The following is a 67,669-nucleotide window of genomic DNA, read 5'->3' as shown; positions in this document are numbered from 1 at the left end:
TTGTTACATTTAGAGCGGAGGAGCTCCTGTGTGAGCCGCAGAGGGCTGTCATTACCAATCATTTTGTTAATCATCTCTAAGGAATTACGGGAAGAGTCTATTTTTTGTAACCATTATGGTTTCCATCCAAAACACTTCCTGGCTTAATGCAATCCCCTCATAGAGGGATGGCACTTTATAGTTTCTGATACTGGTCCCACCTAATGGCAGCCATCCCCCTGGAGGGTGGTCCATGAAGGCCGCTTACCCCTCTGCCCCAACCACCCGCATCAGGTCACTGGAGCCCCAGCTCTGAGCATCACACCCATTTCTGAGAGGTTCAGGTCACTGTTCTCTCTGTCTTCCCCAGCTCCAAGGCTCCCAACACCCCAGACCAGTGATTTCCAACCTTTGTCATCTCATGGCACACGTCAACTAATTATAAAATTCTGTAGCACACACAAAAATATATTTTTTGACAATCTGACAAAAAAGAAATAGTTATAAATTTGATTCATTCACACTGGACAGCTATTGTGTTGTTTGTTGTTATTTTTTTTAATCCTCACCCAAAAAATGAGGATATTTTTTCCATTGATTTTTAGAGAGAATGTAAGGGAAGGAGGAGATAGGAAATGAGGGAGGGAAGGAGAGATGGAGGAAAAGGGAGGGAGGGAGGGAGAGAAAGAGAGGAGAGAGAGAGAGAGAGAGAGAGAGAGAAGAGAAGAGAAGAGAAGAGAAGAGAAGAGAAGAGAAGAGAAGAGAAGAGAAGAGGAGAGAGAGTGTTACTGGAGAAAGACACATAGATTGGCTGCCTCTCACTCTCGCCCCAACTGGGGCCAGGGATCAAACCTGCACCTGAGGTAAGTGCCCTTGACTCTCCAACTATATTGAGCCAAACTGGCCAGGGCCTGCTGTCATGTTTCTGTATGACAGTCTAAGGGAAAAGAGGCCAGTGCCCTGAGTCGTCAGGCATTGCATGTCTGCAGCACACCGGCTGCAATCGCTGCCCTGGATGGATGGCACTGTGTCACAGGTGGCCCAGGCCAGCTTTAGAGGAAGGAGGAACCTGTTCATCTCGGTTCGTCAAGGAATCCGTGCTGGGTGGCTCCCTCCGGGGCTCTCCGAAGCCCCACACTGGGGTTTCCTTGGGGAAGGGGATGTGGCGGCAAGGGGGCAGGAGTGGGGGTTCAGGGCGCCTGCAGAGCAATGGACAGCTTCTATTTCCTTCGGGGAAAAGGGCTCTGGACAGGCTTGACTTTTTTTTTATTTAATATATTTTATTGATTTTTTATAGAGAAGAAGGGATAGGGATAGAAAGTTAGAAACATCGATGAGAGAGAAACATCGATCAGCTGCCTCCTGCACACCTCCCACTGGGGATGTGCCCGCAACCAAGGTACATGCCCTGGTCCGGAATTGAACCCAAGACCTTTCAGTCCACAGGCCGACACTCTATCCACTGAGCCAAACCGGTTTTGGCAGCCTTAACTTTTTTAAAAAATATTTTATTATTTTATTTTATTTTATTTTATTTTATTTTATTTTATTTCATTTTAGAGAGAGAGGCAAGGAGAGGGAGAAACATGGATGGAGAGAAACATAATCAATCGGCTGCCTCCTGCATGCTCCCTTCCTGGGGATCAAGCCTGCAACCGGACACATGCCCTGACCGGGAGTCGAATCGGCGACCTCTTGGTTGCTGGCCTGGGTGGATGCTCAACCACTGAGCCACACAGGCCGGGCTGGACAGCCCTGACGTTGATGGAGAGAGGAGTGCCCAGCAGATCCAAGGATTGGACTTGTGGCTCGGCAGAGACTGCCATCTTAGCAGCTGGCCAGGAGCGAGGACCAGGTGCAAGAAAGAGGCCTCTGACAGGGGATCCCTCCTACCTTCAAATCAGTTGGAATTCCGCCCTAACCGGTTTGGCTCAGTGGATGGAGCGTCCAGCCTGCGGGGGCTGAAGGGTCCCAGGTTTGATTCCAGTCAAGGGCACGTACCTTGGTTGTGGGCACATCCCCAGTAGGGGGTGTGCAGGAAGCAGCTGATCGATGTTTCTCTCTCATTGATGTTTCTAACTCTCTATCCCTTTCCCTTCCTCTCTTTAAAAAAAAATTAATAAGATACATTTTTTTTTTAAATATATTTTATTGATTTTGTACAGAGAGGAAGGGAGAGAAATAGAGAGTTAGAAACATCGATGAGAGAGAATCATCAATCAGCTGCCTCTTGCACACCCCCTACTGGGGATGTGCCCGCAACCAAGGTACATGCCCTTGACCGGAATCGAACCCGGGACCCTTCAGTCCCCAAGCCGACACTCTATCCATTGAGCCAAACCGGTTTCAGCAATAAGATACATTTTTAAAAATCGGTTGGAATTCCTACCCAGACACCATTCACAGGTTCGCAAGGACCAGCCTGCCTCCAAGGGAAGGCTGAGAAGGGCAAGCCTCCGGCGAGGAGGGGGCATGAGCGAGCGGCAGCTCACCATGCTCAAAGGTTAGGGGAGCTTGCCAGTGAGGTGCTAAAGGTCGTGCGGCAAATAGGTGGAAGCCAGGGCTGTCACAGGCCACGCTGGGAATCTGGTAAATAACAGGCCCGGCGTATTGAGCAGCAGCCTCTCAGGCTGCACGGAACCAGATTAGAAAGAGCAAAGGACAGGCGGCCGTGAGCTTTGCACACCCTTTGGCTGGGAGCAGGGAGCCAGGATCACCTTGGTTTAACAGGTTCTCCCCGCTAGACCGTACGAACGCCTGCGTCCCACGGCTCCCCCAGCCACAGCCCCCAGCAGGGGCCGGACAGAACGTGTTTTCAGGAATGTCGGTGGAATGCTCGAGTCTCTTGAAGGTTTCTGAAGGGCAAAGCGGGAATGGAAGCGATGGGGGAGAATTGGGCCAAAAGGCTTAGGAATCTTCTCTCTCCGGATAAATAGGTTTTTCTGAGGCCTGGCGCCCCTCCCCTGGAATCGCAGGCCGGTAGCAGGAAGGTGGCCTGTTTTGTGCGCGCACACACAAAAGTCAAAGTTCAGAAATGCTGCCAGGTGTCCAGAGGTGGCCCGATGTAGCATCGTGAGGCATGTGCACTCTGGGGGAGGGGGTCCCTCACAATAAGAGACGGCCCCCAGAACTCACGAGGTGGGGGCCGGAGGCTAAGGGGGGAGGTAGACTACGTGGCTGAGCTTGCCCAGGGAAACCCTGGAAAGTAGCAAGAGACAGAACATGAGGCACAGGGATCTCAACGCGAGTTCCAAACACGGTGATCCTGGAATTCTAGCCAAAAAGAGGAGTCTGTGTCTTCCCCCAGCTCCCACCATGCAATTGTGCTCTCCTGAACCCAACGGTTCTCTCCGCTGAGAAGCCTCTTCGGCCTTCTCCTCCTTGTCCCGTGCCCAGGCCCACACGCTGAGATCTGGTGTCCACCACTGTGTCCTGACCCCAGACGTAGGACCTGGCCCAGCTGGGCAGCAGGGTGGGCTCAGGGGTGCCCAGACCTGAAGGCAATTCCCTCCACTGAGCCATCCGTGGGTGCCCAGCCCGGCCAAACCAACACCACCTCCAGCTTTGCAATCCGGTAGGAAGGCAGCCTGGCTGGAGCTACCCCGAAGCCTCAGGCGCATCCTCCACCTGCCAGCATCCCACCCTGTGCATCGAGGACGAGGACAGAAGCACACAGGCCAGGCCGGGTCAGGAGGGAGGAACAAAAGCTGTTTGGCGGCAGCCCACGAGGAGAAGGGAGTTCCGTGGCCTGGGGTGAGAGCAAGACCCGCCTGAAACCCCCCGACTCTGTCCCTGGCGCGGGGTCCGGGCCTTGCCCCTTCCCCTCAGACTGGACTGAACAAGGCCCGCGCCCCTGGCCCTCCTCCCGTGCATGAACCGGAGACCCTCAGCGCCCTGGACCAGGACCCGGAGCCAGGGCAGGGTCCCTGAGCGCCACCCGCCACCCGCCGCGCCCACTCTGCGCCCGCGTCGCCAGCATTTCCTGTCGCCCGTGTGTGTGCTGAGCGCGGGGAGAGCCACCCATCGGCGGGCAGCGGCGGGATTGCAAACCTCCCGGGGGACGGGCCCGCCCCCTCTCTTCCCCGGGGCCCCCCTGGCCCCCCTCCCCGGCCCCCCGGCCCCCCCGTACCTGATGAGGCGGACGCCCAGCAGCCCGGCTTCCTGCCAGCCCCGGCAGAGCGCGGCGCGGGCCCCCAGCGCCCCGGTGCCCCCCGCGCACAGCCTGCCCAGGCGCAGCATCCCCGCGCACGCAGCCATGGTCGCCCGCCGGTCCCGGCCAGGAAACTTTTAAAGAGAAGCCGAGCCCAGGCGGGGCGGGCGGCGCCGGCGGGGGGCGGGGAGGGTCGCTCTGCCTATGGGTGCGGAGCGGCGCCCGCTGGCGGGGCGGGGCGAGGCGTGGCGGGAGGAAGCGGCTCCGCGCCCGGCCACCGCCTCCGTTCCCGCCGCCAGCGCTCTCCCACCTTCGAAGAATTGCTTGCCTGGATTTTCCTCCAGCTCCCAGGGCCCGCGGCTGCAGCCCAGGGCGGGTCCGTCCCCCTCCCGGCCCCCGGGGACCTGGGTTTGGGGGCGCAAGATGTTGTGGATTTGGCAGAGGGGGAGCCGGTGGTGCTTGGATGCGGGGCGGTGGTGAGGCACCCATTCCACCATCCCCTGAGACCGGTTTAGCGCGCGGGTTACGTGCAGTCTCCGCTCCCCCCTCCCCCCTCCCCCAGCCCCACCCCTGCCCTTGTGTTCCCAAGGCCTGCCAGCTGGGTCAGGGGGCCGCGGGGACGGGAGATGGGGAGCCGGGACCAAAGGTGCCGGGGGTGAGCCACCCCAGTTGGGCCACACACGTTAGCTTGTGCGGGTGGGGCCAGCTAGTACCCCCATCTCCCGTTAGTACCCCCATCTCCCGTGGGGCAGCCTCCCCTCCCCGTGCCCGGGCCTCTGCCTTCCTCCGCCCACCTGTACAGTGAGTGGCCTCAGGCACTGCCCCTGGGGGTCACCGTCCCTCATCTGCCCAGCCCTGCACAGTTCCTGTGAGCTGCCCCAGGAGCGAGTGGAAAGCGATCTCACTCTCTTTCCAGATCCTCTTCCTGGTCCCCTGGAGCCCAGGTGTGGCCGCAGGACGGAGAGGGAACTGCCCATCGCTGGTCCTGGCTGGAAAAGGTGGCCCCAGGCACCAGAGTGGCACGTGTGCCAGGTCCACCCTGTCTGACTCGAGCCCTGACCCTTCCTCCAGAGGCGGAGAGGGCGAGCAGTGGGGTAAAGGCCCCGGCAGGGTGACCCTCCGTCCCGTGACCCAGAGGTGGTGACGAAAGCGGGGCTCCACAGAAGGGAGAGCTTCGGGTGGGGGGTGACCTGAGAAGACCTTTGCCCTCATCTGGGAGGTTTGGCTTATGGGAGAAGGAGACTGAGCTGCTCCTCCTCTCCAGGATCCCGGAGGGAAGCCCTGGCTCCTGGGAAGGCTTTCCATACTTCAAACGGCGGGGAGCCCCGACGCGGCAGCTCAGGAGTTGAGCGTGGACCTACGAACCAGAAGGTCACGGTGCGACTCCCAGTCAGGGCACACGCCCAAAATTGCGGGCTCAATCCCTGGTGTGGGGCGTGCAGGAGGCAGCCAATCAATGACTCTCTCTCATCACGGATGTTTCCATCTCTGTCTCCCTCTCTCTTCCTCTCGGAGAACAATAAAAATGTGGTGTGGGAATGGAACAGGAAGGAAGATAGAGGAGCAGAGAGGTGATGGGAAGCTGGGCTTGCAAGGGCAGGCCTTCCTGAGGAGACTGACTGACTCAAACAGCCCAGCCCAGGCACGTGGCCTGAGGGACGGGTACCCCAAGTCTGGGACATTAACCTGCCTGGCAGGCTTTGCCACTAGCTTGCTGGGTGACCCTGGGTAAGGAGCTGCCTCTCTCCGGGCCTGTGACGTGAGAAGCGGATACGGAGCCTGCAGGCCCTTCCGCTTACCTTGCTGGCTTGAGGGTCAGTCTTGGGGAGAGAGAGACGCATGAGTTCATCCTTGAACTTTGCTCCAGCCTTGGCTCTCCACACACTGCGTTTCCCTGCCTTCCCAGACACACACGCCATGGAATCCCAGCCAGCAGTTTCAGAATTCCTCCCACAGTCAGACTCCTCATGGCTGTTCCCTCTGGCACACACAATGCCCTGCAGGGAGCAGGCGTGCCTTGGAATACGCTTCCATGGGTGAAGACACAGACTCAGAGAGATTCAGCCACTTGCCCAAGGCCACGGTGAGCCAGGCCAAAGCTCTCCCCATGCTCGCTTTGTGGCTTTGGGTACGTGGTGGGGCCTCGCCGGCCTTAGTGGCCATCTTGAAGACGGAGGAAATAATATTGGCCTCCCGCCAAGGGTTGGGGTAAGGATGGAGGACCGTGGTACAGAACTGACGCTCCGCCAGCTTTCAGTTTTTTGACTTTCACCATCCTCTCCTTCCTCCTGTGTCTACACGCTGAGACCGCCCTCCGTGGTAGGCGTGGCAAACCTAGTTTAGGAGGAGGGATTATTTTTTATGTCTGCAAAGCCATCAAAGTCCTAGTAGACACTGGTTCCACTGGAGGTGGGAGAAAGGCTGGGAGGAAGGATAGTGATGAATAAATCCCGAGTATTTGTACTGGGCCGTGTTGTCCAGAATTCTGGGAGTGGGAAACAGGGCACGTGGACCATCCAGGCTCTTCAACTTCCCTCCCTCTTTCTTCAACCGACTCCATTCCTCCTAGCTCCCCGAGAGTCTTTCTGCCTAAGCTGAGCACACCTGCTGTGAGCTGGACATGACTCACCCAGTGCACGGTCCCTGTGATTTCGAGCTTGCCATTGGCTACTCTGGGAAAGAACCTTAGCCCCTCCCCTTTGTCAATGCCCTTCCCATCTGTGCTTGGAAAATGGCTTAAACTGTAAACACCACCTACAGATTTTTTAAAAATTCTTATTATCAACCTATGAAAAAAATCCAGAAGACTTCATCACAGTTAGAAAGCGATGTAAATACTATGAACCCGGAAGTCACACCTGGCTGCAGTTGAGAGGTAGAGAGAGGGCAGGAGATGGGGAGTAGGGGGCACATGTTCTTACCTTGTAAATCAAGGTGTCAGGAGAGCCTGCCTACCAAGGATGGACATGAAATAAAGGGTATGGGGCCGAAACCAGTTTGGCTCAGTGGATAGAGCGTCGGTCTGTGGACTGAGGGGTCCCAGGTTCAATTCCGGTCAAGGGCATGTGCATTGGTTGCAGGCGCATCCCCGGTGGGGGGTGTGCAGGAGGCAGCTGGTTGATGTTTCTCTCTCATTGACGTTTCTGGCTCTCTATCCCTCTCCCTTCCTCTCTGTGGAAAATCAATAAAATATATTTTTTTAAAAAAGAAAGAAATAAAGGGTATGGGGAATTCTTTCCCCTTCCCCACGTGGGAGTCTGTACTTGGTTCTTCAATAAATTTCCACCTTTCATTCATATATATATATATATATATATATATATATATATATATATATATATATATATATGGAGTATGTTATTCAGAGTTACAGAGCCAGCCAGTATATATACAAAATAACAGCAAAACTATTTAGGGGGGCTTGGGGAAGAGAGATGGAAGTGAAAATCCTTACTTATCAAACAAAACCAAGAAATAGCTGAATAACTATGTGGTTTGGAAGTAAATCACAGAAAATAATAAAAGAGAAATGGCTAAAATAGTTCAAAATGTTCCCCTTTGGACTTGAAAAGACATTTCTCCAAAGAAGATATATACACGAATGGCCAATAGGCTCTGGTAATGACAACATTACGAGTCATTAGGGGAATGCAAATCCAAACCAGAGTGAGAAATCATCTCACGCCCATTAGAATGACTCTTCAAAAGAACAGAAAACAAGTGTTGGTGAGGATGTGGAAAGATAGGAACACTTGTGCACTGTTGGTACAAATGCAAAATGGTGCAGTTGCTATGGAAAATTTTTTGACTGTTCCTCAAAAAATTATAAACAGCCGGGACCGGTTTGGCTCAGTGGATAGAGCGTCGGCCTGCGGACTGAAAGGTCCCGGGTTCGATTCTGGTCAAGGGCACGTACCTTGGTTGCGGACACATCCCCAGTAGGGGGTGTGCAAGAGGCAGCTGGTCGATGATTCTCTCTCATCGATGTTTCTAACTCTCTATCCCTCTCTCTTCCTCTCTGTAAAAAATCAATAAAGTATATTTAAAAAAAAAAAACAAAACAAAACAAAAAAAATTATAAACAGAATTTACCACATGATCCAGCAATTCCACTTCTGGGTATGGATCCAAAAGAATTGAAAGTAGGGCCCTGGCCAGGTTTGTTCAGTGGTTGGAGCATCGGCCCTTGGACTAAGGGTCACCGGTTCGATCCCTGGCCCTTTGGGGGGCCCATGAGGGAGGCAACCAGTTAATGTCTCTTTCTCTCTCAAACATCCCACCTCCTTTCTCCCTTCTACTCTTCCTGAAAAATCAATGGAAAAATATCTTCGAGTGATGATTAAAAAAAAAAAATAAAGATTTGAAAGCAGACATTTGTGCACCAATGTTCATAGCAATATTAACAGCCAAAAGGCAAAACAATCCAGATGTTCTTCAATGAATGGATAAATAAAATATGATATACAGAGTGTGGAGTGAGCAGGTTTACAGTCATGAGTATGCAAAACACCAGAGTTTATTCTTGTATTATTGTTTATTCATTACTAGAGGCCCAGTGCACGAAATTCGTGCATGGGTAGGGTCCTAGGCCTGGCCGGCAATCAGGGCCGATCAGGGCCTTCCTTCCCCAGCTGCCAGCTGCCAGCCAGGGCCTTCCTTCCTTCTGTGCCATCCCCTGGTGGTCGATTCATCTCCCAGCTGAACTCCCTTGGGACAATTTGCATATTAGGCATATATATACATATATATGTGTATATACAATATATAGTATTATTTTCCATATGAATAATTGTAAACATACTTTTGCCCACCTTTATACTACAATGGAATATTATTCAGCCTTGGCCCAGTCGGCATCAACCTACGAACCAGGAGGTCATTTTCAATTCTCAGTCACATTCCTGTGCTCCCATTACTGGCTCGGTCCCCAATGTGGGGCATGCAGGAGGCAGCCAATCAATGGTTCTCTCTCATTATTGATGTTTCTATCTCTCTCCCTCTCCCTTCCTCTCTGAAATCAATAAGAATTTACTTGAAAAAAGAAAAAAGAATATTATTCAGCCTTATAAAAGAAGAAAATTCTGACACATGCTACAACAGGGATGAACCTTGAAAGCATATACTAAAGTGAAATAAGCCAGATACAAAAGGACGAATACTGTATGATTTCACTTATGTGAGGAGCCTAGAGAGTCACATTCATAGAGACAGGAAGTAGAATGGTGTCTACTTCCCTGGAGGGAGGGGGCATAGGGAAGATGAAAAAGTTCTGGAGATGCATGGTTACACAACAATGTGACTGACTGTACTTAATGCTACTGAACGGCACACCTAAAATGTTAAATTTTATGCCCTAGCCGGTTTGGCTCAGTGAATAGAGCATCAGCTTGCGGACTGGAGGGTTCCAGGTTCGATTCTGGTCAAGGGCACATGCTTAGGTTGCAGGCTTGATTTCCAATGGGGGGCATGCAAGAGGCAGCCAATCAGTGATCCTCTTTCATCATTTATGTTTCAATCTCTCTCTCTCCCTCTCCCTTCCTCTCTGAAATCAATACAAATGTTTTTAAAATTTTATTGTCTCTTTTACCACAATAACAGGAAATGGTTCTATTTGGAGCATGGGACTGAGAGGAGGTGTAATGCATAGAACTGTTCTTCTTGTTTAAAAGCCTTTTTCTTGTATTTTCCTAAGACAACATACATGCTTTATCTTAATAATGTTTTGGTAGCAGGTTACTAGTACGTGAGTTTTTTCACTCTAAAGCGATGAGTGCGAAGGGCTTACACAGGCGTGTGGTCAGCCTGGGAATTCGGCTCTGTTCTTTTTCTCTCAATGACCTTGAGCAAATATCTCCTCCTCTCTGATGTAATTTTCATAGCTCTCTGTTGTAATCCACTGTTTCCAAGGAGCATATAAAAAGCGCCCCTTTTAAAGAATTCTCTTCACTGTATGTCTGAGAAGGGAGTGGTGTACTAAGAAATACCAGAGAGTTGGGGGTGGGGAGGGGAGGAGAGACAGCTGGCAGCCACATAAAGGAGCGGAAGGTGAGGAAGAGCGTTTTAATTTTGAGAGAAGAGATGATAGTGACTTGGAATATAATGCTTATATTTTGCCCGTTAGATCCAATACCAAACAGTACATAACAGTAGCCAATACCAAAACTTACAAACGAAACAAAAGGCTAAAAAAAATTGTTCTGAAAACGAAAGCTTCTGATTTTCAAGTGGGAAGTGAAAAGAGGGAACTTGTTCTGAGCTGCTGTGTAGGGTAAACTTATTTTGATCACAACTGATAACTGAAGGTGGATGCGGGCCGAGGTGATCTGAAACAATCAGTATTTTCTTGCATAAAATCGAAAAACCAAATAAGCTGCGATCACAGCAGCTGCCAAACATTGTGCAAGCCTTGCTTTCATGGAGTGTGGGACAACAATCTTCCTTTGGATGATGTCATTTTTAACTTGGGTCAAAGTCAAGAGCTAAAGTTATCGGTACAGTCTTGGAAAGAGACCCAGTGTCTTGATAAATTAGGACACATCCAATGTATCTCCTTTTCCTGGTTCGTGGTCTCACAGACACTCACCGAATGCTGACTCCATACCAGGCACCACGCTGGGTCTCAGGCTGGAGAGCTGAACTAGACAGGGCGTCTGTCCTCAGGGAACTCCCGGTCCAGTCAAGGCATCGGCTTGCCAAGCGCTAATGTCTTACTACCCAACTGCTCTTGTCTACTTCCTAAGCTCAGCACAGTGCCTGGCTGGGGGCGGGGGAGTGTGCCCAAGGATTTGTGACATGAATAGGCCACTGCACTGACTTCATTTGGTCTCCACATCTCCCTTCTGGGATAAGCTTTAATATCCCCATTTCAAAGATGAGAGAACTAAGGCTTGGAGTGAATAAAGTGCTTCATCCATTCATTCAATGAACACCCGAATGAGCAACTATCATGCATCAGACCCTCAGATGTTGGGCATACGAAGATAAAAAATCTCTGCCCCTCAGTCCAGAGTGGCGGGCAGACCCATCAAAATAAGTATAACTAATATTTTTGGGTTTCTTACGAAGTGCCAGTCACTGTGGCAAGCTCTTCCTGTGTGTGTTTCACTCATTCCGTCCTTCCCGAACCCTGTCAGCTAGGGAGCATTCTTATGCCTGATTCTCATGCTTTCATAGATGAGGCACAGTGATTGCTTAAGGTTTCATCAGGAGCAAGAGGCAGAGCCAAGATTAATTAACCCAATTGTCCTAGTCCCCACCTTAGCCACCAAGCTCTACCACCTCTGACAATCAGGCAGCATAGGGCATCGTCAGAGCCCCAGAGCGGGGCTTCTAACTCAGTCTGGGGTTCAGTCGGTGGCCGTTCCAGGAGAGAGAGAGGTGAGGAGCCTCCCACTGAAGGTCTCCCAGGCAGGGACGGGGGCTTAGGAGGAGGCTGCGGAAGCAGGCTGGGCCAGACTAGAAAGGAGAGCCATCCATAGCCTAGCGGTCGCTGGAGGTTTGAAGGGTTTTAAGCAGAGGGGAGACCTGGCTAGATTTTTAGAAACATCATCAGGGCAGCTGCGTGGAGGTGGATGAGAGGAAGAGAGGCTCAGAGCAATCCCAGGTGCGAGTTGGTGGTGGCCTAGACAAGGTCCGGGGCAGTGAGGAGGGGATGAGAGACGGGGCAGAGGTTGAGTTTTCCGGAGGATTTGGAGATTGTTGGGTAGAGGACAGGAGCAATTCTGAAGGACACACAGTTTCGGCTTCTCATCTCATGAGGTCAGTTTTGGACGCAGCCCAGGTCTTCTGGCCCCATTCGCGAGCCCTTTCGCCCCGTAACGTGGTCAGCAATGATGCCCGCAGACGTGCCCCCAAGTCACCAGGGAACGCGGCGGCCCCGCCTTCGCAAAACAACTCGGAGCCTTGAACCCCACCCCTCTGGTGTTGACGGCGCCTGAAGTGCGCGGTCCCGGGCACCAGAGGGCGCTCAGGCACCAGCTAGGGCCACTCTAGCCCAGCGCGTCTCGGTGGCCGTGGAAGGTGACGTGGACACGGAAGTGGTCGTCGTCGCGGCGGCACCGGTGGGAGCGGGGCGCGGGGATCAGAGTGCGGCCGGCGGGCAGACGGGCGGCGGAGGCTTTGCACCGGCGGCGGCGGCGGCGGAGGGCGCAGGCGTTATCGGTTGGGGGTGCAAGACCATTGAGCCCAAGGGCGGCTTCTCGAGCATCTCCTGCCGGTTGCAGCCCGAGAGAGACGGGACCGCTCCGCCGGCGTCACCATGACCAAGGCCGGTAACAAGGGCGGGAATCTCCGCGAAAAGCTGGACGGCAACGAACTGGACCTGAGCCTCAGCGACCTCAACGAGGTCCCGGTCAAGGAGCTGGTCAGTACCGTCGCGCGAGGCCCAGGCGCCCACCGTGCCTGCCTCTGGGCCTGGCACGGGCAGCCGCCTTCCCCGTCCCCTGCCTCCCCTGTTAGGTCTTGAGATACGGCGGGGAGAGGGGGACCGAGGCCCCCGGGAGGCCGCGTTCGGTCTCGGGGTTCTTCTGGGATGTACACGTGTCACTTTGGCGCAGTTCCAGAGATGGGGTTTGGGGGAGGGGGGCTGCTGGTCCGGCCTTTGGCTTTGTACGGGTCAAGAGTAAACCTGCCCCCTGCCCCATCTGGGCGGTTTTCACAACGCCCAGCTCCGTGCCGGACCCCGGCCGGGTAGGCGGCCCACAGAGCGGCTGCTGGAGGTATTCGGAGAATGAATGAACAAATGAATGAATGACGAGGTCTGAGAAGTAGGCCTCCAGGTAGACCGGGGTGTGGCCCGGAACCAGGGCTTTCTAGGGAGCCAGCAATCCCAGGCGGCCGCCCCAGCCCCGAGGCGTCCTTCCTGGAAGAAGGGGAAGTCTCCCTGCGTGGCTGGCAAGGTCTCTCCTGCCTACGGGACGGAGACTGACCGGAACCCCCGCTGCCCCGGGCCCATCCCTCCAACCCCTCTACTCCCACCCTCCGGGGAACCGAGGTCTGAGGCCCTTAGGAGATGACACAACTAGTTTGCCAAAGTGGAGTGAGTGAGATAGGCCAACCCGGTGCCCCACCTGCAACCCCTCTCGCTGGCCTCCCTTTGGATGACGTGGACTTTTCACTGCCTTTGGCACTGGACCCAGTCTCTTCCCTCTGCCGGGGCTGTGTGGTATGGAGGTTAGCACGGGATTCCCAGTTAGCGTGTCAGCTCCCCCTTGCTTCATAGCTGAGTGTCCTTGGCAAGCTAGTTCACTTTTTTCCCCTCCTAGATTTCCTCATTTATAAAATGGTGATCACAGTTCCCATCTCATAGAGGTTATGAGGATTCGGTGCAATAGTGATGTGATGTCAAACAGGCAGGTAGCAAATGTTGGAACGTGTAGGTATTAGGGCTTTCTTCCCACTGTAAAACGTAAAACTTTTTTAGGTGGTCAGACTTTAATCCTGGGACTTGCTGACATTGAAAAGTGTAGGTTGGCCCAGGGTCCTTTATCTGAGTACTTGGCTTCGTTCCCACCCCAGGAGGATGGCCAGCCTTGTTTCCACCTGGCCGAGGCCTGGGAACCATGTACTCCAGGCGTCTGGTCCCACAGCATTGCCCCTAGGGTTAGGTGACCAGATCGCCCCGCTTTTGGCAGGGCAGTTCCGATTTTCAATAGTTTTTCCCTGTCCCGTAGCATTTAAAAAAAGTCCCGATTTTTGAAAAGATTCCAAAAATCGGGACTTTTTTAAAACGCAGTGGGAAAAATCGTTGAAAATCAGGACTGTCCCACCAAAAGCGGGGCGATCTGGTCACCTTACTGAGGGAGAAAGAAGGGTTGCTTTTGCTGAGCTTCTCCAGTCCTGGACACCAGGGGAAATGGAGATGGGTCCTGAGGGCCTTATTTTCACTCTGATAGTCCCTCATTTACTCATTCATTCATTCAGTCACAAACCGGCCAACACGTATAGTGAGAGCCCAGGAGACCTGAAGTAGGGAATATGGAAATTGCAAAGCTGTTATTAGACTAAGTCCCTTCCTTTAAAACTGATAAGGGTGCTAGAGAAAATATTAGAAATGCGAGGGAGAATTCCTTAAGTTCTGTTTTCCTTCCTTGGATGTTCCATAGCCAAACCTCTGTTTGCATTCTTCCCTAAGTTTTGGTTGATGGGCTCATTTTTCCTCTCCTATTTCTAGGAACGTTATACTTTAGTGTTAATTTTTTTTAAAGGCCTTTCCTGATCATGGGAACTGGTAAATGTCACTGAATCAGTTCATGTGTTGATTTGATGTTTTGTTCTCATTCCCTTTCCTAGGCTGCCCTTCCGAAGGCCACCATCCTGGATCTGTCCTGCAATAAACTGACTACTCTCCCGGTAAGACGGGCGGGCAAGCACAATTCCTTCTGGAGCCCTGATGCTTCATCTTCCTTTTGAGCAGTTGTGTCTTAGGCATAATTTCAGAACAGGACTGCAGCCCGCCTTTAACTAAATCTGAGTTGGGGGTGTAGTCGTCTCAGTGGGAAGGAAGGCAAAGTAGGGGCCTTGTTCTGTGGACCAGTGGGGCAGTCAGCCATGGAAGACTACAGTCAACAACAGGATGCTGGCCGAGCCCCTTATTGGGCTCATCCTTTTTTCCGACTGATATTATCACTTTGTAAAATAGTTTATCACCCTGCTGCATAGAGGAGACTGGAGAACTTCTTAAATGGTTCGTTATCTGTGCAGCAGTTAACGGGGAACAGGAAAAAGTGTGGTCATATGGGCTGCTGTGTCATCCTTTCAGTCTTTAATTGCTTGAGATAACTTTTTGTTCAGCACATCCAATCTATGGTCAAATCCTTTTGCTATTTCTTGTACCAATTCTCCTTTGCTGCACCTGTGTAGGCGCTGGCCTCCTTCATGCCTTCAGCCTCTCCTGGGCAATGGGCTTTCTCCTCTATAGCGGTGCTCCTTCACAGTCAGGTCTACGTGGGGGGTCATTGTTGTCTCTCCTGTCCATTGCCCTGGCCAAGTCCCTTCTTGCCTTTTTCTGATATTCACTCATTTGCTCAGGCATCGAGTCTCAAGTTGGCAGTTTCTTTACGGGGTCATTAGTCCATTCCCCTCTCAGTATTCACCTGGACCTCACTCATTATCTGCAGCATCATCCCACAGCTCACCAAGAACCATGTCTATTCCCGAAAAAGGCATCTGAGCTCTAGGAAATAGTTTGTGCTGAATTAAAGGGCAGAATTCCTTGCAACCCGACACCTGCTGTGCACTTTGTCGGATGGCCCCTTGGCACTCCCAAGTGTGCTTTTCAATCAGTTGTCTTGCCTTCCTCTGCAGTGCAGATCCCCTGGCGTAAGTCCCCTAGCGTAGGTCCCTTGGCGTTCACAAGTCCCCAGAGAACAGGGATAGTACCTTAACGGCTTAATGACAAGAGGGGTGTTTTGACATGAGCTGAAGAACAGCCAGGATATGGGTAGGGTGTGCCTCAGCCCATTCAGTCAGTCATTTAAAGAACCCTCACAGGGCACTTGGGCTAAGTACTGTGCCAGGTGCTACAGAAAACAGAAAGAATAACTGGCATTCAAGGGGCACTTGATCCTTTTAGGGAAATGGATGATCTCACTATGTTTTGACAGCTCCTGTGAAAGGTGAACATAGGGTGGTGTGTGAGGACGGAATGTGTCTCCAGACTCTCTAGTAGCAATGTGGAGGAGAGGTTAGAGCAGTGGTCCTCAATCTTTCTAATGCCGCGACCCTTTAATACAGTTCCTCATGTTGTGGTAACCCCCAACCATAAAATTATTTTCATTGCTACTTCCTAGCTGTAATTTTGCTACTGTTAATGAATCATCGCAACCCACAGGTTGAGAACCGCTAGCAGGTTCAACTAAGACCATCAGAAAAAATAGATATTTACATTACGATTCATTAACAGTAGCAAAATTACAGTTAGGAAGTAGCAACAAAAATCATTTTGTGGTTGGGGGTCACCACAACATGAGGAACTATATTGAAGGGTCGCAGCGTTAGAAAGGTTGAGAACCACTGGGTTAGAGGGAGAACTAGGGTGAAGGGACCCACTTTTATTTTGGCTGCTTTGTGCTCAGCCCTTTTGCATACACATCTCACCAGTGACCACCAGGAGATGCTCATTGTGTCTGTTCTCGTTGGAGAGGGAATCGCTGGTAAAAAGCAGAGTCAGGATTCACACACGGGTGCCTGAGCCGGGGGCTGCGGGGCTGTCGCACCAGTGTGCGCGCCCCAGGCTCAGGTGTTCTCTCTTCGCGTCCCAGTCGGATTTCTGCAGCCTCGTCCACCTGGTGAAGCTGGACCTGAGTAAGAACAAACTGCAGCAGCTGCCAGCCGACTTCGGCCGTCTGGTCAACCTCCAGCACCTGGACCTCCTCAAAAACAAGCTGGTCACCCTGCCCGTCAGCTTTGCTCAGCTCAAGGTAACAATTCATGAACCACTGCTTCGTGGCCGGGATGGCACAGGGCTCAGGGACTCCTGGGCCACGGCTTTGAGAAGGGCTGGCCGGAACAGGTGCTGCCTCATGGCGTTCCTGCGTTTCCACTCGGAGGGACTCAGTGTGTGAACTCAGGCCTAACCAGTCTCAATGCCCATCTTTTCCTTTAAAATTTTTTTTTTTTTTTTTTGCCCTTTCTCTTTAGAGCCTGAAGTGGCTGGACCTGAAGGACAACCCCCTGGATCCTGCCCTGGCCAAAGTGGCAGGGGATTGCCTGGATGAGAAGCAGTGTAAGCAGTGTGCCAACAAGGTAAGCCACCCACCCCCCCCCCCCCCCCCCCCGCCCCCGCCTCCTTCACAGACTCCTGGGACTTGCCTCTGCCTCCTCTTGTTTTCCCTTCCAGGGCACCTGTGGTTCTGTGTTGATTAAAGTGATTAAAGTGACATTTGTCTACTATGAACCTGGCAAGCAAAGGGACCTTTATTTCTGTGTTGACTTTACAAGTAGAAGAACAATACTAGCTTGGCTCTCACTGCAGGCCTTCCGTTCTTAGAAACCAGGACCTCCCTGATCCAACATTTCACTGTCACTGTTGTTTCAATGGGGCCAGAGAGTTAGGGGCAGTGGCCTTTCTGAGTCACAGAAAGGAACTTTGATAATAAAGGTATTATTTGTATTTGTGAGTTTATAGCTATAAACAGACCTGGCATTTGATTTCAGTCGAGTCATGTGAAATAGCGAGGAAACAAAGGCAACGTGGAAGGCACACATTGCCAATAACCTTGAAGACGCCTCACATGCTAAGAACAGCACTGCTCCCATCTCTCAAATTCCCTGCCTGCAGCCATTTTCCCTTCCAGCTTCAGAACGGGGCGCCCGATGACTGGCTTTGCTTAGGGGGCGTGGTGAGCAAAAGGCTTAACTTTAAAAGCAAGAATTAATGTAAGTGGAACGTGCGTATGATGGGTCTCTATGGGAATCTTGAGAGTAATGGACCTTCTTATCATTAGCTTCTTAGATAGTCCCATCATCTGTACCACCTATTATTGTAAGAAACCAACAGCAAAATAAAGGCAGCCGAGGAACCAAGGCGACAGCGTGCCCGTAGCTGAGGACACCTCAGGGGATCAGTGACGTCCCCTTTTGAAAACGTGGTACTTTAGGAGGGACGTTGGTTTCGAAGAACAGTGGTAGCTACCGCTGACTACTCTCTCTGTACTGCATGCTCCGTGGGAAATGTGTGTTCCTATCTCTGACACTAGGCACTCTCATTGTGCACATGCCTTTCATTTGTCCATTTATTTGGTCAACAAATAATACATTGAGCCGTATGAGATTGCTGATACTCTACAGTTAGTGACCTATAGGAACAGTTTTTATTGGTCTTCAGTACTCCCATATGCCTTACAGACAAAGCTCCAGGTTGTGGTAACTAAGCCATCCTCCCGGCATGGCTGCCCCTGGGCTGTCTCCTGCAGCGCACCGTTAGGCCTTGCTGGGGAGTGGCCTGGGCCACTTTCCATAAGTTAGTTTAGATCTCACCTCACGTGGGTTAGTTGTCATTCATCAGCTTGGTACGTAGTAAAGAATCTTTTAAAAATGTTAGTTCAACAGTACTCATCAGGTGCTCACTATATGCTGTGAACTGTGGTAAGTAGACAAAATCTATCTCTAGGCCAGGGCATGGATGGGGAACATCTGGCCCACGAGTGGTATAAGGCCTAAAAAACCATTTGGTCTAACCCTGCTAAGGCATTAGGGGTGAGTTAATTAAATGTTTGACTACATACAGGCTAGTTTTCAAATGGATAATTTTGTATGGTCTGTGAAAAATGTTATAAATATCCAAATGGCCCTTGGCAGAAAAAGGTTCCCCCTCTGCTTTAGGGCTTACAGTCTAGATGAAGAGTCCCTCCCATTTCTGAACTTGCTGTGTTTTCAGATAAATGCAAGTTACTCCGATATAAAGGTAAAAGGGACGTCTCTTAAACCTCCTAGCTCCTTCTTTAGCCAGCTGTATATTCCCTAAAACCAACCGAGGGGTTGGTGCTTATTTAAAATTCAGAGACACACAGACTGTCCCCATGCTTTTCCTTCCTCCGATCCTGTGACTCCTCGTTGAGAAGCCAATTTTTAGGATGTTGATTTTCTTTGGAGAGAAGAGATTTGATCCTGGGTTACACAGGATGGTTCCTTGTGACTTCAAACCAGGCCCTTGGAGGGAGTTGCTTTGGCAGGCCTGCCCCTGAGCCCTCTCATGATGGGTGTGTGCATGTCTGAAGTTCCCATGAAGTAAAATAATTGCACATGAATACATGACCTGTAGGGTGTCTAGTGTGGTAGTGAAAGGCAGACCATTTGCTGTTGTAATTTACAATAGTTTAGGTTTTCCTCTCATTAATGCAGTTAGGAAGATGAAGTAAAAAAGCAGCCGTATTTAGTGAGCACACATAATGCCAGGGGCTAAGTTAGACAGCTAGTACAGGTTATGTAATTTAATCTTTGCAACTACCCGAGAATTTTTTTTTAAAATATATATATATATATATTTTATTGATTTTTTACAGAGAGGAAGAGAGAGGGATAGAGAGTTAGAAACATCGATGAGAGAGAATCATCGATCAGCTGCCTCTTGCACACCCCCTTCTGGAGATGTGCCTGAAACCAAGGTACATGCCCTTGACCGGAATCGAACCCGGGACCTTTCAGTCCGCAGACCGACGCTCTATCCACTGAGCCAAACCGGTCTCGGCAGGCCTGAGAAGTCTTATCTCTGTTTCCCAGATGAGAAAATGGCTCAGAAAGGTTAATAAAAAAGAAAGAAAGGTTAAGTCACAAAGTCACTTGCTAAGGTCACACTGTTAGTAACTAGGAGTCAGGATTGTGTTGGGCTCCAAGCTTGTACTAAGTCCCCTCTGTTTACTTCCTCCCTTAACTGTGCCCATCCGGAGAATCTCTGTGGTTAAATTGGAGGCCAGCCCCTCCGGAGCCAGTGGGTGGTGTGGTGTTTGGGTAGAATGGCTCCTTCCCCTTCTCCTCAAGCTCTCCTGCCTCTCCTGCCTCTGCACGAGGGAGTGGAATGGGCTCTGGGCTGGGAACTCGGAAGACCTGCCCTCCCAGCTGTGCTGCTTCCAGCCTGCAAGGCGTGGACAGAGCGCCCTGAGTCTCAGTTTTCCCCCTTTTGAAATGGGAATCCTGTTACTCCTATTCCCAGTCTGTCAGCTGTTCATCAAACATGTACTGAGTGCCTATAATTAGCTAAGCTCTGTGCTCGCCTACAGTCAGGACAGTAGTGCCTACATTTAGGAACTCAAAGTCTTGTAAAGGAGTTAGATAAGAAAACTGCCCGGGACTGAGGAGAAGGGAACATGAGGAGGAGGTCGGAAAGCATCTTGGGGAAAACTGCTGTCCTGCTCATCAGAGTGGTCCATGTTCGGCACAGAGTTGCTGGGAGAATCACGCAGAATTATGAAATTGCACATTAGAGACTAAACGGCAGGGTTTTACAGATTCCAGTCGTCACTGAGCTCTCAGTGTTTTTCTTGACGGCTATAGTGAACTGGGCTCAGACTCTTCTCCGGGGATTGGCACTAAGGGTTATTAGCTCCCAGCTCTGCACGGCTCCGGAGGCTTGTGGCGATCTGGGATCCTGGGAAGTGTGGCTGTGGGCTGCTGCGTGGAGTCGTTGAGCGCCCTCTTCTGCCTTTGCAGGTTTTACAGCACATGAAGGTCGTGCAAGCGGATCAGGAGCGAGAGAGGCAGCGGCGGCAGGAAGTAGAGCGCGGTAGGTGGCCATCCCGCTTCAATCATCTTCGGGGGCCCTGGTCCCAGCCACTGGTTCTGCCTCAGGAGCTGGCATCCAGCAGAGGCGTCATGCAGAGCAGTGGGAACTGTGGGGGTAGACAGTATCATCTTTGTCTGACCAACCTCATTCGATCTTAGTTCCTCCACTGAGCTTGTCACGTTCAACTGCTTGTCTGCCTGGAGGATTAATAGGCGTCTCAAACTCAGCCTGGCTAAACCAGGTCCTGGCAGTGTTCCCCAGGAGAGGAAATCAACATCCCTGCAGTCATTCTAGCCGGAAATCAGAAAGTTGTCCATGATTCCTTTCTCCTGTTACTCCTCTCCCCAGTCTGTCAGCACGTTTGTATGAGACTGTTCCCCCACCTCCGGGGCCAGCACCGAAATCAAGCCTCCAGCCCGTGGACTGCCAGTGTCTCCTTCTCTGCAAAGTCCTTCTCCACACAGCAGCCAGAAAAATCTTTTTTTAAAACAATCAATTATGCTGCTTTTTGTTTAAAACCCTCTAATGCAGTGGTTCTCAACCTTTCTAATGCCGCGACCCTTTAATACAATTCCTGATGTTATGGTGACCCCCAACCATAAAATTATTTTTGTTGCTACTTTATAACTGTAATTTTGCTATTGTTAATGAATCGTAATGCAAATATCTGTGTTTTCCAATGACACTGCTAGCGGTTCTCAACCTGTGGAAAACACAGATATTTACATTACGATTCATAACAGTAGCTTCCAATTGAACTTAGAATGAAACTCATGCTCAGTAATATGGCCGTCAAGACTTGCCACGATCCACACCTGCTTGCTTCTCCAGCCTTCTCTGTCTCTCTTACACACACACACACACACAAACAGAGGCTACAGTTAACTTCAGCCACACAGGCCCCTGCTGTTGCTGGAACACAGCAGGTAGTCTCACCTCTGGGGTTTTGCTTGGCTTCCTTTTCCCTCAGATCCTCCCACAGGTGGTTTCTGTAATCCCCATGTCTCTGTGCGAATGCTGCCTTAGGTGAACCTTCACCCTTCCCGGACCACCCAAACTAGAATACCACCCTCCCTGTCATTCTCCATCTCACCCTCTAGCATGTACTCTATGGCACACGGCATTTCTGTTTTGCTGTTTGCTCACTTGTTTATTGTTCGTCTCCTCTACAGAGTAGACGACTTGGGCATTAGAGCCTGCTTGTCTTCACGGTTGTCTCTCGAGCACTTAGAACAAGCAATTAGAACAAGGCCTGGCACCCAGGTGCTCTGTCGCCTAGCTGGCTGGCTCCTGTGGTTAGAGGCTCACGTGGTACTGATGGCACGCAGTCCCTGAGATCCGAACTCGGAGCTACGCCTGTCCCTTACCCGCGCATGGCTGCTGTGATGCCGTGTTTACTCCCACTGCTTCCCGGCCAGGCTCTGGAGGCCGAGTGTTCTTGGCATTCCCAGGGCTCAGCGGGCACTGGGAGCCTGTTTGTTCAGAGGCAGTGGAAAGCTACCGTACTTATAGTGCTGCTATTCAGCCGCATGATGCCTCAAACAGGCCTTGAAGCCCTAAAAGGACATGTAGCCACCATTTGTGGCCTCTGGCTTTGGAAAAATGTACTTCAGGTGTCCAAATAGCAAATTTGGCAATGCGTTTTTAGAAGCCAATAATTTGTAAGTTGGGGACTGCGTGTAAACATCTTTGAACTGTGAAGTAAATCAGAATAAGTCTAGACATTACAAACTGTTCATCTCGCTTGTTCAGAAAAACATTTCCATCGCCTCTAACCCTGAACCCGAGTGCTCACTTTCTCTTCTTGCTTGTCCTTCTCAAGCCACATTCCTTCCCGGGAGCTCGGGAGACAGGAACCCTGTGGACTCAACACCTCCATGGTTGCTTCTGCTCCATCGCTGTGCTCTCTGAGCCGGTACCTGCTCTAGGGGAGCACCGGCCTCATCACGCATGCCTTGTGCCCCTCGTTAGCTCACCCTGACCTCTTCGCAGCTTGTGGCTAGAAACCCCCTCATGAGTCCATCCTTCAAACCCCGGAGCCGCTCATTACACTGCAGGGAGGGCAGGGAGGCAGCTGGCTCCTCACGTGTCCTTGGTGACCCTTGGCCTAGGGGACGGGAGGCTGAATCCACGCTTTCAGTCGCTGGGGAAAGCACACCGGGAGGTGTGGGGAGAGAAGCCATGTGGGATGTCTTTTCTTATAGAGGCGGAGAAGAAGCGGGAGGCCAAGCAGCGAGCCAAGGAGGAGAAGGAGCGGGAGGTGCGGAAGCGGGAGAAGGCGGAGGAGAAGGAGCGCCGGAGGAAGGAGTACGATGCCCTCAAAGCATCCAAACGGGAGCCAGAGAAGAAACCCAAGAAGGAGACAAATCAGGCATCGAGTAAGCGTTCCCTCGGTTGTAAGGCTCCGACAGGGGCAGTGGGGAGACGCACGGGTGCGTTCAGGCGTGGGTGAACGAGCGAGCTTGAAAGCTCAGTCAGATACAGAGACCCCTCTGGCCTGGGAGCACCTCGGAGGGTTTGCTTATGAGGAATGGGGGGTGCTTTTTGGGAACAAGTGTCTGGCCTAGCTGGCTTGTTTTCCCACGGGCACATGTGGGGATTTGGTCAGATGTGGCTGAGAGCATTCCCAGGACAGGGAATTGCACTTTTTGTAATTACCAAGAGCTAAAATTACCAAGAAAGATTAAGGATGCAAGAAAGGTTAAGGGACTCTTAAAAGTCGCTCGCATCATCCGTGGAGCACACTGGGGTGTTTTGAGAGCGTGGTGCTGGCCCAGGAAAGCCAGCACTGCCTATGGCTTTCTTTCCACGTTGGAGCACATTGCTCTCTTTCTGCTTGAACACCACGGAGTCATTTGGTCCGTGTTCGGGGAGCCATGTGGTATAAAAAACACCTCAGTGTTTTGCCTGAGTGTGCCCAGTTGAGTTTGTGGTGTTATGTGGCTCCATGTACATGGGGCGGTCGTATACCCGCTGGGCCAAAGGGACCCCCGAGCAGGAGCAGCTCTGGAGGGAGGCGGAGGCCTGCTGGCCCTCGCTGGCCGTGAGCAAGGTGCCTAACCTCACCACCTTTTGGTTCCCTTGTGTAAAACAAGAATCCTCCTCCTTACAGGGCAGTGACAGGACGAAGGGATAAAATCATGGGTTCTTGGTATGAGGGTGCTCAGTCAGGTTTTTTTAAATGCTGCCAAGTAATTTCAAAACTGTTTTTTTCTAATTATAAATGTAATATACATGTTCATTGCAGAAAGTGTAGGAAGATTCTCTCTAAATAGGTCAGAAAATGGCAGTCACCCCATTCCCAGCAGTAATCACTGTTTTTGTATGTATCTTATACAGGGTGGGACAAAATTAGGTTTATAATTGTTCCTATGGAAAATAATCCATATTTAATAACTAATAATACAAAAAATAAGCTGTTTCATGGATTCACAACTATAAACCTACTTTTGTGCCACCCAGTATAATAATTAACAATATTAATACATCTCAAGGCTCTGGCCGGATAGCTCAGTTGATTAGAGCATTGTCCCAATACACCAAGGTTGTAGGTTCAATCCCAGATCAGGGCACATACAGAACCAATGAGTGCATAAATAAGTGGAATAACAAATAGATGATTCTCTCTCTAAAAATCAATAATTAAAAAAATAATCTTAAAAGTGCTTCCCCAAGTGGGCAGCCCTCCATCCATGCCTCCTGACAAGCCCCTCCCCTGATCCTGAGAGGCCGGGAGCATCACCATGTTTTCAAGGACTTAGAACCCTGGGGACTGTGCACGCCATGTGAGACACACAGAACAAGCTTAGTCTTGAATGTCTTCCCTTGAATCCAAGGAGAAGGCAGTTTATGTTTCAGTCTGCACATAGCAAGTTTTTAAGAACTCAGATGTTCTTACAACAATATTCATGCCTGAGAGGGGTGTATGTGGATACTGAGTGGTGGACAGTGTGGGTCTCCTCAAAATGACTGAACCCTTTTGTCTACTGTGACTGTCACTCCAGAATCCAAGTCCGGCTCTCGGTCCCGGAAGCAGCAATCCCGGAAGCACACCCGGTCCTGGGTGGTGCTGAAGCTGCTGCTGCTGCTGCTGCTGTGCGTGGCGGGTGGGCTGGTGGTGTGCCGGGTGACGGAGCTGCAGCAGCAGCCCCTCTGCACCAGCGTGAACACCATCTACGACAATGCGATTCGGGGCCTGCGCAGCCACCACATCCTCCAGTGGGTCCTGCAGACCGACCCTCAGCAGTGAGCGTGTCCCCAACGCCTGCTGCCTCCCAGCCCCGGGACTTGGATTCCTATGGAATTGGGTTCTGCTGGACACAACCTCTTTTTAGCGTCAGACCTACCTGCCGTCATTAAATGGCTGCTGATTGGTACTCGAGACCTCCTCTTTGTAGGGCTTCTTTGTTCCGTAGTCAGGGTTCCCTGGAGGAATAAGAAGTGGGAGTTAGGGAGAGGGAGTGACCGCAGGCCTAAAGGAATAGGCTCGGGGGTGGGGAGAGGAACAACAGCCTTTTCTGGTTGTTATACGAAACTGTTCAGGCAAGGCTCATTTCTAACTGGTCAGCTGTCACTACATTTACACTTTTGTGTGTCACAAACCCTTTCATTCCTCCCCGGGGACCCGGGGCAGATCAGGAGGCAGCGAGTTGTTATTGGGAATTAGGACACCATGCTCAGCAAATCTAGCCTAAATCGGAGGGGAGGGGCATACCTATTTTCTTAAGGACCTCAGGCATTCAGACATGTTAATGACCACGCAGTCTCAGGCTCAGAAGGGGACTTCTAGACCATGCAGTCCAATAGAACACTCGCAGATAAGGAACTTGAGACCTCCCATGACTTGCTTATGGTCTCCCAGCTGTTTTGAGGGGACGGGACTCCCACTCTAGTATTCTTTCTTTTCCATCATCTTTCCTTATGTCCTGAGAGACCAGAATGGTATCTCTCAGCCAGAGTGTGGAATCTTCCATGTAGACAGATTCATGGCCCACAAGTAGAAACCTTATAGCCTTGAGGGTCTTGGGCAGCTCCTGTAGAATCCTGTCCCGACTTATGTGGCTTCCATACAATGCCTCGATTTTAGAGCATTAACTTCCCCATTGCCAGTAAACCAGACGTAGCCTCACAAAGCCTTCACCTCTGTGACAGCTGTTAGGAGTTGGTGTGACTACCTCCAAGGCAACCTGAACACTCCAGTGTCAGAGACTGAGGTTCAGAATTGTTCGGTTCCAGCCCCAGAACTTACCTAGGCAGCGAAGGGAATCGAGGAGCATCGAGGCATTTAAACGGGGTCAGGAACTCCATTGACTTGTGCAATTAAGGGCAGGGCTGTCACTCATTTGCCAGAGTAAGCGTTTTCTTGCTCAGTGGCCTCCTCTGCTTCATCTTTGACAACAGCTGGATGTAGGGATCAGGAATGGCTGTGTCATAGTGCCTGCTCACTGAGACTCCCGATCGCAAGTTCCTTGCCCCTCACCGAGGACAGCAAGGAGCTGCTAAGGTTCAGGGATGAAGAGGACAGGCCCCAGCTTTCTAGCCCTAGTGGCCCAACTGGATAGGATTGCCAGTTGTGACTATCCTGATCCTGGCAGAAATGACTTTTCTCCCCTAAGGATAGCTCTGCTGTGTAGGCCCACACCTTACTCTGGATCACTACGCATTCCTTTAGTCTTCCTCCAAGCTCCAGAGCCACTGGTACAAATGCTTTATTGAAACTAAACACATAGTACATAAGAAAAGACTGAGAGAATACAGAAGTCCGCACAGTATCAGACCCGTTCCCTGGCTGGTTGAGGCAGCCTCCGTGGGCCAACAGGGCTGGACACCCAGCTTAGCAAAGCCAACCCACCGAGGGCACTTCACTCATGATCTCAAGCTTTGATGTTGAGGTTCTTTTGGATTTCTACAACTATTAAATACGTGTCTGAATGGTCTGTCTGTGTTCCTTTGTATTTTGAGGGCTGGCTGGGGCAGGGGTGGCTTATGCATGGCACTTGATTTTTGCCAAGAGGCAAAACGAATGCTGGTGAAGAAAACAGCAAATATCGCAGTCAGCTGGTAAGTAGGGAGACTTCCACAATGGCACCCAAGAAAGAGCCTGGTGTGGGCCTGACCTAGGCTTGTGCTCCAGGAGACACTTCCCTCTCTTCATTGGTCATGTCCCGAGGCAGGAATCTCCAGCTTTTCACCCTGTCCCTTGGGGCTAGCTTCAGTCTGCACCATCTAAAGAGAGATCTGGCTGCAATGTGGTCATCTGAAGGTAGAGACGCCTGGACAGATCCGGTCCAACGCGGCGGGAGGTAGATGTCACGCCTTCCCCACGGCGCACCTGTATGTCTGCAAGCAGGTTCTGGCGTTCTTGCTCTGAAAAGCACCGCCTATAAGCCTGAGGGTGGAAAAAGATCTCAATACCACTCCATCCAGTCATCCCTCATCGAGGAACAAGGCTGTGGTGAGCTTGGGTTGGGGGATGAGAATTGTCCCCCCCACCCTGGGTCAATGTTAACTCAGGTCTCCGCAGACCTGCATGTTGACCTACAAGGCAATCTTGGGCCCTCACCCATGCTGTCAGCGAAAACCATCTGGAAGTCCCCTAGCCCCAGGGCACGGGGTGGTGGACACTGGAGCAGCATACCTGGACCAGGAGCTGTGGGGAGGGATAGGCGGCCACAATAGCACTGGCCATTTCCAGGCTCACTCGGTTCAGCTGCTGAATCTGCCGCCGCCAGACCTGAGCAAGGCCCCTGCCAGCGCGGTCCACCTTCGCCCCTCCAGCCCAGTCACTCTCCGGGCAGAAGGAGAAATTAGTTTGATCTCGGAGTTTCCTGCAGACAGCGGGGATGAAGAGATTTGGTTACTTTCCTGTACCGGTCCCCTAACTGGGATCTTAAACTCCTCCCTCCAGTGACCTTGAAAGAGGTGGGCACAAGGTTATATCTTTCTTGCTCACTTTGATCCTAAGCAATGCTAGTTACTGATTCCCTTAAAAACAACATCTAGTCCTTTTCATTAAAAGGGAAGGTACCAGGAAAGTGCCAGAATCTTTAGTGTATGTTGAGAGTGGGTTGCACTGGCTGGAGAGGCAGTGCACACGGTCAGACACCGGGGCCTGGGTGTCGGGCATTGCACAGTCTAGTTCTGGTTCTAACTTGCTAGGAGCTTGGCTAAGGCAGTCTCTTCAGGCCTCAGTTCCCTCAGGTAGAAAACAAGGGACTTGGATTAGATGGCCTCTGAGATCTCATTTAAATTCTGACTGGGAAGTAGGCTAAAACTTTCCTTTCTATTTTTTTTTTTTTTTTTTTTTTTTGCTTGTCAAATGATCTTTATTTGAGTTCTTTTCCTTTGTAGTTCTTAACTAGCCGGACATTCCACTGCACCACTGTTGATATCATCTATGATGTCATGAGGGTGGCGGCCATCAACATTGCACCCCACAGACTGGGCAGTCCCCAGGATCTCTTTAATGGTTCCAGAGAGTTCTCTGGCTAAAGATCGGTGCCGCATCTGTCGGGCAATGCTGACGATCTCATCGAATGTGATGTTTCCACTGTGCTTAATGTTTTTTTGCTTCTTTCTGTCTCTTGGAGGTTCTTTGAGAGCTTTGATTATCAGGGCAGAGGCAGAAGGCACCACTTCAATCTGGGCCTGTCTGTTCTGAATGGTCAGTTTCACTGTAATCCTCAGACCCTTCCAATCACCAGTTGCTTTGGCGATGTCATCACCAACCTTCTTTGGGGACAGGCCCAGGGGGCCGATCTTGGGGGCCAGGGCAGACGTGGCACCCACTTCCCCACCGGTGCACCTCAGGTATACGACTTTGATCTCGTTGGGGTCGAACTTCGGCGGCATGGTGGAGGCAGCTGGTGTCGGATGAACCCGGATTCGGGACGACCGAGGAAAGTTGCACCTGAGCCTCCTCCGAGCCGAAAGCCGAAAGTCTATTTTTTATTTATTTTTAATATATTTTTTATTGATTTTTTACAGAGAGGAAGAGAGAAGGATAGAGAGTTAGAAACATCGATGTGAGAGAAACATCATTCAGCTGCCTCTTGCACACCCCCTACTGAGGATGTGCCCGCAACCAAGGCACATGCCCCTGACTGGAATCGAACCCGGGACCCTTCAGTCCGCAGGCCGACACTCTACCCACTGAATCAAACCGGTTTCGGCAAAACTTTCTTTTTTATGAAAGGCTCTCACATTGTGACCCAACCTGCAATGCATCCTGGTAACTTTGCCTACTGGTGAACCTGGGCCAGCCGGCAGCACACAAACACACAAGCTAAAGCAGAACACCTGAAAGGGCCTGGGCCTGAGGGCTCTTCCCCAGAATCCCCCTTGTGAGGACAGCTCCTGCTTCGAACCTGCGACAATGGACTGACTGAGTTTGGGGGGACGGAGCATCTTTGGGACCAGAACGACTGTAAAGGACCAGAGCCAGCAGCGGGCTGGCATTGGCCTGGGCACTTACTTGAAGGGCGCCTCAGCCACGGCCTTCGTGAACGAGCACGCGAAGTCGGCCAGCTCTTTCCAGCTCTGCACAACTCGAGCCTGGGCGTGTGTGTGTAGCTGCAGGTCCACCAACGCCTAAAACCCAAAGACACTGGACTCGAAGGGCGGCGAGACTAGTCTGAAGTTTTTCTTCCCTCCATGTTCCCTGAGGCTTCTCTCCTCCCTGTTCCCGACCCCGTGGCTCCTGTTTAGCCCGTCCTCTCCTACTTAGTCCCAAGGCAGAGCACTGGCCAGCAGGCATGTCACTCTTTCCCAATAGCAAATGGGGTTAGTAGAATGGATGCCCCGCCTGACACAGGCAACAGTACGCTCTTACCTCCTCCATGTCTACCCTGGACACCATGGGCCCTGAGTTGGCCTCTGGTGGTCTATGTTTCTTCTTCTCCTTGGCCTGTTCTCCGTTTGCCACTCCCCGTTTCCTTCTCCTTGGAGGATGTGAAGCACTAAAGGAGGAAATCAAAGAAGGGAAGCAAGCACCTTCAGGCTGAGCTGAGGCAGAAGAGGTACAAGAAGACCGGACCGAGCATCCCACAGGGCTCGGCAGGAACGCTACCTGGCAGAAGGATCTAGATTTGGGATGAATAACTTCACCCCTGTTGGCCCCAGAGCTGCCCCTTTTGATGCTAAGTCTTGACAAATCCAAACCTGAAGCGTCTCTCCTGATCCACAATCACCAGTGACAGAGCTTTTCCCGCTGTTCTTGCCGTGATGTCTGTGACAAAGCTCCGAAGCGTTTCCTTCCCTCTCTCAGTGCTGCCTGGACCTCCCTGCGTTCAGGGGCAAGAGCCGCATTAGTGTTTGCTGCTGAGAGTCAGCCCTCCGTCCCATGCCCCCGCGCCCACCCCTGCGGCTCTGCCCACCTGCTTGAAGTTGTGGATCATGGAGACAAACGCCTCTGCCGGAAGCAGCACCAGGACCATCGGCTCCTCCACCCAGGCCTCCTCTCCATCCTGCCAAAGCACCCGGAACCCAGCAGAGGGAGGCAAGTCAGCAGGTGCCCAGCACCTGCCAGAGAGACCCAGGCCTTCTAGAGCAGCGGTCGCCAACCTTTCGGACCTCTTGGACCACTAGTGGTCTGGACCACTAGTTGGCGATCGCTGCCCTCCAGGAAGGAGCTCACCCTATCAGTCTACCCCATTTTGTTTTAATCGTTTTCTTCTGGAACGAAGTCGTGGTGGCAAGAACCAATAACCATGATCCCGTCCTCCTCCCTTCCCCCCCAGTCCTCAACTGTTTAGCATCTCAAAGGTAGTAGATAAGGAGCCTAGGCAGTGTGGCTCAGTGGTTGAGTACCATCCCATGCACCAAGAGCTCAGTGGATGGATTCCCTATCAGGGCACATGCCCAGACTGTGGGCTTGATCCCCAGTAGGAGGTGTGCAGGAGGCAGCCAATTGATGTTGATGTTTCTCTCTTATCCTTGTTTCTATCTCTTCCCCTCTCCCACTAAAATCAATTTTTTTGGAAGAAAAAAAAAAGGAACATTCACAAGTTGAAATGAGCTGAGAAATTTATGAGATCCAGACAAGAGAGCAAAAATATAATGTTTCACCTATAGACTCTTGAAAATGTGGGGTTGACAGAGCAGCTGGTTGTGGAACGGGCCAGAGCAACAGAGGCCAGGGCCGGAGCAGCCAGGCCCGGAATAGCTCGCTCCTCGCCTGCCCCCGCCCCACGGCTGCCTCTCAGACATGGCTGGAAACTTTTGCGGGAACTTGAGGGTCTGCTGAATCAAGTGATGAAGGCTTAGATCTGGATGTGTTGAGTTAGTATAGCGCTGGGGTGTTGATCTGTGAGTGCCTTGGATGGGGCCTGGATGAGGCTGGTTGACCTATCTGGAAATGTCTTTTGTGTGAAGTGTATCATTGGGCATGTGGAGGTATTATTGATATGAGAAAATGCTAAGTGACTGATTTACTATCTGAAAAGGGATTTACTAGGGAAAGGGAGGGAGGAAGAGACTGAACATAAACTGTGCACCTATGGATGAGGACAATGGGGGATGGGGATGGGGATGGGGCGGAGGGTGGGGTGGGAACCTGGTGGAGGGGGGAAGAAATGAGGAACCTTTGTAATAATATGAACAATAAAGATTGATTTAAAAAAATAAATAAATAAAATAAAATAAAATAAAATGCGGGGTCGAGTATTTTGGATTCGAAGATAAAGAGGAGTGGAAGGTACAGGAGGTATAGTAACCTGGGTGCCCAGGCCAGGAAGGAGGATGTACTATGTGCCTACTATGTGCTCGGTGCTTGGTTATCTCATTTAGTCCTTACAACAAGGGTGGGGAGACTGGAAGGGACGTAACCGTATCCTCATTTTATACATGAAGCACAAAGTGATGACATAACTTGCCCGGGGTCATAGCAATAAAGCCACGAGGCTGCAATCCAAACGCAAGCCCGCCTATCCTCAAAGCCCGGTTAGAGGGAACTGGGAAACCTGTGTGGATTACCTCCCCGCTGCCCCACAGACCACTCTCCTCCCTTCCCCACTCTGCTCTCTGCCCCTCAGGGTGATCTCTGCGGACCACATCACCAAGTCCACATGCCCCTGGCTGGTGGCCCTGGGGGTTAGAGGGAGGGAGGAGAGTAAACTCAGGGTATCTCTTTCCCTGGCTCCCTCCCAACAGGATCACCTAGCATTTGCTATGCTCCTCTGTGGGAGGCCAAACCTCTTTCAAGGTGGTCTTCTCTACATTTCTCTCCTGGATTCCAGGAAACACTTTCTCCCCTCATCCCTTCAGGCCCAGGCACGGTAACAGCTATGATAACCTGGCAGTACCCAACCAGAGCGATTTTCCTCAAAGAAACATTTGCAACATCTGGAGACATTTTCAATGGTCACAACGGGGGAAGGTGCTCCTGGCACTGAGTGAGTAAATGGCAGGGATGCTGCTAAATGTTCTACAATGACAGGACAGCCCAGCACAACAGAATGATCCGAAATGACAACAGTCCCCGAGGTAGAGAAACCCTGACTCAACACTGTTATCACCCCAAAGTACTGCACTGTCCTTTGCCGTTTCCTTGTACCCCACCCACGCCTCGGAAAATAGTCCCTTTATTAAATCCTCCTCAAATTATCTGAAGTTGAGTGCACCATCTGTTTTCGCGCTGGGGCCTTAGATGGCTAAGAGGGAGGAGGGAGAGGATAGACACAGCAGAAACCCTACCGCAGCCGGCCAGGCCCTCCTCCTCCAGGCCAGGCTGCGAGGCACGGCCTGCGCCTCGATCACACAGCGGCACTCCATGGCCTGCAGCGCTCCGAGCAGCTGGCCCCCGCCTTCCATCTGTAAGAGCTCTGCAACACACGGAGAGGGCTGTCAGGGGTGGCCCGGGAAGCGGGAAACTCAGCCCAGGGCGAAGACAGGTGCTAGGAGGACCTGGGTCCAGTGCCACAGCGACGTGCTTTAAGCACTCCTCGGGCCTCAGGGCTTTTGGTCTGTTAGCCGGTGCTGCCTCTTTGTCCCCTGGCGGTGGTCTCTGGGTGCTTTCCTTCCGGCGTGCTCGTCCCTGGGAGCCTCTCCGCTGGACCTTCGGACTGTGCTTGGTTCTCTTCTGAGCTGGGCGGGCCTCAGCATTTGGTTTGGTTACTGATGAGCTGAAGCTCCGGAGAGGGCAGGTGGCCTGGGAGGCTGGAACCTGAGGGTGTGGACTGTCTCCCGTAGAGTCCGTGTTATTCAATGTACACCTTTCTGAGGGGTCTTGGAGGGGCATGTCACAGATCTTTGGAAGGAGTTTATCCCAGGCACGTGAGGCTCCTTCGGTATTCTGATGATCCAAAACGCTTTTAACTGGGGAGTTAGGATCTTCAGGGCTCAGCCGCTTGTGGGTCAAAAACTTACATGCAAGCCTCTCAGCCAGGGGAATGAGTTCCTCCTCATCCTCACTTCCACTGCTCAGCACCCTGACCGGCTGTGCTGGTGTGATGGTTTCAGCTGTGTCTGGGGCGGGTGGTGGATCTTTCCACCTTGGTGATGGTGGACAGGAGGCCTCAGAATCGGAGGTGTGAACCACTACGATCTTCTCCCTCGGGGGCTGCCTCCTCTCTGTTGAACATGGTTCCTTCTTCAGAAAGGTAAATACCGGCAGCTCCTCAGCATCACTGGAAGAGTCCAGGGAGACTGATGACTTCTTTAGAGCCATTGATACGCACTATCAAATTAATTCTCTAAAAGACAAAGAAAGATGAGACAGACTGTGGCATTCAGTTCAGTCCATTAGATGTGTTTTGTAGCCAGGCTTGATGGAGATAAATAAGATATAGAGAAACAAAGAAATAGGGTATGTCCTCAACACATTCAACCTGGAACTCAGAAAGCTACACCTTTAGTCTAACAGGAACCTGCCTCAAATCCTTTCAGAGTCGAGGTGAGATGTAAATGAACTGGAAGTTTCTAATACAAAATGTTAAGGGGGTAGTAACAAGATTCACACACCTCTCCCACATTGTTCTTTACATCTGAAATGGGGATGATAGAAGTCATCCTTAAAAAAAAAATTAACATCATGAAATTCATCCTTTTAAAGTGCATGATTCAGTGGTTCTTTGTATATTCACAAAGGTTGTGAAACCATCATTACTATCAAATTCCAGAATGTCTTCATCACCCCCAAAAGAAACCCAGAGCCATTGAGAAATCACTGTGTATTTCCTTCCCCCCAGCTCTTAGCAACCACAAATCTACCTTTTCCTGTTCTGGATATTTCGTATCAATGAAATCATACAATATGTTTCTTTCGCTTAGCATCCAAGATTTACTTTTGTTGTGACATGTTTCAGTACTTCATTGCTTTTTATGGCTGAATAATAGTGCAGTGTGTAGATATGCACATTTTGTTTATCCTTTCATCACTTGGAAATTTGGTTTGTTTCATTTGGGGGCTATTACAAATAATGCTGCCATTGCACAATCATGCACAAGTGTTTATGTGGATGTGTTTTCAATTCTCTCGCTAGGTATACAGTTGCTAAGTCCGTGTGAGAGTCATTTTTGGAACTAATTTTTGTAACACTGGAGGGGTGAGCCGGGATAAACCTTGTAACCCTCCGGGGCCTTGCTTTCTTCTTAGTCAAACAGGGATGACAACACCTAGTTTATAAGGCTGTGAGAAGTAAGAGAAACCATGCATCTTCTACAGCGCTTACGCCAGTATCTGGCACAGACCGTAGTAGGAGCTCCGGAAAGTAAGCTTAAGGCATTAGGGAGGGGTCTCATCCCGGTCCCCTGGCAGAGTCTCCAAAGACCCTGCAAAACGAGGGAGTGGGACAGGCGGGCCCGCAGAGCCTGCTCCTCTGCCAGGCGGCTCCTTAGTTCACCCACACCCCGCGCGGAGGCCCAGGACGGCCAGGCCACCAAGTCCCTGTGGAGCAGGGCTCAGGGGAGAAGCGCAGCCCAGCCCACCCCAGCCCGCCCGGTCCGTAACCGCTTCCGCAACCGCACTGCGCGCACCAGCTCACCTGCAGCTTCTCCCGCTTCTCTTTGAATTGCCACGCAGGACCCGGAAGTAAATCCCCCGATAGCGGAAGCAGAAGCTTTGTGAGACCGGAAGTGAGTGTACAGCAAACATGGCGTCCGCGGTGCTGGCGCTGACGACGCGGGCCGCTGGTAAAGGGCCGCGTGGCCGTTCCGGGGGGAGTAGTGGAGGTGGAGCGGGGACCTCGCAGGGAGCCGTGGAGGCGGTGGTGCAGGCCGCTCCCTGCAAGGACCCTGGGTGCGGGGCGTGGGGGGGGGGCAGTGTGCCGGGCCACGAGGTTTGAAGGGCAGCTGTCGCTGATCACGTGACAAGCCCGGGCGCCGAGCTGTGGGTGGTGGTTGGAGGAACACGTGTCCTTCCTGCCTGGAGTGTAAATACAGCTTCCCTAGCGGTGGGTGACATCGGCTCGCCGCTTCCCTCCGGGTTTTGTTTGGGCACTTTCATCTGTATAAATGGGTTTACTAGCATTGGCACACTGAGCTCAAAAAGTTAGTCTGTTGGCTCAACAGATGGAGTCTTTGTGCCAAACACTGGTGATCTCAGCAGAAACTAAGACATAGTCTGTATCCCCTGGACCTGTGGTCGGCAAACTGTGGCTCGCGAGCCACATGTGGCTCTTTGGCCCATGAGTGTGGCTCTTTTACTAAATACCATGGCCTGGGCGAGTCTGTTTTGAAGAAGCGGCGTAAGAAGAAGTTTAAGTTTAAAAAATTTGGCTCTCCAAAGAAATGTCAATTGTTGTACTGTTGATATTTGGCTCTGTTGACTAATGAGTTTGCCATACAGGGCCTGGATGATTCTTTCTAGTGAATAAGCCAATAAATGAGCACAAATGAAACGTAAATAGTAACAAGTGCTGTGAAAGAAAGCAGGTGTGTATGTAGGTTGAGTGGTCAGGAGAGTCCTCGGAGGAGGTAACATCTAAGTTAAGACCTGGAGGATGACAGGAAGCTTAGCTCTGTAAGAGTGAAGGGCAAAAGAGTGATCTGGCTCAGTTTTAAACGTTGAGAAGCAAACTCTTGTTCTTACGTGAATCTGGAAGGTTGGAGTGGAAGTCAGGAACCCAGGCTTCCTGAGAGATGAGAGAGGATTTAGGCGAGATGGTAGTGTCAGTGAACTTGGAGGCACATGGATGGATTTGAAGTCTGTTTTGGAGGTAGAACCCATTGCGCTTGCTGGTGAACTGAAGACTGAGATGAGCAAAAGGAAGGAATTTGCGATGATTCCCTGATTTCTGCCTGAGCAACTGCATAGGTGGTGGCATCACTTACTTTGCAAAGAAGGCCGAGAAGTAGAGGGCAAAGATTTGTGAATGAGATCATGTAGGTAAAGCAAAAGCCCAGTTTCTGAGCTTAATATGTGAGTGAACAAATGAATCGGTATTTAAGTGGAGGTAGAGCAGCACATTTGTTTAATGTGTTGTCTAAGTTGGAGGTAGAGCAGCACATTTGTTTAATGTGTTGTCTAAGTCCTTCTCTCTGGTGTTTTGCCCCAGCGAGTCTCAGTTCTCATTAAAACTTCAAAAACTGCCGATACCGGTTTGGCTCAGTGGATACAGCGTCGGGCCTTCGGACTGAAAGGTCCCAGGTTCGATTTCAGTCAAGGGCATGTACCTTGGTTGCGGGCACATCCCCAGTTGGGGGTGGGCAAGAGGCAGCTGATCTATGATTCTCTCATCGATGTTTCTAACTCTCTATCCCTCTTTCTTCCTCTCTGTAAAAAATCAATAATATATATTAAAAAAAGAAACTTCAGAAATTTAGGCTTTAGGAACTCTGAACTTACAGGCTCCAGAGGCCCACAAGATCTCTTATACCTGGCATGTGCCTGGTTCATCATGGCTGTGTCTGGAGACTTGAATGCAGGGACTGCCAGCCCTGGGCTTGTCATATAGCAAGTGGCTTTCATCTCAGTTAGTATGAATTTTAGTTCACTTTCCTTTTTAAAACAAATGCCACTGAGCACCTTAGAATGGGTATGGAGAGGTCGGATTCGAAGGGCAGTGTGTCGGCCCTCTTGGTTGGACCTGTGCTTGGTGGGCTTGCTGAAGAAGGGTCAGCCTTCTGGATGCCCGGATCCTGTGGGAGCCATCCTTAGAGAAGCTGCTCTTGTTGTTTAGAGGATTTGGTGTGCAGTGGGTGGGAGGGGGCTGAGGAAGGGGTGGGTGTCTCTCTGGGTGTCCTGTGGCTGGGCTCTGTGGTCTGGCCCCTCCACAGTGTAGGAGCCTTGAGGGCGTGATGGTGAGTGAGGCTGAAATAGGCAGCTCTGTGGTGTCCTCTTGCTGACTTCTATTTCTGCAGTGTTTGTTTCTCCTCAGCAGGGCACATGGTGTTTTGGGTCCCCCCCCCCCCCCCCCGCCCCATTAATATTTTGCTGCCCCATCCCTCATCCCCTGGCCACACACAAACATATCCCAAGCAGTGCTTACACTCTGGACAATACAAGGAATGACTTGTCTCCTGCCCTGGGAGAAGGCCAAAGGCTTGAGACACTCCCTGAAAACCAATCCAGTCCAGTGGTATTTCTGCTCACCTATCTCCTCCCCTCCCCTGCCACTGCCTCCTGCCACCCCTCAAACTAGCAAATGGCCACTGGGGCAGAGAAACAGGGTCTGTCTGAACAGCATTTCTGTTCTCTCTGCAGCTGCAGCCCCGCTGAGGCCTCCTCAGGTGGCAGCTCTTGCCGTCAGATATGCATCCAAGAAGACGGGTGGCAGCTCCAAAAACCTCGGTGGAAAGTCACGAGGCAAAAGCTATGGCATCAAGAAACTGGAGGGTGAGGTTGCGCCTTGGCTTTCATTTCCCCGCTGTGCCCTGCCTTGTGCCCCGGCCTTCCTTTGCAGAGCGAGAACCTGGCCTAGTGCTCTCCGCTTAGCTCACCAGAGCACTGGGCTCCAGATTAAAGAGTCAGAGAAAGCCTGAGGCGGGAGGGGGCCTTGAGGAAGAGCAGATAGTGTTAACCTTGGGCTTGCGACTCGGGGGAAGAGGCTGCTGGGTGGAGACAGGGAGCTAGCTGCTCATGCTGGACCACCTGGGAACTGGCTTTATCCAGGGGCAGGCTCAGAGGTTGGTGTGCAGCCTTTGGGTCAGGACAGTGTAGGCCACCATGTTTTCTCAGCAGTCTGTGTGCTGCCCCAGTCAGTGCACTGTGGACTTCTCTTCCAGGTCACTATGTTCATGCCGGCAACATCATTGGGACTCAACGCCAGTTTCGCTGGCACCCAGGCGCCCACGTGAGTTGTTTTGTGCTCCCTCCCCATTTAGTTTCTGGAACCACCTCTCCATGCTCCTATGCACAGTAATCCCATATAATAAAGAGGTAATATACAAATTGCCCATCACTCCAACACACAAGATGGCTGCCCCCATGTGTACACAAGATGGCCAATCGGGGAGGGAAGTTGTGGGCAATCAGGCCTGCAGGGGAGGGCAGTTGGGGGCAATCAAGCCAGCAGGGGAGGACAGTTGGGGGCAACCAGACCAGCTGGGGAGGGCAGTTAGGGTGACCAGGCTGGCAGAGGAAAGCAGTTTAGGGCAATTGGGCCAGCAGGGGAGCAGATAGGTGTCAATCAGGCTAGCAGGGGAGTGATTGGAGGTGATCCGGCTAGCAGGTAGAAGCAGTTAGGGGCAATCAGGCAGGTAGGCAGGCAAGCAGTTGGGAGCCAGCAGTCCTGGATTGTGAGAGGGCAGTCAGACATCCCTCGAGGGTTACACATGGTACTATATGAAGTATTACCTAATATTATGTTTAATTAGCATATACATTGTCCATATAGCTTTGGTCTGTTGTTTCATTAAAGCCTACACTTACAGGTCACTGTACAAATGAAAATGGGTGTCAGACTAGTGTTTAGTATGACAACTTTTTAGTCTACATGAAACAAGTCCCCAGGGGCAGAGAGTAGGGGCATTTCCTGGGCCTTTTGAGATCTGGCCAGGGTGGCTTCTCGCCAGCTGCGCAGACATGAGTAGCTCCTGGGGTCCCTTTCCCACCTACCTGGCTTTCCCTGTCGCTGAGCAGGTCTGTGTGTTGCAGGTGGGGCTGGGGAAGAGGAAGTGTCTGTATGCCCTGGAGGAGGGCATCGTCCGCTACACGAAGGACGTCTACGTGCCCAACCCCAAGAACGCAGAGGCTGTGGATCTGGTCTCCAGGCTGCCCAAGGGCGCTGTGCTCTATAAGACTTTTGTCCACGTGGTTCCTGCCAAGCCTGAGGGCACCTTCAAACTGGTGGCTATGCTTTGAGCTCCTGGTCAAGGCTGTTGGATTGAGACTGGAGCCCAAGTGACAGGAGCGGGTGGTACCAGAAGTCAAGGGTTGGAGTGTCAACAAGGCTTCCTGAGGAAGAAGAGTATGAAGGGACTTTGGAGACCTGACCTGGGGGCAAGAATAAAGTTAGTTGAGTCGAGTCTGTGTATTTGGGGACAACCTGGCTGGAGCTGCTTGTTGACTTGTTGGTCTTTCTGCATGTTGTGTAGTGCACACCAAGGGGGAGCCTCCGGCAGGAAGGAGGAGCTTGAGCAAATGACAAGAGGGGACTTGCTTTGGTGAGGGGATTGTTTTGTTCCATCCCCCGGAGGGGAGGGAAGAGGAGAGCTTGTGCTTGAAGGTGTCACTGCTTCCCCTCCTGGATCCCACAGAAGCTGGGCTGGGCCCTGGGGAGATCAGGTAGGAGGAAGCACTCCTGAAATGGGCCCAGGACTCTGGCACCTTTCCACTGCCTGTACCTCAGTGAGGCGTCCCATGAGGCTGAAGCAGGGAGGGGAGCCGAGCGGTCCTGGGGATGACGAAGGATGGCTCGGAGTGAAGCTCAGGACTTATATTTGGTTTCTGCTGAACCTCACAGCCAGCCAGGGGAGCTCCAACTCGCCCAGATCTCTGCACTTGGCATTCCCAGATTCCCTCCCAGCCCGACTGCCCCACTCCACTTCCCAGTGACCCAGGTAACTGGGCTCTGAATGCCAATTGGCTATCCTCTGGTCTTGGCTCCACCATGAATGGAACCTAGATGGCCATGGTTGCCTGGAAACCAGGCGTGCAGGCCACAGAATACGAAAGCCCTGGCTCTCCCTCCAAAGGAATTGTGCAGCACCCGGGCACCAGACTTCTCCAACCAGCCCCCACCCCACCACTATCCCACTGCCCGACCAGAATCCTGATCTTGACCACAGGGAAGGATTTCAAAGAAGCCTCAACAAGCCCAAGCCCCTAGACAGCCAACCCTACAGAAAGGTGAGGTGAGAAACACTCGGCAGAGGAGCTGCACTCAACACCACTCAGTGATGGGGGTGTGTGTGTGTAGGAAAGGAGGGCCTTCACCCCCAAGCCTGTCCTCTGAACCTGTCAGGAATCAGTGGAGCCTGGTCCCTGGTCTGCAGTGATTCTAACTCATAGGGCCAAGACTTGCCTCCAGAGCAAAGGGGGCAGGGCTGGACTTGTGCTTCACACGGGTGTGCAAATTAGAATCACCCGTGGGAGCTTTGAGCCACAGGAGGCCAATTAGCTCAGAGCCTTTGGTGAGGATCACGATCCACTGGACTAAAAGTGCAAAGGCAAAATGTTAGGCAGGTGTCAGTAATGAGGAACAAGGGCCTGGTGTGACAGTGGCAGGGACTGAACCGAGAGCACCAGTCCCACCCAAGCTCAAACAGGAAGACTAAAGACCTATACTAGCCTGCCAGTAGCATAGCCGGAGCCCGGGTCAAACTTGCAGGCTGGTCTGAGTCCTTAGCAAGCAGTTTAACTATTCTGATCTTTACTCCCTGGGTCCAACGTGCTGAACTCAGTTCTTCTTTTTCTTTACCTAAGATTTGATGTTAAAAATATTCTAGAGAATGAGAGTAGAGCTTCTCGATGTTCACTAAAGTAGGGGCTAGAAGAAAACAGTTATCTTAGCCACTGAGCCCAAACACTATTTTCTGTTCTGGCTATGAGGTGCCCACCCTGAGCAGAATGTAGTTAGAGTGATAGGAAGGCCTGCTCCACCTGAAACCTGCTGCCACCACCTACTAGTTGTGATGGGCTCATCATTCCGGTTTCCTGATGTGCTAAATGACGGTAATAAAAGTCTGCCTCAAAGGATTCTGAGGAGTAAATGAGATATTGCACGCACAGTGGCTAAACAAATGGAAAACCCCAATGCCCTTATGGTGGTCAGGGGTGCCCTCTCCTGGCCACTAGGAAAACTTCACATGTGGTAGCCAGGGCAGGAACTGAGCCCGTTGTTCCCAGGCTGAGCTGATCAGGCCAGCGTGAGTGGCTGACAAAGGCCAAGAACCCTTCACCTTCACCCCCACGTGAAGTAAGGTGAAGGACTGCTACTGAGAACCCTTGCTAACAATGGCAGGAAAGGAGGAGGGAAAAGGCCTTGAGAAAAGGGGGGAAGCTGGATGACCATTGCCACCATGGCCTTCCCAGGTCTGAGGGCAGTGGCCAGGGCCCTAAAGGGACAAGCTCTGAAGGTAGCCGGCAGGCCATGGCCGGGACCCTCTGTTCTTGAGGGCGCTCCATACTCAGGGCTGGCGGGAAGCAGAGTGAGGAGGGCTTCTGGGAAGGGCCCTGGGGATTCCCAGAGCAGCGGCATCAGCTTTGGCCTGGCAGCAGGGGGGTCAGGACTCTCAGGAACTGAACTGGCTCTCCGGCAGGCCTCCTGGGAGGCGATGGAAAGTCTCTGGGCCTCATTACCCCCCCGAAAAGGATGGCTGAACTAGATGGGTTTTTGCTTCCCTTCTGGGTCTTGGGTAGATCTGAGCTGTCGCCATTCTGGAATGAGACCTCCACCTCATGGCTGCCAAAGTATCAGCCAAGACTTTCAGGAGAAGAAGGCCTAAGAGTGATGGCTTCCGACGCCCAGAGGAAAAACACAAAGGCTCGGCTTACAGAGATAGAGATATATTTCTTCTGTTGCATATATCAGACTTCACACTGAGCTTCAGGCACAATGCTGCTCCAGGTTCCGCTGAGAGCCCCGGCAGAGAATTCTTCCCACACTGCTCGAGAGGGCTCGCCCCTCAGGCAGGCGCCCGGGCCTGCTTGCAGTTCTGGGTGCCTTGGGAGACTGCACTGGTCTCAGCAGGTCCCGGTGTCTTGCCTTTCCCATCAAGGAGCAGGGCATGCTGGGAAGCCCTAGAGCCAGCCCCATCCCCTCCCTACGGAGGAGAGGCTGTCCCACTCGAGTCCAGCTCTGCAGTGCTCCCCCAGATCACCTGTTCTCAGGTCCTCAGAGCCTGGCGTGGCACTTACAGAGCCTCAGCCATGAGCACCAAGGCCCAGGCTGGGGGCGAGGCCCTGGAGAGGGAGGCAGGCCCCACCCCCAGAGCGACAGCAGATGGGCTCATCAGGCCCTGCTCCCCAGAGCCATGGCCCACTTCCTGGGGCTCCTCCGAGCCCTATTGCACATCTTTTGTTTCCAGTTCCTCCCCCACCGCCCATTTTCCTTTAAAAAAAAAAAAAATAGCAGGGAAGGTTTAGAAGCGTGGGGCATGGAAACTGAAGCCCTTCTCCCCACATTCCTGCCATCAGGTCCCCAGCAGAGCCATCAGCGGTCCACCTTCCTTGCCGTCCGTGCAGGTTCTTGATGGCTGTCATGGGTGTGTTGCCTGGGCCTCTGGTCCTTGCGTGTGTGGGGGGGACAGCCCTCCGTTGTCCGTAAGGTGCAGTTCCCCGGATGTTCTGGAGGTGCTGGCCGGGCCCTGCTACCTGAGTCGCCCGTCTGCTTTGACAGGCCCCAGCTCCGATTTGGGGTCGGGGAACAGGGAGCTCCAGCTGGTCAGTCTGCAGAGCTCCAGGGCGGGGCAGGCGGAGGGGCCCGTGGCACACAGTCCAGCCACAGACCAGAAGCCGCTCAGTTCCCCATCTGTCCAGGCCTCGAGCGCCGGGCCTGTGAGCAAGGCGTGCCGCCGGGCGGCCTCCTCGGCGGGCTCCGGCTGAGGCAGGCTCAGGATGCCACTCAGGCCCTGGAAACTCTGCTCCATGTACTCGTTGTGGGGGGGCCCGGCATGCAGCCAGCTGGCTTCGTCTGGGGGTGCAAGAGCCTGCGGTCAGCACACCTGGCCTCACTGATTCCAGGAAGGCCAGACCCGGGAAGTCAGGTCTGGGCACCCCAGTTCTGTCCCCAAGTCTACTACTGAGTCACACACACCTTGCTGAGTGACCTGGGCTCATCCACAGAACTTTCTGTGCCCATAAAACCATTAGTTTATAAAATCAAGACAGTCATTGCTGAATTCCCAGCTTGAGGATTAAGTAAAACAGTAGGTTTGAAGCACAACAGAAAATAAGGTAACCTTCCCGCCCCTTCTCAACCATCACCAGTGGTTCCCAGACCCATCGGAAGCCTCATGCCCAGGTCCTCCGGCTGTGGGGCCCTGCTTTGCCAGCCTTCTTTCCTGCCACCCCCTGCACCCCACTCCCCTCCACTCTGCTTCCCCCATGCCCGGACACCTGCCAGCTTTGTTCCCTCAGCTTAGAACACCCTTCGGTCCATAAAAACGCAGCCTGCTCAGGGCTCAGCTCCTATACCTGCCTGCTGTGAAGCTGCCTGCTCAGGATCTGCCACAGCCCCCTACTACTCCATCCTCCTCTGGGTGACCCCCAGTCTGATCCGTCTTCTCTGTGATAGGATGTGGCCAGAGGATGGAAACATCTACCCACCTAACAAGGGGCCAAAGAGCCGCAGTTTGCCGACCACAGGTCAAAGCTAAAAGCCCAATGAAAGTGTCAGAGCCAAGTTCCAAAGCCAAGTCCACCTGACTCCACAGCTCCCCTCTCACACCACAGCAGAGCCCCAGGATGCCAAGGGGCAGACCATCAAGTTCCCAGCATTCCCTCTTCCCCTCTCTAGCTATGGGGGGGTGAGCTCTGATGGCCAGCTTCCCGGGGTCACCTCCCTGGCCTCTGGCACGTCTGGGAACTAGATCCTTACCTTTCCTGAGAGGTAGTTTGCGGTTGAAGGTCAAGGGCAGCACGAGGAAGCGGGTCTCCCCTAGGGGTTCCCAAAACTGAAGCAGTCGAACCGTCCAGGCCCCTGGCCGCAGGGGCCGGCTCAGCGGGGGCTTGTACTGAGTGACCTCGGTCTCTGCGTCCACCACGAGGTCGTAAGACGTGGCCACCACGTAGGTGGGGTCGATCCACACCACGGTGGCCGTGAGGTTGGGGCCCCGGGCCCAGCGCTGCATGGCCACAGGCTCATCCAATGGTCCCAGCAGCCCCCCAAAGTTCCGGAAAAGACGCTCTTTAGGGTCCCACTCGGTGCCAACCTGTAAGGAGGGAGGCAGCTGGGCAGGAGCCTGGGGACCAGTCCTCTCTACCCTGATGCTGCCTCTGACTCTCTGTGGGACCTCGAGCTGGTCACTGTCTGCTGCTGGGTCCCAGTTCCCCCACCTGCAGAGTGAAGGTCTTGGACTACAATTCTTTCTAGGCTCGCCTTCCCACTGCTCTGCGGTGGCGGGGCAGGAAGGCAGATAGGGTTCAAGGCCCTGCCCAGAGACCACCCCACAGGAAGCCAAGGCCTCTGAGGAGGAGACTGAGAGACCGGGAAAGGCCTAAGCGACGGCCTGAACGGGATGTCCAAGCCCCTCTAGAAGGAAGCCCTGCAGTGGAACCAGTCCCCTCTCTGATCACTGCGCGTCCTCTGCACCCAGGGGGCGCTGCTCCTCCACGTGTGCATGCAGAGGGGGCCAGGCATGTGCACGTGGCCTCGTCAAGGCTGCAGTCACTGGGTAAGAGGGGCCTGTGAACCCAGTCCTGAAAGGCCCAACCCAGTCCTCGTACCCTCCCTTAGTGTCTGTCCCTCTCTTCCCTCTACCCTGAGTCTTGCTGGGGGTCATATGTCCCACCTCCAAACTCTGGAGCCGGCTGGCCTGGTCACTGCGGCCCAACAGCTTCAGCGACCCCTGGGGCCTCAGCCACATCTCAAGCGTCTCTGCCGGCCCCTCGGCTGAGGATTGCACCTCCTGCGTCACCAGGTAGCCCTGGAAATGGTCGTCATAGAAATACAGGTGCACGCTGGACGGCAAGCCCCTGGGCTCAAACCTAAGAAGGTTCCAGCAGGGAGAAAGGGAGATGCCATCAGCATATCCAACGTGGTCTGGAGTCCCAGGGAGGGGGTTTTGGGGAGTCCCATTCCCAGGTTCTTCCTTTGCCCCAAATCTCACACCCAAGCACCTCTGTGCTGTGTTTTAGTCACCACTTCCCCCTGCCTGAGACTGGGGGCTCCCTGGGGGCCAGGGCTTTCTTTCTGATTGGCTTTCCCCTAAGTCACCACACCTCGAGGGTAATGTGTGGGGTGGTCTCTGGGCAGGGCCTTGAACCCTATCTGCCTTCCTGCCCCGCCACCGCAGAGCAGGTCGGAAGGCGAGCCTAGAAGGTCTCACCTGCAGAGAGGGGTGGCTGGCGCGGGCGCAGTAGTGACGGCATGGCGTAGGCCGAGGCGGACAAAGGCGGTGTAAGCGGTGAGCATGACGTCACTGAGCCCACTGGGGCCATCGGCCACGTCATAGACGTTCTCCCAGTAGGCCTTGAGGGCGGGCGTGCCGGGCGGGTAGCTGCCATACAGGTGGAAGTCCAGAATTTCCAGGACCTCCTGGTTCACAGTGGACTCAAACTTCCGGGCGAAGAAGGTGGGCCTCGAGACTTGCTGGAGAGGGAGAGCAAGCATGGGAAGGGGTCTGGAGGTCCCAGGGGCCCCTTCCAGCACCCCAGACTGGCCACAGTCATCCCGAGCCCCAAGGCAGCTCCAGGGCAGGCCCTAGCTCCTCTGATTGGCCCACCCGAGTCCTCCCTGACCTGGCGAAAGGCTGGGGCGAGGCCCTGGCCAGGGGCAGTGACGGGGAACACGGGGAGCACCTGCAGCCGGAGGAAGTCCTGGGGCTTGAAGTCGTTGGGGGAGCAGCCGCACCAGTCCACGATGTGCTTGTACTGGCACTTGCAGCCCAGCTTGCGGTTCCAGTTGGTGACCCGCAGGTTGTTGTCCACGAGGCTCTCGCAGGCCGGGCTGTTCTCCAGCACCGTGTGGAAGAAGGACTGCAGGGGGCAGGGCGGGGCGGGACAGGGCGGGGCGGGGCGGGCGGTGAGCCGCGGGCACCCCACCGTGCTCCCTCCCTGGCCTGGGTCAGGGCCGGGCCACCCACCTCGGCAGGGAGCAGCGTGTAGGTGTAGAACTGGCGCAGCTGGGCCACCAGCGGGTCGTCCGTGTACACCACGTACTCCACGAAACCGCGCGTCAGCACGAACCAGTCGGAGCCGCCGTCCACCACGATGCCCGCCGGGATCTGCCGCTCGCCCAGGCGCCACATGTGCGAGTCGCACTCGTGGAAGAGCCGGTCCAGGCCCTGCTTCTTGATGAACCTGTGGGTCGCAGACCAGCCCAGGCTGGGGGGTGCGTAGGGTGGGGTCCCACCCGTCCAAGAACCAGCACTCCTCCATCTGCGATTGGTTTCCTGCGAGTCCACACCCCCTTGTGGGAGGGATTGTGTGGAGACCCCCCTCCCCCGGTCCCTCACCTGGAGTTGTCCCTGCCATGTGACTTGAGGAAATTCTTGTCCCGGTTCTTGGACAGGAAAGCCACCAGCTCCTCGTTGGTCCTGGGGAGGGAATGGGGTGAGGGCAGTGGTGTGAGGGGTTGCTCAGTCACTGGCCCAGAGCTGACTCCCTCCAGCCCTCGTCACCCTCACCTCTTGGCCTCCAGGCCAGTACCCTACCCCAAGGTGATGGGTACTTGAGGCCCCCGAGAAAGACCACCCCATCCTTCCTGTACCCCTTGCGTCTGACCCAGCACCCCCCGGACACACCTCTGGCTCCTCCTCTTCCCCATCTCTTCTCACTCTCAACCCTCACATCATCATTCACTAACCCCTCCCCTAAAACATGGCTGGGGCCGAAACCGGTTTGGCTCAGTGATGGAGCGTTGGTCTGCGGACTGAAGGGTCCCGGGTTCGATTCCGGTCAAGGGCATGTGCCTTGGTTGTGGGCACATCCCCGGTAGGGGGTGTGCAGGAGGCAGCTGGTTGATGTTTCTCTCTCATCGAAGTTTCTAGCTCTCTATCTCTCTCCCTTCCTCTCTGTAAAATATCAATAAAATATATTAAAAAAAAAAAAAAAACATGGCAGGGGCCAAGAGAGGAGAAGGAGTCTGGACTGTGTGGATCCCAGAATGAGGCCTGGGGAGAGGAAGGGGTCTACCAGGACCCTCTAACCCCAGTGCCCACATGGGCCCCTTCCCATCAGGAGGTTCGGAGCGCCCCCCACCTGGTTGGGTAGTCGGTGGCGCTGAGGTTGATGAAGAAGTCCCAGGCCCAGCCGGGCACCTCCAGCAGGTCCTGCATGCTCCGCAGATACATCCTCAGCAGGCTGGCCCCGCCCCAGATGGTGACCATGCGCCAGGGCGTCACGCGAATGTTGTCATACCGCCGGGCCAGCTCCACCACCTCCCGGTGCAGGTAGTTGGAGCGCTAAGGGGGGAGGGAGAGAGTCTTAGCAGCTGTAGGTGGGCCCTCGGCATTACGACCTCCACACCCACCCCACCCCACCCCGGGACAGAGTACAACGGGCAAGGAATGGCGAGCACATGCCACCTGGTGCCGGCTGCTCCCTATTCAACTCTGGGCCACCTGAGCAGGTCAGGAACCCCGTGTCTGTGCCCGCCCGGGTCCCGCTCTGCTCACCCCGAACCCCGGGGCCTCCCCACGGTACCTTGTCCACGTGGATGTAAAAGAAGTGCCGCGCGTGGTAGACGGCCTTGAGGAGGCGCTTCAGCTGGCGGATGGCGCGGCCGTGGACCACCAGCATGTAGGCGATGCGCACCGGGGGGCCCTCCGCGGGCGGCTGGGCCCGGGCCTCCTCCCACTGCACGCCGGGGCTCACCTTCCCTGAGCGGACAGCAGGCACCAGTGAGGCCCGAGGGGAGCCCAGCGCTCCGGGCCAGGCCCCCCTCTGCCACCCGGTGTGCCCGTCACCAGCTGGGCAAGGAGGTGCTGTGCCCCTCTGAGCTGTCTGCTCTGAAACGGGGTGGGGTCCCTGCCATGTCACCTCTCCACCCAGGCCTGACCCTTACCAGCCAGTGGGCAGTGCCGGGGCACCACCTTGGGCATGAGGCTCCCGGCCTGGTGCTGGCACACCACATTGGCGATCTCTTGCTGGCACTGCTTGGAGCTGGCCCGGGCCAGTGCGGACAGCGCGTCCTTGCCCAAAATCTCGCACTTGGGGGTGAAGCCATTGTCTGTGGGCTGGGGGGCGCCCTCCACGCTCCCCGTGTCTCCCTGCGGGGGGAAGCCGGCCGCCCCGGCCAGCGCCTCCCCCGCGGCCGCCCCGCTCAGGTTCTGGCGGCCAGGGGCCTCCGGGGGTGGGGTGGGAGGGACCCGCCGGCTAGCTCTGTGCCGGCTGGTCACTGCCCGCACCACTTTGGCCACGGGCACACCTGGGCTCTCGGCACGGCCCCGCCAGCGCCCATGCCTTCTGCCGGCGCTGCCCCGCCGCCCCGCCGAGCTGTCTGTGTCCTTGGAGCCCTCGCCGGGGTCCAGGGGCCGCGGCTTCCTCTGTCGTCCTTTCTGTGAAAGACAGGCAGGCACCGGTCACCAGGACAGTCACTCCCCGCTGCTCCCGCAGCTGCCTGCTGGCCTCCGGCCGCGGAGCCCCTGCCTCCCTTTACCTAGAGAAGTAGTGTCCTCCCTCCAGCACCGTCGCACATGTCAGGCTGGCGGCCACCTTAGGGCCAGAGCCCCATCATCCCTCCACCGAGCACCCACACCCTTTATGCCCCGCACCCAGCCAGCCAGCTCATGTCTTGAGAGGCGCCCAGGGAGAGCCGGGAGTGTTTATTCCCATCTGAGAAGAGGCATCTGCCAGAGGGAGGGCAGGGTGGGGAGGAGGCACAGACCCCGTCCTGTGCCCACGCAGGTGAGGGCACCTGGAACTGGGCCGTCCCCAGGAAAGCTGAGGGCAGCTCCACGGAGCTGAGTGTCACCTGGCGCTGTCTGATCTGGCCACACGATGGACAAAGGTACCCTCAAGCTCAGGTGGGCAGGGATGGCAGAGGAGCTGTGGGCTCTCAGGGTGGGAGTCGGTATCAGCAAGTCAGAAAGCTGGCCGGGAGGGCAGGGGCCAGGGCACAGGGCCAGGCGGGCTGCGGTGGGGGGCAGGATGTGGGAGGAGAGGGGCATGCCGGTGCCTGCACTGCAGCAGGGAGCTGGCTGACGCGGAGAAGGACAATCCCCGAGGAGGCTGGGGGGCCAGGAGGCAGCAGTGAGGAATGGGGGGAGAAGAGGGTCCTTGGTGGACAGCCGGCCCCCAGCCCTGCCCCCTTGCAGGCATGTGCAGATGGGTAGCTACAGGGCTGTCTCAAATAGTCCTTGAGGTCAGAGTCCCTGAGGTCAGGGCCCCCTCTGATTGCTGAGGGTGGGGACTGTCCCTCTGACCTGGATGCCTTCTGGCCCCCAAGGCCCCCTCCTCCCCACTGCGGAGGCATTTGAAGTCCTCCGCCACCTCCGGGCTCTGCAACCCCTCAACCCCTGGGGATCCTCTGAGCCGGGGAGACAGAGCACAGAACCGCTCACCCCACACCCACCTCCCTGGGCTTCCCAGGCCGCGTTTAAAACAAGCGGTGAGGCAGTGTTCGTGAAAGCTCGGTGAGCTGGCTCTCTGGATGTTAATGATCCTCCTGGCCTCTGCGCCAGCCCCCTGCACAGAGGGGCATCCTAAGTGCACACCGGATCCACCGCTGCGCAACCCTCTCCTGGGCCTGCCCTCGGCACTTACACTAACACCCTCAGCCCTCCCTCCCTGTGGTCTCTGGGATGCATCCTGGACTAACTCCGGAGCCTTCATCCAGGGAGCATACCACACCCTCCCTCCATTCCTCGAAGGCAGGCGAGCCCATTCAACCCAGGGCTTCTGCCCAAACGCTGCCCCCACTTCCCCAGGCTGACGGGCTCTTCTCGCTCACAAGCTACCTCTGCAGAAGCCTTCCCAGACCAAGAAACCAGCCCCTTGTTATTCTAATGAGTTTCCTTTCCCCTGGGGGGCTCTCCCTGCAGACCGTCTGCCCATGAGGGTTGCGATCCTGTCTATTTTGTTTATTTCTGCATTCTCAGCATTAGCATAGTGCTTACTACCAAGTAGGACTTAATAAATATTTGTTGAATGAATGAATGAATGAATGAGTGAGTCCCTACCCCAGTGTGCAGTGCTGGGATAAGGAGTTATTTTCTGATGGCTTAGCACATGCCAGGATCTCCTGCAGATACTTCACGGGCATCACTTTCCTGCAATCTCTACAATCGCCCCACCAACGAGGTGCTGCTATTCTGATCCCCTTCGTGAGGGGGGCTGCTGAGGGGGGCACAGAGAGGTAGGTGACTGGCCAGTGGTCACCCACTGCTTAGCAGCAGCGCTGGAACAGGACACGGATGGCCAAGGGGGACAGTCGAACGTCAGTGCCCACCTCCCTAAGTTCTAGATTCTGCTGCCTGGTGACCCCGAGATCTGGCCAGGTGGCTGCTGAGGGCGCCAAGCACTGATGGCACATGGACTACAGTCTCTCAGTCACCGAGGATCACCTTCCATTCCTGCCCAGGACCTCCTCATCAGCTTCTGCCAGGAAGAGGTGGGAAGGGGCGATCCCAACCACTGCCCCCGGCCCCCACCCCAGGGCAGCAGGGACTTCAAGCCTGCACAGTCCCTCCGGCTGGCCAGAGCCTCTCGGGGCCACTGGTCTCTGAGAAGCCTCAGAGGTTTCGCTGGGCCCCTCCTCCCCAGAGGCCGCTGGCCCCTGCTCACCTCCTCCAGGGTCAGAGGCCTCCTGACTGCCTTGGCAGCCCATTCGGTCTTAGGATGTCTCCTCTGCCCAAAGCGCCTTCTCACACTGAGCCCTAAACATCCTCTTCCTCCTACTTATTGGGCCACACAGAATAAGCTCACTCCCTTCAGGTTCCCCGGAGCCAGCCTCCCACGCCCCCACCCTCAGCTCCCCTCACCATCCCAGCCTCTTGGTTCTCCCAAAAAAGGCAAGGACAGCTCTTCCACCAGCCCCCACACCGGGCCTCCCGACGCCCAGATGCACAAAGGGACCGTGGACCCGGGGCTTCCTCTGGTCTTCACCCTGCCAGGTGGAGAGGCCCGGGAGGACAGGACGCTGCAAACAGAGCACCTGCCTTAGAGCCACCAAAACCCAGGGGCAGGGTGGGCACAGGGTCTGCCCTCTGACCACAGTGTAAGGCCGGGATTTGGCCTATCCTCCCCAACCTTCCTGGACAGCCACCCACAGACCCATTGGACTCCTGACCACATTGGGAAGGACATATCGGGCCTCTAGCTGAACCCATGGTCAGCCAAGAATGTCAGAACCTCAGGCCTTGGGGTGCAGGGACCAGGGACTGAGCAGGGTGGGTCTGCCCCGCTCCAGGGCCTGGGGCTCTACTCAGCCAGCCACCGCCCGCCACCTCCCCCTGGGAGCCAATTCCCTGAGGTCAGCTCACCGGTTCACTCCCCACCCCACCCCCTCTGGCATCTCCTACCCAAGACCCACCCGTGCAGCCTCCTCGGATCCCGGGCGTCGCGGGGCTCAGAAAGCCACGCCTCGGACACTAGCAGGTCTCTCCCTCGGGGTCACTCCCTGTCCCCTCGGTTGCTGGACGGAGTTCCACCCCCGGCCTCCACTTCCCCACCGGCCGCTGCCCGGCAGGCGCGTCTGGGGGTCCCTGTGCCCCCCGCCTCCGCCCGCGGCGCGCACACCAGCCCCCTCCCAACTTCAGAAAGTTTGGCCTGGGGCTCCCCACCACGGAGCGGGCGCAGGCCCAGCCCCGCCTCCCGGCCCCGCTCCCCGCGCCTGACCTTCACTGCCCCCCGGGCCGGGACCACCCCACCGAGACCCGCTGCTCCGGCCCCGGCCCCGGCCCCGGCCCGCCTGCGGCCCGCGCCTCCGGGTCGCGCCCCGCCTCGCGTGCAGCGCCCCCAGGCCCGGCTGGGAAGGGGCGCCGGTAGCCCGCTGCCCCAGCTCCAGGCGGCCTCCGCGCCAGGCACGCCTGCGGCCCGCGCCCCACTTCCCCCTCCCCGGCCGCCCTGCGCCCCGCCGGGACCCCGCGCGCCCCGCGCCCGGCCTGGCCGCCCGGCCCCGGAGCACCTCGCCCGGCTCGTCCTCCTCCAGGCCGCTGAAGCTCCACACCACCAGGCCCTGCAGCAGCAGGATGGCGAGCGCCGTGGCGATGGCCAGCTTGTAGCGCCGCACCAGCTTCTGCACCCGCGCGCTCGCCACCATCTTCCTGCCCCGGCGCGGGGCGCGCGCTCAGCCCTGCAGCCCGGCCGCGGGCGCGCGCAGGCGCGAGGCCCCACGGCTCCCCCCACGCGGAGGCGGGAAGGGGCGCGGCGCGCTGGGCGGGGCGGGGCCGGGGGCGGGGCCGGGGCGGGGCCCGAGGTCTGGAATCGCCGCGCCCCGCAGGCCGGGGGCGGGGCCGAGCGCGCAGGGCCGCCCGCAGGGCTGTGGTGGGTCCGGCGCGGCGCGGCTCTGGGACTCGGTCCAGGCACCTCCCTCCCTGTCTTTGCTGGATCCCAGTCCCGCGTGGGCTCATCTCCTCTTGGACCGCAAACCCATGGCTCCGCGGTGCGGAGATGCCTGCACCCCGACCTCTCTTCGGCCCGCCGCCCAGTGTTTGGGGGCGGGGAGGGGGAAATCAGCACATTACTCGGACCCAGTGCACAGAGAATGCCAGAGCCGCCAGCTGAGAGCTTGTACAGGTGACGAAGGCCCCTGCTTTTGTCGCGACCCTGGAGGCAGCACCTGTGGGGCAGTCTCACCCTCTTGGCTGGCATCGGAGGCCCTCACAAAGGCGCCTTTCCTTTCTCCTCGCCCTCTCCTCTAAAGATCCTCCACTAGAGCCGTGGTTCTCAAATTCTAGGGTGCATCGGAATCCACTGGGGGGACTTGATCAAACATTGCTGGGTCGCGCCCCCAGAGTGTCCCCACTTTGGAAGGTCGGGCGTGGGGCCTGAGAATTGGAATTTTCCGCAAGTTCCCAGGTGATGGCGATGCTGCTCAGCTCTTGGCCAAGCTCTAGCAGCTGTCCCCCATCGCCCTCCCTCCGGTGGCTTCCTCCCCACCCCCAGGCGCGTCCCCAGCGCTGACCACCGCTGCTGGACTTTGGACATACAGCCATGCGCAATGCATGTTGTGAAAGGAAGAGCCGGTGAGGCCCAACCTCCCGTTTCACCTGATGACCTGTCGTGTTTGGAGAGCCTGGCATGTCCAAGCTCTGCGGCCACGGGTCTGAGCCCCTGCAATCCCCCCACCCCGCCCCCCCAACCCGGCAGGTGCGTGGAGAGAAGGCATGGGAGGAGAGGGAAGTCTGTGCCCACCAGCAGCCAGGGGCATGCCCAGCCAGGGGGAGCCAAGCAGCGTGAGAAGGAAGTGATAAGAAGAGCAAAACCAAGACTAAAGGTTTAAAATGAAGACTTTAAGAACCATTGCCGAGAGGTTGGAGGGTGGGGGGAGGAGGGCGGGGATAGCTTTAACAAAAAAGTTCAAAAGCAGTGATGGTGAAGGGGTTGGGAGTTGCCAGGAGATTGGCTTGGTGAGGGACTTCTAGGCTGTATGAGTACAGCAGAGCCAGTCATCCAGGGGTGCAATGGGGCTCTGAAATAAACCGTTCTGCCCCACTGGTGTCTGTAATCATTGCATGCTTCGGTCTTAGTTAAACGGGAGGATTATAAACAATGTTTCAGATGACACTTTGGCTACTTAAGAGAACTTACCCCATGAGTGTTTTGGAAAACATCAGTTGACATGCCAGCAATTGATATGTTAATTAAATATCGATCTTTGATCTTATGTGCTCATTAAATGAGGACCCCTGGGGACCTCTACGTGCCAATATTCCCCCTCCCACCCCATGCTTTGTTTTCCACAGATTATATAAATAGCATATACTCATGACATAACATTTAAAACACAAAAAAAAATATAAGGAAAAAAAGTAAGTCCCCTGCAATTCCACCCCCTGAGATAACCATCATTAATATTTTGCGGATCAACCTTTCCCCCCATCTCTATGCATATCATTTTGCATGGATGGAGTCACATCATACACATGGATTTTAAGCACAGAGACTTATTATTTTTAAAAATATGTGTTTTATTGATTTTCTTACAGAGAGGAAGGGAGAGAGAGAGAGAGAGCTAGAAACATTAATGAGAGAGAAACATCGACCAGCTGCCTCCTGCACACCCCCCACTGGGATGTGCCCGCAACCAAGGTACATGCCCTTGACCGGAATCGAACCTGGGACCCTTCAGTCCGCAGACCGATGCTCTACCACTGAGCCAAACCGGCTTCGGCGAGACTTATTTTTAAGTAGTGTTTCTCTCCCCTCCCTCTCCATGTTAACAGCCTGTCTAGCTTGCTTCCTTCCTTCCTTAGGGACTTCTTTCCTTCCACCACTCTGTCTAGCAATTCACCCACACACTCAGAGGTTTTATATTTTGAGGAGACAGGTGTTATATTTAAAAAGTTGCATCATGCCCGGCTGGTGTGGCTCAGTGGTTGAGCATCAACCTATGAATCAGGAGGTCACAGTTAGATTCCCAGTCAGGGCACATGCCCAGGTTGTGGGTTTGATCCCCAGTAGGGGGTGTGCTGTGCAGGAGGCAGCCAATCAATGATTCTCTCTCATCATTGAAGTTTGTATCTCTCTCTCCTTCTCCCTTCGTCTCTGAAATCAATAAAATTATATTTTAAAAAGTTGAATCATATTAACATACAATACTCTCCACCTTGCTTTTCTCCTTTAACTGTGAGCACATAGTAGAAATCCCGCCATGTTGGGGTGTAGGCCTAATCAGTCTTTTTACCAGTAATGGCTGCGTAAGATTCCACTCCCTTCTTAAAAGGGCCTTCACTCACGTGGTTTCCAGATTGCCGCGACTACCAGGCTATGGTAAACATGGTTCTAGCCAGATCTCAATGAGTTATTGCCTTTATTTCCATGGTGGTTTTCCAGGAACGGTTTTACTGGGAAAAGGGAATTTTTTTTTATTGTAATTCACATTTCCAACAACCACGTATGAGAGAGAGAGTATTTCCAAGCAAGCCTTTCATCAGCAGGTGTGATCACTATTTTTAATTTTTGCTCCTCCGCTAGGTGAGAAGTGACCTCCTTGGTTTTTTAATTTGCGGTTCTCTGCTGGGGAGTGTCTGTTAATTGGTTTCTTGCCTGGATCTGCTCTTGCCAGAATTGCCTCTTCCCCATCTTCATGAATTTATCTACCGCTGTTACATTATATGTCTTTCTCTTATCGATTTTAAGAGGTGTTTTTTTTTTAATCCTTTTAAAATTTCCCTCAATTTATCACTGCACTTTGATGTAAGATCTTTATAAAATTTTTAATTTGAAGGGAAATCAAATGTGTTCCTCTTGTTTTATGACTTACCGTTCTCCGTTCTGGTCTGGTAGATCTCCTGATCTTGGAATAAGTATGTGGTCTTGAGACATGCGTGTGAACCGTTGAGTTTATTGTCCATGAGTGAATTCACGGACAAGGGAGGGGTAAGCAAAAGGGAAGAGCCATTTGCTACAGCTGGAAATAACAAAGTTCTCAGCATGCCAGAGGGGTCCCAGAACAGGGTTGCCCAGAAGCTCACTAGTCTAGGGGTTTAAATTTTCTGCACTTGCCTTCCATTGGCTCTTTCAAAAAACACCAGCCAATCCCCTTTTGCCCTCATCTCCCCACTTTTAGTTCCCGCTCTTGGGTTCAGGGGAAGGGCATTCTGGTACATTCTGCCTGTCTTGCTCACATCCTGACCATCAGCTCCTCTCCTCCTTATCTACCCTCTTCCCGCCCCGAGGCCCTTGCCCTAAACTGCCTGATCCCACCTAATCTTCAGCCATATATTTTCTCCCACAATTTTCATTTTACAGCTTTACATGTAAGCCTTCAGAGCACCTGGAACTTGTTTTTGTGTATGCTATGAAGTGGAGGTGTGGGGGGTCTAGGCTAAGGTGACCAGATGTCCCGCTTTTGGTGGGACAGTCCCGATTCTTAACAATTTGTCCCGCGTCCCAAGGCCCGATTGAATCTTTCCAAAAAGTGAGAGAACAAGTTTTAAAAGACATTAGTAAGACACAAACAGGCTGAAAAACAGGGGAAACATCTCCGTGGACAAGAAAGAGAACTAACTGAAAAGTCGATCGGTGTGTAGGGCCAAAGCCAAGGGCCTGTGGGAACTAAAATGTTGCACATGGAATGGAGGACGGAGCCAGACGCCCTGCCTGAAGCCAGGGCTGGAATGAGGCCGTCCCACTTGAGAAAGAAGGCTGGGGCTGGGGAATGGCAACTGACCAGCTCTCAGGAGCCATTACCAAAACTGGGCTTAAGGAGGCAGCAGAGGAAAGATAGCCCTGCAATCAAGAATTGGGTTGAGTCCTGGCCGGATAGCTCAGTTGTTTAGAGTGTCATCCTGGTACACCAAGGTTGTGGGGTCCATCCCCGGTCAGGGCATATACAAGAATCAATCAATGGCATATACAAGAATCAATCAATCAGGGCATATACAAGAATCAATCATAAATAACTAGAACAACAAATCTTTTCTCCTCTCTCTCTCTCTCTCTCTCTCACTCTCTCTCCCTCTCCCTCCCTCCTTTCATTTCTCTCTAAAATAATTTTTTTTTAAAAGAAAACAATTGGGTTGAGCCATCTCTTAATGTTGAACAAGACCCCCAAATCAGTGAGGAGCACATGTTCGAAGCTGTCCCCACATACCAGTCTGGAAGAGGGCACAGTGGGTGCCACCACAAAATTAAACCCACCAGACAAGAATGGAGAAAGAGCCGAAAACCGGTTTGGCTCAATGGATAGAGCATTGGCTTGGGGACTGAAAGGTCCCGGGTTCGATTCCAGTCAAGGGCATGTACTTTGGTTGCGGGCATATCCCAGTAGGGGGTGTGCAAGAGGCAGACTCTCTCTCATCGATGTTTTCTAACTCTATCTCTCTCCCTTCCTCTCTGTACAAAATCAATAAAATATATTAAAAAAAAAAGAATGGAGAAAGAGAAAAGCAGAGCCCAGAGCAAAAGCAACAGCTCCAGCCATGACGAGCCTGTAAACCAGCATTCCAAAGCACACGAAGAAATCAAGTGCTAAAAACAACCACCAACCGACTCAACAGCTGACATAGAAACCTACAGGGAAATTAATTTTTTGGACTAATCTGCCAAACACCTGAAAATACAGACGCTCAAAGAGATAAACAGAGACATTGTTTGACAAACAACAAATTACGAAACAATGCAGATGAAGAGGAGAGGAAGGTACAGGTATGAAATATAAACATTCTGTCTATCGTTGCAAGCAGCATCTTGGGCCATATACCCTTTGATACTGGTGTCCTTGTTTTTGAGTGAGAGATCCCTAAGAGTCAGATGAACACATCCCATTTCAATTTTTAAAAGATATTGCCCGAAGATTAAAAAAAAAAAAAAAAGATGCTAGGAATTCACATTCTAGAATACACGGAAGTTCTTCGTTCCCTAAACCGCTAAATGGGTGCTTCATACAGGATTTTCTTCTCATTCTTGAGGTTTCTTTTGCATCGGCTTTTTCCTATATCTCAACAGGCATTTTTTAATTTGTTTTGTTACTCCTCACCTGAGGGTATCTTTTGTCTCCTAGACAAATGGGCTTCCTTGTGGTTGACACTTGAATTAGGCAGACAATGATACTCACCTGAGGGTATCTTTTCCATCCAGGCAGAAATCAAACCTGCAACATGTGCACAGGTACCTGCCCTGCCGTTTTTTTGTTTTAATATGTTTTATTAGTTTGTTTTTTTTTTTGTTTTGTTTTTTACAGAGAGGAAGAGAGAGGGACAGAAAGTTAGAAACATCGATGAGAAACATTGATCAGCTGCCTCTTGCACACCACCTACTGGGGATGTGCCCGCAACCAAGGTACATGCCCTTGACCGGAATCAAACCTGGGACCTTTCAGTCCGCAGACGGACGCTCTACCACTGAGCCAAACCGGTTTCGGTGCCCTGTCGTTTTTTTAAGCAGCATCCACACCCAAGAAGGCCTTTCCATCACCTTCATCCATGATGGCAGCTGGCTTTGCCTTTAGCTTTTGTAGGTCAGTGTGTTTCAGACTGGACTGGTCACAGCCCACTCAGCTTACTAGACTTCGAGTGCATTTTTTAAAACATAGAACAATATAGATAAGAATCTAAACTATTAAAGTGCATTGAATGTGGTAAAGATAATTACTGCAGCATGACTGTCCAAAGATCTAAGCAAGCGGAAGATTTAATTTTTCTTTTCTTTTTTTTTTTATCCCTTATCCTGTTTAACGATATATTTACAGAGCGAAATGTATTTTTAGTGATGAGTCCGAGGTATAACGAATTGGCATTTGTTTCTCTGGCTATTGTGAGAAGTCTAAAAACATTTTCATGGTAGGCTCTTTGTTCTTTGATGTCTGTGAGGTCCTTATTTCTCACCCTTCCCTCCAACTTAAGCTCGTTTTTAAGGTTATAAAACACAACAGAACAAGGATATAAAAAGAAAACTCTTTCCCTCCTTTCAGTTCCCTGGTGCAAGGGTGTGTGTGTGTAGGTGGGTTGGTGTGTGTGTGTGTGTATGTGGAGGTGGGTTGATGTGTGTGTGTGTGTGTGTGTATGTGTAGGTGGGTTGGTGTGTGTGTGTGTGTGTAGGTGGGTTGGGGTGTGTGTGTGTGTGTGTGTTTCAGGAATTTGAACTCCTTCCACTTTCAGAATCCCACCAGAGTGTGTCTAAACGTGGCTCTCTTTTCATCAGCTTTGCTTGGGACTCAGCACATACTCTCGGTTTCCAGCCGTGTTCTTGCTGTGTTCCAGAAAAGTCCTCTCCGCCCAGGTCTTTGATGCCTGCTTTCACTGTGTCTATTCCGTTCTCCCTGGAATTCCTATTATTGCCGGGTCTGTGCCCTGGGCCTGACCGCCTGCCTCTTTCCTTCCCATCTCCTCGTCGTTTCTACCCTTGGCGGTGTTCATTTTATCCCCTCCAGCGTCCTATCTGCTATTTACAGCTGGCTCCATGGCTTCTCAGCCAGCTGTTGTGGTTTCTGTCTCCCGCTGCACTTCCTGCTCTCAGGTTTCTGCCTCTTTATTGTGATCTTCTCTAGTTTCTAGGACTTTTCCAGAGCCCCCTGGAATCTTACTGAGAATTCAAACCAGATATTTGGATTTAAAAACCAACTTGTGCTGCAGTAACCCTCCCCCCCTACACACACACACACACACACACACACACACACACACACACTCCAAGAGGCAGCTTCGGGAATGTTTAGCCTCTAAGCTGCAGCATCTTCCCAGATCCTATGAGCTTTCCCTCATCCTCCCAGAGGAAAGTCTAAGTCCGCCCAGCCTGGCTGTTGGGGTAGAATCTTCATTTCCTTGGTTTCATCTTTCCACATCGAGGAGGGATTCGAGGTCGCTGACTTAGGAGGCCTCTTTGTTGCCCGCTCCTCACAAGAATGTCCTACCTGATCTGTGAAGGTGGCTCAGCTCCTCCCCAGGAAGTGTTTTCTTTCTGGGCTGCGCTTTGCCTGCAATAACTCGCTTGGCCCTGCAGGGGGCAGTGTATCAGGGGCTGATGGCAAAATCTGCCTAATTCAAGTGTCAACCACAAGGAAGCCCATTTTGTCTGAGAAACGAAAGCCAGGTTTCCAGTCCCCTTTGCCAGGGATAAAGCTGACATTCTCATCCCCGGTTGCCTCATTCCTGTGACCTGTTTCTCAAATGACCCCGCACTCAGTGGGAGGAAGAGGAGGATTCTGTTCTGCCTCGTCAAGAAGAAAGGAGCCGGGGTCGTGGGAGGCGGTGTCTTTCTCAGTCATTTAGGTTCAGACCAAAGGCCCGGAGGAACATTGACAGGGAACTCAGCAGGGAGGCAGCCCTTCAGACAGCAGCAGCCCAGGAGGAGTGGGCAGAAGCAGGAGCTGAGCAGCCCCTGCTGGGAGATGTAGTCACCACCACCGGTGCATCTTTAGGAAAGAAAAAAAAGGGGAGTTTTATTATTTTTAGATTCTCAAGAAGAAATAATCATTGCAAATATGTTACTGAAAGGTCTGGGGGAATTCCTGGCAGGATGGAGGCATGCTTTTCTGCTTCAAGGAGCCCACCAGCTGCTTCCCGGGCTTCTCCGCGGCTGAGCCCAGGTGTGAGCGGGCAGGCACCCAGAGTGCCCTTGGGGTGGTCTGTGGGAGGGAAGCGGAGGCGGGCACCCTCCCCCGATCATTCCTCGGGCCGCCCTGGCCTCCAGGCCTTGCCTGCTGGCTCCCCTGGTGTGGGCCGCAACCCTGGCCAGGAGCTTCCCCGGTGAAATCTAAACCAGGCCCTGGCGGGCGAAGAGAGAGGCAGCCCACCCCGGATTGGTAGGGGGCAGGTTTAATAAGCAACGCAACTCGTAAGTAAGTCTAGGACGGCTGCAAAAGGAGACGCTTTCTCACATCCACCCGCCAAATGTTACATGTTTGTGGGGAGGTTGTAACCGGATGAAGTCATGTGCACAGAGGCCTTCGCTGGGTCTAATCACGTAACCAGTCCAGAGAGTCTCATCACCACATCGCAATCTCAAGGGTGTGTCTTTGGCAGCTGCTGGGAGCCGGAAAGCAAACAGAGCACACATTCCAGAAACGGGAGGGCGTGGGGAGCCTCCGACTGCCGTGTCCTTTTCTAAACTCTATTTTTTTAAAAAATATATTTTATTGATTTTTCACAGAGAGGAAGGGAGAGAGATAGAGAGCTAGAAACGTCGATGAGAGAGAAACATCGACCAGCTGCCTCTTACACACCCCCTACCAGGGATGTGCCCGCAACCAATGTACATGCCCTTGCCAGGAATCGAACCTGGGACCTTTCAGTCCACAGACCAACGCTCTACCACTAAGCCAAACTGGCTTCGGCCTAAATTCTATTTTTATTGATTTCAGAGAGGAATGGAGAGAGAGAGGGAGACGGAAACATCACTGATGAGAGAGAATCATTGATTGGCTGTCTCCTGCAGGCCCCCCACCCCACGGGGAATCCAGCCTGCAACCTGGGCATGGGCCGCGACTGGGAATCAAAAACTGTGACCCCCTGGTTCCTAGGTTGATGCTCAGCCAATGAGCCTGCCCCCTCTCTCCCCCCTCCCAGGCCGGGCTGGTATGTCTTCCCCCGCCCCCTCCATCTTCCTGACGACCTCTCAGACCACCTGGGTCGCCAGCATCTCCGACCTGGTCCCGAGCACAGGGCCCCTGTCTGACGGGAGCAGCCTGGCTTTCTCGGCGATGCCTTCTGTTGGGTCCCACAGGGCAGGCTGGCCCAAGTCCCGTTCCCTCGGTGTGGATGGCCGGTTCCCAGGGCTGACGCAAGTCTTGGCCATTCCGGAGTGTTCTGTTGGGACAGGAGGGCGGGGAGCACTAGCACGAGATCCAGAGAGCAGTGTCTAGGCCACCATCTTGGCAGGAATTCCCAGCTGAGTTTTGTTTGCTTATTTGCTTGAATTTGCATAAGAACTTGAATTTGCCTAAGAACTTGAAGTTCTTATGTCTACTTGGAACACTTAGAAATAAGAAAACTTAACCCCCACCTCACCCCATTCTTAACATTCTACACTCAGGCTTCCTGGACCCTGTCCCCCATCCATTACCATGATATGGTTTTCTAGTGAGTAAAGACACTAAAGACAGACGCTTCTGCATGAAAACAGCATCAGATGGGAGAGACCTAGGCCTGGGGAACCTCTAACCCTCTCACCAGCTGCTATCTGCTGAACACGACCTCATCTCTAAATGCAGCATCACCTCAGATTAACATAAAAATATATCAGTTTACTCTCTCTCTCTCTCTCTCTCACACACACACACACACACACACACACACACAAATGCAGCTTAGCCTGGTTGGCGCGGCTCAGTGGTCGAGCGTTGACCTATGATTCAGGAGGTCACGATTCGACTCCAGGTCAGGACACATGCCTGGGTTGCAGGCTCGATCCCCAGTGTGGGGCGTGCAGGAGGCAGCCGATCCTTGATTCTCTCTCATCATTGGTGTTCCTATCCCGCTCTCCCTCTCCCTTCCTCTCTGAATTCAATAATAAAAATATATTTTTAAAAACAAATGCAGCTCAGCCACCCTTCTCCTGGCTCTCTCCCCTCCCCAGGCAGCAGTCACCTCCTGAAACCCCCGAGCCCCCTGCACGCACCGGCTTCCCACCAGGCCTCCCTGTTCCACGCTTGCTCTGCTGAGGTTTTAAAAGGTTCCCCCCTCCCCCTGCCCCCGTCTGATTTCTGATTGTGAGAGCACTTGAAGAGTCATCTTCCGTGCTTTTAACATTTTAAAAATTATCACGGAGAGGCTGAAGCCGCGCAGAGCCATCCCCGCTAATCAGGCCTCCCGGTGTGTGTGCAGCCGAGGAGCTGGTGCAGGCGGAAAGCGCGCAGCGGCGCAGACGGGGCCTCCGAGGCAAGCTGCAGGGGGCCGTCCGGGCAGCCGGGGGCCGTCCATCGCCTGCTGGCCGCTGGCCCCGAGGACACTGATTGCCGGAAAGAGGAGGCCGCTGCGGCGAATGCTTGGATTCGCCTCTGTGCCAGGCTGATTCTCAGTCCGGGCAGAGCACCTGGGGAGACGTCCATTGCATGGATAACCGGCAAGTTCCCTCTGGTCCTTCCCGCAGAGGACCCAGCGGACACTGACCGCCCGAGTCCCCGGCCATCGGAGGTGAAGTAACTGCTCTGCTTCCAAATGCGGTGGGTGCGTGTTTGCCTGGAGCTGGACCCCGTCTACAGACGCAGGAGCTTCTCGGAATGGACTTGGATGGTCTGTGTCTTATGACCCGTGTGTGTGCATGCGTGTGTGTGTGTGTGTGTGTGTGTGTGTGTGTGTGTCTGTGTCTGTGTGTTGTTCACACACTCGCGGACAGGAACGCCGAGGCCCTGGCAAAGCTCTCCCAGGCCTGGCCCTGTCTGTCTTCACTCTGACGGACTGAGAACACCGAGTCCTGGGTTTGGCAGGGCTCACCTTTGACCAGACCAGGGACGCCCTCTCAGAGCGGCCTTCCACCCCAAATGGCCATCGCGAGGACAGGTCCTGATGCTGGGAAGTTCCGTCAGGGTTGGCTGGGGCTGAGGACTGGGCTGTACCCCTGCGGGGGGTGTACCCCCAAGGACAGTCGGTACTTCCACCCGCAGGCAGGCTGGGAAGAGCTGGGTCCCTACAGAACACCAGAGCCTCGGAGGTGAGCGTCCCACCGGGAGGAGGAGGGAAACCTTTCCTCTCTCTGGGCTGTGGGACCAGGACTCCACGTAGAGAGGACAGTCAACATTCAACGACCAGTGGACTTTAAATGAGCACCTGCTGTGTGCCGGGCACATCCTAAGACTGAGATACAGTGGTGAGCGGGACAAAGTTCTTGCTCGCCTGCGGCTCAGAGTCTACTGAAGAGAGATGATACTCAAGCAAAAATAAACGAAGAGGCCTATCCAGTTTGGCTCAGTGGATAGAGCGTCAGCCTGCAGACTGGGGGGTCCAGGTTCAATTCCGGTCAAGGGCATGTACCTTGGTTAGGAGCACATCCCCAGTGGTGGGTGTGCAGGAGGCAGCCTATTGGTGTTTCTCTCTCACTGATGTTTTTAACTCCCTGTCCCTCTCCCTTCCTCTCTATGAAAAATCAATAAAATATATATTTTTAAAAATAAAATAAACGAAGAGCGATTCATATAGTGATAGATGTCTGAGCCATGAAGGGCTGAGGCGACAGTGGCTGTTGTGGAAGAGCATCATTAGGAAGTGAAGACCAAAAGAAGCCAGCCGGGCCAAGGTCCGGGAGTGAGTCCCCGGACAAGCAAAAGTCCTGCAGTGGGAGTGGACGGAGCACATTCTTGGAGCAGAAAGAAGGCTCAAGGGGCTTTGGGTTGATGAACAGGAAGAAGAGGAAATGAAGAAGGAGTAGTGGCCAAGGTCAGATCATGTACTTGAGGGCAGCTGCTGCCCTGCCCACAGCACCAGCTGGGCGGTCTGAGAGATGTCAGAGGCCCTGGGGGATGGGCCTGAGGGCTCCTGGACTGCGAGAGGGTGCAGGCCAGGCTGAGGAACTCCTCCCCCTCCCCCACAGTGTACAAATTTCATGCACCAGGCCTCTAGTTAAACAATAAAATGATTCTCCCCTTCTGGGTGAGCAGTCCTCCCCCGTGTGACTTGGTTTCATGATTTCCACTGCCTGCAGCTGCCATCTTCAGGGAAGTGTGTCCAAGCTGCTGCTGGTTTCAGCATTGATGCCACACCCAGGGCTACACCTGGTGGTTTCCATGTGGGTGGAAATACAACAGAAATTGTTTGAGGCTGGTGAGCAGTATTTTAAAATGTGCACCCCAGCTGGTGTGGCTCAGGCGGTTGGGTGTGTCCGTGCACTGAAATGTTGCTGGTTTGAATCCCAGTCAGGGTGCATGCCCAGGTTGTGCTCTCTCACTGATGCTGCTCTCTCTCTCTCTCTCCCTCTCCCTTCCTTTCTCTCTAAAAGTTAATAAAAATAGCCGAGACCGGTTTGGCTCAATGGATAGAGCTTCGGCTTGGGGACTGAAAGGTCCCGGGTTTGATTCTGGTCAAGGGCATGTACATGGGTTGCGGGCACATCCCCGGTAGGGGGTGTGCAGGAGGCAGCTGATCGATGATTCTCTCTCATCATGTTTCTAACTCTGTATCCCTCTCTCTTCCTCTCTGTAAAAAAATCAATAAAATATATTTAAAATAAATAAATAAATAAAATAAAAGTTAATAAAAATAAAATAAAAAATAAAATAAAATAAAAGTTAATAAAAATATATATTAGCAAAGGTGGGGCATTGCCCAATCTGGCAGGAGTGGGGATGATTCGCATCTGGCTCCTTCTGTAAGGAGTCGCTTGTGGAAACCTGGGGTAACCGGAACCACTTTTCATGCTAACACCAAGGGTTGACTGCAGGCAACGGCCAGGCTGGCCCTCCTCTGAATCTGGCTCTACCGAAAGCATCCGGGTTAGAGTCAGAGGGGATTAGTACTAGTTTAAGCTAAAGGCAAGTATAACACTTCACATTTGAAAGGGTGGGAAGATAAAACCTTATCATTGGACCATCAACCCTACAGTCAGAGCCTCCAGAAAGGTATAGAAAAGTCTCCTTTTTCTATGGAGTCTTTGGGAAGCCACTTAACCTGGGGTGAGGCAGAGGTAGCATGGTATGGGAATAAATAAAGCCTGAGTATTGACTGGCATAAATCAATGCCTGGAGGGCTCAGCTGGGAGCCATCCACAACCAATCCTCCCAACACCTGGGGGTATGAGAGCCAGAGCAAGAGCGAGGTTGCACTTCCGGCCCCAGCTGGTTGGTGGCTTCCTTTGAGCTGCTGGATGGAACCTTGCCTGAAGCCACATTTCCTGGGTACTTTTCACTGAGGCAGCAAGCACACTCTTTCCGTTCGAGCCAGGTGAGTTGGGCTTTCGTCACTGGCAACATAAAGACTATCCGTGACCTGTGAATCCAAGCGCAAACATGAATGGTTTGTTGTCTCTTTAAAAACCAGAAGCCCTTGGTTGTGGGCACATCCCCAGTAGGGGGTGTGCAAGAGGCAGCTGATCGATGATTCTCTCTCATCGATGTTTCTAACTCTCTATCTCTCTCCCTTCCTCTCTGTACAAAATCAATAAAATATGTTTTAAAAACCAGAAGCCAAGATGGAACGCGTGAACTGGAAAATTTTTACTAAAAAAAGGTTTCTGTGTAAATTAATGATGATGGTTTATTTTTTTTTTTTGGACTGCAGTCCTACCGGAATGTGGAGTGAGAATTACTTATGGAAATATTTACAAGCTTATACTGCAGCATAATTGGTTGCTTGTTTGAGCGCTTCGTTAATATTTAATCTTGCATCATTTCTTGAACTAATTTATTGGCACATTTTCTGCATTCCACCAAGAGACTTAACTTACATCACATGAATAATAAATGGCCCGGGAGTTTTTTTATATTTAGTTTCTGGGCTATCGTTTAAAGATAATGTCCTACGACCGGGCGTTCTGGATGTCCTGTTGAAGATAAGACTGGCTTGATGTCTGCTCCAGCGGCTAACCGGAAACACCATGTGATTTTAATTCTATTCGTGTCTTGGATGTTGACGCCGTGTTTTCTGTTATTAACTCTCGTGACGTGTGCCTCTTCACAGAGTATCTCCAGCCTTCCATGAAGACACAGGCTTGCTCCAGCAAGCTCTCGGAGCTAAAGTGAAACGACCGAAGCACGGCCATCAGATGAAGCCAAGTTTTCCTGTGGGAACCAGGACAGGAGAAGTTTGTCAGGTTGTCCTGTCCCACCTACCTCCTTGTGGACCAAAGGGGCCACATACTGACCGGACAGGCTCAGGGGAGGCCTGCATGGTGGTCTTGCAAACTCAGAGACCTAAAGTAGCCACAAGGATGGTCTGAACTAAAACTTGAACTAAAAGCCGTGATGGTGGGCAGTTACATCCTAGGCCGGTATCTTCACTGATAAGGTCACCCTTGACCTTAACTGAGCCTGTCTGTCTTTTAGCATCGATGATAACATACCCTTGAAATATCTGGATAACTTGTAACTTCTCTTTTTCTGGAGCCCCTGGGGCACACCAGGACAGATACCACCAATTCCTTCATTATCATGTTAATTGTTCCTGCAACCACCTAAGCATGTGTCCATCATTTTACTTTTTTATCCAATCTTAAGGGTTTCCCACCACTTTGCTTTATCCGGACTCCCTAATCCATCACCAATGAATTTCATGTAACCCACCTATGTCCCTTCCTTTGATGGCAATGTATAAATACAGATGTAACCCGCCGTTCTCCGGAGCATTATCTCAATTCGTTGAGGTTCTGCTTCCCGACATCTGTCGACAGTTTGGTTCAAATAAACTCACAAAAAATTCTTTACAGGTTTCAATGGTTAATGTAAAAACCAAACCATTGGAACCTGTAAAGAACTTTTGTGAGTAGAGTGGCAAGGGCCTAAGATCTCCAGGTGACCAATATTTCTGTTGTTGGGCTGTCCAGTCCCACCCACCTCCTGAAACACCACAGCATGGCTCTTTAAACAAGGCACAGCTACTAATAAGTAATTCAGAAGGTTTATGTGGAGGAGAGGAAATAGGAGACCTCCTCTTTAAATTATGATTTTTTTGCCTATCTTTAAATGCACGTCAAATTAAGTTTAACCTGTAAGACACACCTTAAAGTCATTAAAAATTCTTTAAAAAAACCAAAACTTTTTTTTAGTAAAACACATGGATACTAAAACTAAATGCAAAAATAATTTCCTGGGCCTCCCCCACTCTCACTCCTCCATCTCCATCTCCTTGGCTTCTATAACAGCCAAGATTCTCCCGATTGCAAATGCCAGAAATCCAGTATAGAGGGCAAGGCTGGCCCCTGACGCAACTGAGTGGCTTGGGCAACGTTGCTTACGTGGTGCCCTAGCATGTGGCACAGGACTCGGGCTGAGTGACGGCTGGTAAACGAAGACCCACTGTCTCTATCGCGTGTCTCCTGGGAGGGCAGGGGGCCCAGTGGCAGCCAGCCATGGGTAACGAAACAGCCACCTGCATCAAGGGGACCAGTTGGCCCTGGGCCAGCTAACAGTGGCTGAGCCACAGACTCCCCAGGCAGAGCCTCCATTCTGGATGGTGATGGGACCACCCATTGCAACCGCTCTCCTTGCGAAGGTGGGAGATGAGAAGCAGAGACCAGCAGAAGGAGCTTGGGAAGGGTGGGAAGGCTGAGAGACCTGGGAAGGGGAAGAAAAGCTGAGCTAGGCCCCAGCTTCTGCTTTCCTATTTAAAAAATATATATTTTACTGATTTTTTTACAGAGAGGAAGGGAGAGGGATAGAGAGCTAGAAACAACATGAGAGAGAAACATCGATCAGCTGCCTCCTGCACACCTCCCACTGGGGATGTGCCCGCAACCAATGTACGTGCCCTTGACCGGAATTGAACCTGGGACTTTCAGTCCACAGGTTGATGCTCTATCCTCTGAGCCAAACAGGTTTCAGCTCCTATTCTTTATATATATATTTCAGAGAGGTAGGGAGAGGGAGAGAGAGAGAGAAACATCAAATTCATGGAGTCCATTGGTCCCGGCTCCAGAAAGAGCAGAACACACACATTCCTTGGCCTCTGGGCCTCGGCAGAGAGGGCAGCAGGCGGCCTCGCTTGGCAGGGCTCGGCCTGGGAGCCTCTGAGCGGGGGCTCGCTGGGCTCGCTGAGCACCGTGCCCACCATCTGCTGATGATTCACACCCGCCCGGCTGCAAGCAAAGCTGGGGC

At 53.1% G+C, this 67,669-nt stretch overlaps 6 protein-coding genes across 6 annotated transcripts in view; 2 read left to right on the top strand and 4 right to left on the bottom strand.

The window, feature by feature from the left end:
- Positions 1 to 4,275, bottom strand: part of ACSF2 (acyl-CoA synthetase family member 2) — a 29,300-nt gene extending 25,025 nt beyond the window's left edge. Inside the window, exon 1 of the mRNA XM_084863491.1 lies at positions 4,109 to 4,275. Within this exon, the coding sequence (XP_084719617.1) occupies positions 4,109 to 4,236 (128 nt within the window). The 5' untranslated portion in view covers positions 4,237 to 4,275. The remainder of the gene's footprint in view (positions 1 to 4,108) is intronic.
- Positions 4,276 to 12,146: 7,871 nt separating this feature from the next.
- Positions 12,147 to 26,284, top strand: LRRC59 (leucine rich repeat containing 59). The gene is made up of 7 exons (XM_084863619.1): positions 12,147 to 12,491; positions 14,420 to 14,479; positions 16,390 to 16,548; positions 16,769 to 16,873; positions 20,276 to 20,348; positions 22,553 to 22,726; positions 24,353 to 26,284. Exons 1-7 carry the CDS (start codon positions 12,387 to 12,389, stop codon positions 24,595 to 24,597), a joined length of 921 nt encoding a protein of 306 aa, XP_084719745.1. The 5' UTR covers positions 12,147 to 12,386; the 3' UTR covers positions 24,598 to 26,284.
- Positions 26,285 to 26,425: 141 nt separating this feature from the next.
- EME1 (essential meiotic structure-specific endonuclease 1) lies at positions 26,426 to 34,406 on the bottom strand. Its single transcript, XM_084863506.1, has 9 exons — positions 34,328 to 34,406; positions 32,250 to 33,037; positions 32,040 to 32,167; positions 29,723 to 29,812; positions 29,508 to 29,629; positions 29,179 to 29,305; positions 28,822 to 28,937; positions 26,986 to 27,175; positions 26,426 to 26,736 (listed from the first exon to the last, which is right to left on the bottom strand). Exons 2-9 carry the CDS (start codon positions 33,010 to 33,012, stop codon positions 26,560 to 26,562), a joined length of 1,713 nt encoding a protein of 570 aa, XP_084719632.1. The 5' UTR covers positions 33,013 to 33,037; positions 34,328 to 34,406; the 3' UTR covers positions 26,426 to 26,559.
- On the bottom strand, positions 27,623 to 28,297 carry LOC311611430 (large ribosomal subunit protein uL11). The gene has a single exon (XM_084863661.1). It carries the CDS (start codon positions 28,197 to 28,199, stop codon positions 27,702 to 27,704), a length of 498 nt encoding a protein of 165 aa, XP_084719787.1. The 5' UTR covers positions 28,200 to 28,297; the 3' UTR covers positions 27,623 to 27,701.
- MRPL27 (mitochondrial ribosomal protein L27) lies at positions 34,375 to 38,773 on the top strand. Its single transcript, XM_084863667.1, has 4 exons — positions 34,375 to 34,475; positions 36,988 to 37,119; positions 37,509 to 37,576; positions 38,380 to 38,773. The coding sequence occupies exons 1-4, from the start codon at positions 34,436 to 34,438 to the stop codon at positions 38,584 to 38,586; spliced, it is 447 nt and encodes a 148-aa protein (XP_084719793.1). The 5' UTR covers positions 34,375 to 34,435; the 3' UTR covers positions 38,587 to 38,773.
- Positions 38,774 to 41,783: 3,010 nt separating this feature from the next.
- On the bottom strand, positions 41,784 to 51,671 carry XYLT2 (xylosyltransferase 2). The gene is made up of 11 exons (XM_084863439.1): positions 51,455 to 51,671; positions 47,393 to 47,885; positions 47,032 to 47,207; positions 46,588 to 46,790; positions 45,843 to 45,923; positions 45,471 to 45,687; positions 45,187 to 45,363; positions 44,715 to 44,977; positions 44,178 to 44,373; positions 43,265 to 43,598; positions 41,784 to 42,358 (listed from the first exon to the last, which is right to left on the bottom strand). The coding sequence occupies exons 1-11, from the start codon at positions 51,587 to 51,589 to the stop codon at positions 42,036 to 42,038; spliced, it is 2,598 nt and encodes an 865-aa protein (XP_084719565.1). The 5' UTR covers positions 51,590 to 51,671; the 3' UTR covers positions 41,784 to 42,035.
- Between the last annotated feature and the right edge of the window lie 15,998 nt (positions 51,672 to 67,669).

This window comes from Pipistrellus hanaki (assembly GCF_964339955.1).
Source record: "Pipistrellus hanaki genome assembly, chromosome: 16".
In the NCBI taxonomy this organism is placed as follows: domain Eukaryota; kingdom Metazoa; phylum Chordata; class Mammalia; order Chiroptera; family Vespertilionidae; genus Pipistrellus; species Pipistrellus hanaki.
The sequence above is the reverse complement of the archived record's forward strand: the minus strand, read 5'-3'. Positions and strand labels throughout refer to the sequence as shown.

What these genes read in the sequence shown, in the direction of transcription:
- XYLT2 (XM_084863439.1), bottom strand. Translation starts at nt 51,589, where the DNA reads ATGGTGGCGAGCGCGCGGGTGCAGAAGCTGGTGCGGCGCTACAAGCTG. An exon ending in CCGGCACTGCCCACTGGCTG is followed by an intron (nt 47,208 to 47,392) that starts GTAAGGGTCAGG and finishes CTGTCCGCTCAG; the next exon opens with GGAAGGTGAGCCCCGGCGTG. An exon ending in CATGGCAGGGACAACTCCAG is followed by an intron (nt 45,688 to 45,842) that starts GTGAGGGACCGG and finishes TGCGACCCACAG; the next exon opens with GTTCATCAAGAAGCAGGGCC.
- LOC311611430 (XM_084863661.1), bottom strand. Translation starts at nt 28,199, where the DNA reads ATGCCGCCGAAGTTCGACCCCAACGAGATCAAAGTCGTATACCTGAGG.
- EME1 (XM_084863506.1), bottom strand. Translation starts at nt 33,012, where the DNA reads ATGGCTCTAAAGAAGTCATCAGTCTCCCTGGACTCTTCCAGTGATGCT. An exon ending in TGATCCACAACTTCAAGCAG is followed by an intron (nt 29,630 to 29,722) that starts GTGGGCAGAGCC and finishes CCCTGAACGCAG; the next exon opens with GGAGGTCCAGGCAGCACTGA. An exon ending in GATCAGGAGAGACGCTTCAG is followed by an intron (nt 29,306 to 29,507) that starts GTTTGGATTTGT and finishes TTCCTCCTTTAG; the next exon opens with TGCTTCACATCCTCCAAGGA.
- LRRC59 (XM_084863619.1), top strand. Translation starts at nt 12,387, where the DNA reads ATGACCAAGGCCGGTAACAAGGGCGGGAATCTCCGCGAAAAGCTGGAC. An exon ending in AGGTCCCGGTCAAGGAGCTG is followed by an intron (nt 12,492 to 14,419) that starts GTCAGTACCGTC and finishes TCCCTTTCCTAG; the next exon opens with GCTGCCCTTCCGAAGGCCAC. An exon ending in GCGGCAGGAAGTAGAGCGCG is followed by an intron (nt 20,349 to 22,552) that starts GTAGGTGGCCAT and finishes CTTTTCTTATAG; the next exon opens with AGGCGGAGAAGAAGCGGGAG.
- MRPL27 (XM_084863667.1), top strand. Translation starts at nt 34,436, where the DNA reads ATGGCGTCCGCGGTGCTGGCGCTGACGACGCGGGCCGCTG. An exon ending in TGGCATCAAGAAACTGGAGG is followed by an intron (nt 37,120 to 37,508) that starts GTGAGGTTGCGC and finishes CTTCTCTTCCAG; the next exon opens with GTCACTATGTTCATGCCGGC. An exon ending in GCTGGCACCCAGGCGCCCAC is followed by an intron (nt 37,577 to 38,379) that starts GTGAGTTGTTTT and finishes TGTGTGTTGCAG; the next exon opens with GTGGGGCTGGGGAAGAGGAA.